This window comes from Fringilla coelebs (genome assembly GCF_963513975.1).
Source record: "Fringilla coelebs genome assembly, chromosome: 7".
Taxonomy (NCBI): domain Eukaryota; kingdom Metazoa; phylum Chordata; class Aves; order Passeriformes; family Fringillidae; genus Fringilla; species Fringilla coelebs.
Window position 1 is genome coordinate 15,249,695 of NC_140035.1, and position 67,096 is coordinate 15,316,790.

The 67,096-nt window shown below is 56.9% G+C and overlaps 1 protein-coding gene across 19 annotated transcripts; it reads right to left on the minus strand.

Moving 5' to 3' along the window:
* Positions 1–5,459: 5,459 nt before the first annotated feature.
* On the minus strand, positions 5,460–60,384 carry TNS1 (tensin 1). Of its 19 annotated transcripts, none has more exons than XM_084209823.1 (32): positions 59,943–59,971; positions 51,597–51,635; positions 49,400–49,441; positions 46,636–46,685; positions 46,178–46,349; positions 45,790–45,840; positions 45,181–45,303; positions 44,819–44,883; positions 44,614–44,697; positions 44,383–44,495; positions 43,734–43,794; positions 42,321–42,396; positions 42,056–42,185; positions 41,616–41,681; positions 40,902–41,063; positions 30,799–32,499; positions 28,308–28,388; positions 24,400–24,578; positions 24,006–24,144; positions 21,596–21,691; positions 20,635–20,670; positions 17,121–17,319; positions 15,449–16,317; positions 14,026–14,112; positions 13,325–13,456; positions 12,819–12,911; positions 12,084–12,161; positions 11,924–11,995; positions 11,676–11,844; positions 11,339–11,407; positions 10,958–10,990; positions 5,460–9,930 (listed from the first exon to the last, which is right to left on the minus strand). In XM_084209823.1, the coding sequence occupies exons 5-32, from the start codon at positions 46,343–46,345 to the stop codon at positions 9,786–9,788; spliced, it is 5,277 nt and encodes a 1,758-aa protein (XP_084065949.1). In that variant the 5' UTR covers positions 46,346–46,349; positions 46,636–46,685; positions 49,400–49,441; positions 51,597–51,635; positions 59,943–59,971; the 3' UTR covers positions 5,460–9,785. The 19 variants fall into 19 exon arrangements, with proteins under 19 accessions (XP_084065949.1, XP_084065943.1, XP_084065959.1 ...); XM_084209817.1 differs by lacking the exon at positions 59,943–59,971 and adding an exon at positions 59,293–59,901 and having other exon boundaries at positions 21,596–21,688; positions 24,069–24,144; XM_084209833.1 differs by lacking the exon at positions 59,943–59,971 and adding an exon at positions 59,293–59,901 and having other exon boundaries at positions 24,069–24,144.
* Between the last annotated feature and the right edge of the window lie 6,712 nt (positions 60,385–67,096).

Consider the following 67,096-nt stretch of genomic DNA (forward strand, 5'->3'; position numbering starts at 1 on the left):
ATCCAAGCCCAGAGAGGGAGCCCACAAGAGCAGAAGCCTTTCAAGACTACCCCAAGGCTAGTGGGTGAGTGTTTTCCCCCTGCTCTCCCAGCTGGAGGAACAGGCAAGATTGATTCAACAAAGATACCCAGCAGCACTGGAAAAACTGAGATCTCAGCAAAGCCAAAGGCGTTTGCTAAGCATCTCCTATTAGGGGAGTGCTCTCACACAGCTGCCCCACAGACAGCCAAGACAACGAGGTGCCTCAGCAATAAACCACTCTTCTCTCCCCCTCCAGCCCTCTGGAGTGAGTGCAGTGCATCCCAGTAGAGCTGTGCTCTGCCAGGGCCGAGGTCGCTGCTGCTCTCTGCTTTGATTCAACACAATGTCCCCTCCCACATGCTGTTTTCATTAGAGCTTGGATCTTCTGGCAAGGGCACTGTGCACAGTCATGAGAAGCTGCTCACTGGTGGCTTGTTTTATCCAGTTGTTGGAGGCTTAAAACAATGAGCTTGCAAATATTTCATTCCTCCCCCGCACTCTTGCTTGCTTCTTACTTACTCTCTTTTCCTGCTCTCTCTATTTTTTTATTTTTTTTTAGATGAGAGAGGAGAGGTACATAGGAGATAGCACTGGATCTTGGGATTAGGAGGAATGAGGTAAAATAGATCAGAAGGGTGTTTTCTTTCCTGTTGTGAATGCACATGCATGTGAGCATACTTGTGTGTGTTTCACACCTGCACTCTCCCAGCTGTCCAGCACCATCACAAACTGCACATGTTTATTGCCCTGACACAGGCAGGAAAGCTCAGAGCAGGACCCCCTGTCACCACCCTTAGAAAGATGCCCCATGCTAAAGCCACACAGCTGTCACAGTGTCATCGGGACAGAGGCACATTCCTCTGTGCTTTCACCCTGGCAGGCCCAGACATGGAGAGGAAGGAGCCTGGAATCCAAAAGGACAACCCCCATTTTGTGACTGAATGCTCTCTTCCCTGCCTTCAACTGGGAAACTTCTGCTGGGAGCAGCTGCCATTAAGACACATTGATGCCCCAAGCCCCAGGTGATGTGATGTGTGAGGAAGAATTGGTTTTGACTGGAGACAAACTTCATCCCTGTTTCTGCCTGAACTCTATGTAAGGATGGGACGGTTAAAGCAATGGAACAGGGCAAATTTGGGGTGGCAGCCAAGAGGCAGGAGGGTGTGACTCACCCTGTGACCATCAAGGCATGAGGAGGCAGAGGACAGTTCCAAGAACTTGTGGGTACAGCCAGCTAGAGGCCATCTGGGAGGTAGCTGGAAGCAGACATGAGGCAGAGCATGAGTGAGGTGGTAAATGAAGAACCACTGAGCGTGTTAGGAAAAAACTCTTGCCCTGTGCTGGGGCACAGAGGCTGTGAACAAATTGCTTCACATCCCTGCATGACTCACTTTGCTTTCTTTAGCCTGGCTGTAGCATGTTGGGACTGCCTGGACTCTTCTTTGTCACTACTTCATGTCTGCCTAAAACTGCCAGCACAAGGGGCATCCAAGGAAGGACAATGATATAAAATCATAGAATCATTTAGGTTGGATCCTAAATGATCCTAAGGTCCTAAAATCCTTAGATCATTGAGTCCAATCATTAACCCAGAACTGCCAAGTCCACCACGTAACCATGTCCCTGAGTGCCATATCTACACACCTGTTAAATATCTCACTGGATGGTGACTCAGCCACTGCCCTGGGCTGCCTGTTCCAATGCCTGACCACCGTTTTGGTGAGGAAATTTTCCACAACATCCAATTAAGCTTCCCCTGGGGCAACTAGAGGCCATGTCCTCTTGTCCTGTCACTTGTAACTGGGTAGGAGACTTCTCCCCACCTGGCTATAGCCTCCTTTCTGGTAGTTGCATAGAGTGATGAGGTCCTCCCTCAGCCTCCTTTTCTCCAGGCTAAAGACCCCCAGCTCCCTCAGCTGCTCCTCGTAGGACTTGTGCTCCAGACCTTTCACCAGCTTCATTGCCCTTCTCTGGGCATGCCATTGGACATGGTGAGCATCAACTGACCAGGGAGAAGAGACCTGTCTAGTGCTGTTTTGACTCATCTAAGCTTTTGAATTAGGCTACCTGCCTGATTTGCTTGGGCTGCATGGTCCTATGGGAGCCAAGGCTGCATGGTACTGCTGTGGGGTGGGAAGAGTTGCTGGCACTGAAGCCCTGCACAGGGACAGTCTTTGGGCAGCACTCATGTGAAAGACAAGCAGGCTCTGGCAGAGGCTGTGCAAAGCACACAAGTCTGGGACCAGCAGTGCTGGGAGTGAGTGCCCTGCACCCAGCTCAAAGTGCCCTGACTGCATTTGCATCCTGCAGCCACCAGGCTGGCTCCCAGCCCTTTTATCCCAGGGATGTACAAACCCATCTGCCTCTGAGCATCTCTCCATCTCAGGACATCTCCTTATCTCACCTGTACAAACCCAGGTGTCCTGGGTTCATACAGGTGAGATAAGAGCAGAGCAGCAGGAGGACAATTCAGAGGTGGGCTCAGGAGAGGAGCCACAGAAGAAGCTGGCTGCAGGCAAGGACACATCACCTCCTGCCCGGCGTTGGGCATGCAGCAGTCCAAGGCTCCATCGCTTGGAGACACATCCCTGTAGATGGAGCCCGAACCTCACAAAGCAGAAGGACAGCCCAGTCCTACCCATCACCCTTCTCCAATCGCTGTGCTCTAAAGACAGACTAGCCCAGCCCAGCCCCTCTCCTCCCTCCCTCCCTCCCTCCCTCCCTCCCTCCCTCCCTCCCTCCCTCCTTCCTCCAACACATCCAGCAGGGTTTTGTCTTCCCTCCCTCTCCAGATCAACCATTCCTGAGCGTCACATTGTCCCTCTTTCTTCCATATTTAACCCAAATTCCTTTCTGTTGTCTTTTCCTGTCCTCCACAGCCACGGAGAGTGGGTAATCCCTACACCACAGGCAGCACGTTAAGGCCCTTCTCTGAGCAGTAACATCCTCCTGCGATGATGATGCCCCCAGAGTAATTTCTGGGCTGTCTTTTCTTACTTCTTTTTCGTAGGATAGACTTCTCCAGGCCCTGCTGGTTTGGATGGCAGCCCTCTTTCTGGTCTGGTGCTGCTCAGCCCCAGTCTGTGTGGCCAGAGGAACCCCAGACAGTTGGGCAAGGGGCCCTTTGCCTTTCTATCAATCGGTCTCAGTGTCCCCATTGCATTGGCTGAGCCACCCAAGGAAGCAGGAACTCAGCAGCAGCATCCTAGACACCACAGCAGGGTTTGCAGCTCACTTCTGTTCCCGAGGGCATAGCATGAGCACAGGTAACACCAGCCCCAGGGTGGCTTTTGCCCACATCAGGTCTGCTCCACCCTTCCCATCCTGTGGAATTTGTCTGGTTGCTGGCCTTTGCCCAGACATGATACTCAGAAAAAGCCATATTGTGTCATGCTTTCTTGTTTCCCTTGAGGACGCTTCTGAAGGGTACCCAGCACTGCTGAGAAGCATGGGAAAGAATAAAAGAAGTGAAGGGAGATTAAACCTCTCCAGCCCCACCATGTTTTGCTAGTTTTGCTCCAGATCTGAGGGTTGCTTATAGCTTAGGCAACCAAAAATAATGGGGGGAGAGGGGAGCAGACCCACCACCACGGTTTCTCAGCCCAGGGTTTCCTGACTGACTGACACCATACCCACTCTTTTCTCTTGAAACAGCATGTGAAATAGAGAGAGACCTTTCAGAGCCCCACAAGAAACACTCTCTGGATGGCCCCAGGTCCCCAGAGCTGGGGCTGTAATGAAAAAAAACCACTGATTTAGGAACCTGAAGGTGAGCAATCGATAGACAAGGGAAGATGCAACAGGGGCAAGGTTTCCCAGCATGAAGCTGGTGGGACCTGCCTTTCCCAGTGGTCACACCAGAACCACAAGCCTGGCCTGGGTACAGCAGCAATCTGCAGAGAGAGAGACCCTGAAAAGCCTGTGCTGTCAGAGTTGGTGAGGGGAAATGAGTGGCAGATAAGAACATGTTGAGGAAAAACACAAACCAGAAGTTCCGGAGGAATTTTGGAAAGGAAATGGGGAATTAACTGCAGAAAAGGCGGGGGGTGGGGGGAATGAGAGGCAGTTTATGGCTTGCAACAAATAGCCTGTGTGCGCCACCTCGCCAGGCACTCACTGCCTCTCCTCCCTGCCCAGGAATACTCAGCAGTGGCCATCCCAGCCGGCCAGGAACTGTAGGAATGGGAAAGCGGCTGCTGCTGGGTCCTGGGGATTCCAGTAGGAATCAGGGAAGAAACAAAACTAAGAGAAGCTGGAAAGAAAACACCATCCCTGCAGTGTCAGAAAGGGCAAGGAGGCTGCAGGTCCTGTCTTGCCTGCAGGTAGATGAGGGACAACTGAGGCCAAGGCTGGCAGATGCCAGGTACCTCAAAGGTTCCGTGGTGCAGCCTGGCTTGGAGGGCACTTGGTCGCTTGGGTGCCCACCCACAGCCCCACGGCTATTTCAGAGAAACCATCCCATCTCCGCCCCTTTCTTTTTTTACCTCTCTTGCCTTTGCCTCCCGGCACAAGCCCCACAACACGGGGTCCCCACTCAAGCAGTCCCCGCAATCCGCCCCTCGCCCTGCAGCTATTTTAGAGAAAGACAGGAGGTATTTTTAGTGCTGCCGGCCCCCGGGAGAAACTCTGAGCCTCTGAGCCACAGCAGTGCTGGCGCCAGAGAAACTGCCGCTGCTCTGGCTGACATTTCTTGTATAATTAAACTCAATCCATCCAGGGGGCTGGGTCTTGGCCACCAACTCAGCAACGAGGGGAAGGAGAGGAGCCTGAGAGCCAGGAGCTGAGTGCTCTGACAGATGCTGGGAAATGCTCCGCAAATGCTGGAAAAGCCTGGCCTGAGACTTTGGGGGAAGTTTTGCCAGGCACAAGGGAGCAGGATGGCTCTGAAAGGCATAGGGAGTGGGATTTAATGGGAGCAGAGCCCAAACTGCCATCTCGGCAAAGGCAAAGACCCCACACAAGCATCATCCTACCCTGTTGCGGGAGATGGACCCAAAAGGGTTGCCCAAAGCTGGACAGACAGCACCTAAAGGCAACCTGGAAAAAAGCAACAGGATTTGAACAGCTCCCAGTGCCTGCAGGGCAAGCTGGAGAGATCCCTGCTGGTAAACAAAAGCCCAGGCTGGAGCTGGAGCCGTGTCGGAAGTTTGGGGGCTGTCTGGTTAGCCAGCATCTGGTGAACACAAGCTGCGGCTGGAGGCTGACAAGCAGCAGCACAGCCCCTCCTTCTTCCCACACCCACCGCCCGGCGTCTGTCCGGGGGCCCCAGTCTGCCATCGAGGAACGGGGGAACGACAGCCCAGAGAACACAGCGCCCACCAGCTTTTCATAGGGGTTTGTGTTTGGGTTTTTTTTCCCCCTGGGCAAAAACACCAGAGCATTTATTCCTATGCTCCCTTAAATTTCAAGATACATTTCCAGTAATCCAAACACCAAGCTGGCATTCCAAGCAACAGTATATTTTATATAACTGGTTCTTTTTTTTGTTGTTTTTACCACTTTATAAAGCAATACAATGAACTGCAAAGAATCCGACATCTGTACAATGGGAAGACAACAGCGGAGTGACATTCATACACGGACATGGTGCGACCGAAGCCATCCTTACACGCACGACAACATTATGGGCATAAAGATACAAAATATAATGTATTTTTTTTTCCATCTATATAAATACACATAAATGGGCAAGTCTAAAAGTTTGAAACTGTTTGTTAACACTGATTAGCAAATAAATCTGTAACATTCCCAAAGTAACAAAGACAACAACAACAACAACAACAACAAAAAACCCCACGCATAACACGGCGGCACAGGATCCGCCAACAGAAACGTCATATTGCTTCCTTTTTTCTTTCTTTTTTTTTTTCCTTTTTAAGGAAAAGAAAAAAAATAGTAACCCCAAACCAACCTCGCAATTTGCAAAACAAACGAACAAAATGAAACAAGCCCCTGCGGGCTCCTTTGCTGTCTGATCATCCTGCCTGCTCCAATGGGAAGGGTTGCCTTTTGTTGGTGCTGTTGTCTGGGGTTTTTGGGGCAACTGGTTTCTTTACCTGCCCGACCTGCTGGGTGGGGATTTACTTTGCGCTTTGGTTCAGGCGGTTGAATTCACTGAAAAAATCAATGCCCAGAGGCTGGGTTGGGTTTTTCTCCCTACCTGGTTTGTTTTCCATGTGTAATTTGACCAGGAGGCAGCCAGCAAATGTTGCATTCAGAGCAACCCCAAACTCTGCTCAAAACCATGAACCCTGCTGTGTCACCGGTGATGAGGGGCTGGTGAAGACGATGCAGTGGTACATCCCATCACCAGCTGATGACATGGATCATCTCCCAGAAGAGCTCCCAGGGGCAGAGCCAGAGGCAGCCCCATTGAATGGGAACCCCACATTTTGTGCATTGCAGGTGCCACTGAGCAGGACAGACAGCAAATTACCTCCCCAGGGAGCATTTCCCAATAGACAGCAATATCGACAGCAAAGGCAGGACGGGCTTCTCCAAAGAACAAACTGACACAAAAAGGGCACGTACAATAAATTTACACACACACAAAAAAAATAATATATATCTATCTATATATATGTGGGGAAAAGTGCGTTTTTAAGGATATCTTTGGCAAGAATATATGCAGTTCTTTGTGTAGGAAGGAGGGATGTGTGTGTTTGTGTGTGTGTGTGTGTGTGTGTGAGCGAGAGAGATACCATCCGGCTGCTGACAACGGCAGTGTGATTACAATGAAACATATGCTGGGCTTAACTCATACAAGCTCAAATCTCAAATAGTATGACTGCACTTTAAAAAAGAAAAAAAAAAAAAAGAAAAAAAAACCCAAAGAGTATTTTCTGTCCCTTTCATAAGGAAAAAATATCAACACTAGGTCCCCACCAGCCCCAGGACCTGGGCAATCCTAAATGCTGCTGATGGTCTCTCCCGGGGACAGAAAGGGTTGTTACACCTTAAAACCTTCTTTAAAAAGGGAGCTAAAGGGAAAAAAAGTGCCTTTAGAGGGAGCTGATAAACACCCGGCTACATCATTGAAAGGTGATTAGCTGTGTGTTAAAAAAATAATACAATCATCTGATGATTTTGTTAGTGTTTGAGATTTGGATACAGTCTAAATTTTCAGCTAGTGGATTAGTGGGGAAGCCGGGAGAGGCTCAGGGCCCGAAGCAAGTGTGATGCTATTGGCAGGTATCTGCTGGGGTTGGCTTCTATGCATCATCTCTGGGGTGCTTAGATCTGCTTCATTTGTATGGGGAGAAAAAGAGATATAAGAGTTCCAAGCACCGGTTTCCAAGGCAGCAGATTAAAATAAAATTACATTATTATAATCTCTTTTCTTAGCAGTGAGAAAACCAAGTCTGAAAAATAGAGGCTTTCAAAAATATATCTTTATATATCTATAAACACAGTGTTTTCTCTGATGGGTGAATGGCAGGGTGAGGAGATTACGGGTGAGATCATCTCTTGTCTCGCTTGAATTTCGCAGAAGGAGGGAATCACTTTTTGGACATGTCAAAAATTAAAAGATCTCTGCATCCGTGCGGCCAGGGAGCCGGGGAGGGGAAAGCCCTCCCAGAAACTCCTGTCCCACCACCATCTCACAACCAACTCCTCGCTACCCCTCCTTTCACACCTCAGTACATCAGCAGAGCCCGTGGCCCTGGCAGCCCTGTGCGGCCGCGCACTCCCCCGCACACACACACACACACCCCGCACACACGCACTGCTCACACGCAGCCACCCCACACAGGGGCCCCCGCCTCTTCCCCCATCTGTATTTTGCCTTGCTCTGGATTTTCTTTTAACATGCAGGTGTTTCCCCAGGGCAGGGGAAGGGGGGGATATAGTGGGGGAGATATGATGCGCAGAAAGCGATATGGCGAAAATAAATATTTTTTGGAGCGTAAATTTAACCTTTTTTTTCCTCCTTAAAATTTCATTAGCTTACAGTATTTTGTCAGTACAGCTTGTATATATATATTATAGCTATCAAGGCAAGGGTGGTCCACGGGAGACAAGCTCTCCAGGGGACTGCAGTGCTATGTGTCTAATTTTTGTCCCCAAAAGACTATCTGGGCCACTTTGCACTGAAAACTTTGTCCAAAAAAGCTCTCAGGGGGAATATTTGCAGCAGAGAGCTCAGCAATGACCCCACAGCTCCAGCTGGACCATTCTGCCTGCCCTAAACCTGCACATGTGACCAAAACATCCTCTGCCCCCTCCCCAGCACCATAGGGCTGGGACCTCCACCTGCTGCACCCCCACCACGATCTCTCCCCCTGCAGTGGCACAGAGGCCCTCTGCCCCTCTCTCCACCCAACTTGCCCTCCTCGCCTACCAAAGCTAAGGGAAGAGCCAGCACCACTGAACTCACTGCAGAACTATGGTGCATTTCAGGGGCACAACCTCCAACCAGATGGTTTAGGGGGTACACATGCGTCAACCAGGGTGGCTCTCAGAGGACTTGTTACCTCCCCACTGAGCCAAAGCTGCCCAGCCACTGCAGGCCCCTTTCTTTTTTTTTTTTTTCTTTATTTTCTTCCTTCTTTTTTTTGTTTTTTTTAACGTGGCCTCCAAAACAAAAGGAGAAAAAAAGCGCCTGAGTTACTTGTAGTCATTTGCCTTTCGTGCAACTTGAATGTCCATGCAATTTAAAAACCGCTTGCGTGTCTCCGAAGAGCTAGATAGGGGTAGCCACGGGTCTGCTGCTTTGCACAGGGAACCCACCTGTGCCAGCATCTGCTATTATTATAGTCATTATTATTATTACAACTATTCCTTTCCTTTCTCTTTTGCTTTTTTTGTGTTAAGAGAATGTGACAGGCTGCAGGAGAAAACTGTCAAAGAGGACTAGTGATGGGAGGGAAAAGGGGAAGATGGGAGAGGAGGCAACTTTCTGCATCCTCCAGGTTCCTGGGGAGTATTCATCTTTCCCAGGTGCTGGGTGGCAGGAACCCCCATACCTCCTCACAGGCTTGGGGGGAACAAGAACCCCTGGGGAAGTGGAGAAACAGCTTGACCCCCCTCTCTGGGTAGACTCACAGCATCTCACCTGTGGCTGGTGCTGGCCTCTGGGTCAGCAAAGGTCAGCCCATGGCCAAGCTCCCCAGGGATTGGAAGGTTCAGGACCAACTTCCCCATGTCCCCAGCAAGTTACCAGGTCGTGAGCAGGTTTTAGGGGATGCACAGGGACCAGTAAGGACCCTTCTCTGCAGCTGGACAAGGGAAGGTTTCTGAGAGCATCTCCTCTGGTGTCCCATAGACCCAGTGCATGCCATTATCTCCTACAGGTCAGTTCAAACACACAGCAGATGGAGCTGCTGGGATGAAGCTTCTTCCATGGGTTTTGCCAGTTGCCTCTTTTTTTTCCAGATGGAAAACACCAGTCATGGTCCCACATTCAGTCCCAAATGGATGTCACCACTTGAGGCCATGATGCTGAAAGCTGGAAACACACCCCTCACTGCTGCCTTTGCTTTGGTCACCTTCCCTGCAATGGGACATGCATCCCGTCTGGCGTGACTTTGTGGCTCTCCTTCGTAGGTGCGTGGCTTTGGTTCCTCTACGTGTGTGTTTGGCTTGTGTTGAGTTTTTAGGGGTTTTGTTGGTGTTTTTTTGTTGTTTGCTGTTTTCCTCCAAAATTCCAACCCTTCCCCCCCCCCCAAATCACTTCCCTCTCCCACAATGCACTTCCTCACACTCCTTCTCGGATCAGCTCCAAGTCCTTCTCCAAAATTCAAGAATCACCCGCAAGTGCCAGCTCATCTCTTCTGGCCGGAGCCAAGCATGACCCTGGAGACAAAGTTGACGATGGCTGCAGCTGGCTGGTCTGGGTCCAGCTCAGCAAAGAGGTGGCAGATGTTGTCTGTGGTGCTCCCTTGCTTCCTGGCCACAAAGCCAAAGAGCCTGTGTGGGGAGAAGGCAAGAGCTTCAATATTGCTCCTGTACAGATTACCACCACCCTCTTCCAACATGGTTTTGTCCCACTTCCCCTCTTTAACATCCATCTCTCACAACACAGAGGGATACATCCCAAACCAGCCTGCAGGAAGGCCCATCTCCTCTTCCCTTTGCTCAGTTTCTTTGATGGCCAAGTTTCAATCATTTCTTGACCCAACTGCCCTTGCTCTGAACACCTCTGCCACCCTTCCCAAGTCTGTCCCAAAGAAGGGACCTTCCAGATGAGCACAGCATTGCCTTGGTTTGGCCTCTTGAAGCCAGAGGTGAGATGCGCTGGCCATTGGGGCAGGCCCTCTAAGAGATGAAGGCCATGCAAGGACACAGGAAGCTGAATGAGACCATCTGGTTATTTCTATCTGTCTCTCCCCTGATGAATAAAATGTCCCTTATTTTTTTTTAATTAGAATGTGCAAACTCAAGTTATAAATACAGGGGGAACAGAATGTGAGACAGGCCCAGGCTACGGCATTTCTAATTGGGGAGGGGAAATATCCCAGCAGCTGGACATCCTAATAAAAACCCCTTTGCTCACACAATGGCTAAAATTAGTGGGAGCTGGCCCCTGCAAATGGGCTCAGCCAACAGCTCTGTGCTCCCATGGGTCAGGACAGGAAGAAAGGGAAGAGATGATCAGTAGCTCACATGCCATCAGTGTAACCCCAGCTCTGCTCCATAAGCTGGTTCCCAATGACTCCCCAACTCTCCCAGTGTTGGGAGAGTTTCCAGTTTGGCCAGTTCAGCAAGAGCCATGCCTGCTCTGACCAGGAATTTGGGGCTAAAAGATGCATCCAGACTTCCCAAGACTATGATCTCATGCTTGGGTGAAACACTGCGGCAGTGAGGAGCTGAGCCCACCTCAAGCACAGCCAGGATGCCCTGCACAGGGCATCTCCCAGCCAATGCCTAAACACAGGCAGAAGCCACCTTCCCAGCAGCTGGGAGGAATCTGCTGGGAAGCACAGGAAGTACTTACTTGGCTGGGCCACTGCCATCAGTTTTAGTCCACCTGCAAGGAGAAGAGAAGATGTGAGAGATGGTCCCTCCTGCACCCCACAGAGAGACAGGCCCATGACAGGGGCCACCACACCAATGCTGGAAGGCCAGCCTGGCTTTGCACAGGCTTGGCTTTATGGAAAAATGATGCACCTCTCCCTCAGCAGGAAGGTGCTTGGAGACACCAAAAAGTCACCAGAAGAAGCTGGCACTGCACCACAGTATCCAAGGGGACCTTGCATTCCTGCTCTCTGCAAGAGCAGAGGAGAGAGCAAGCAAAGACCCTGCTCCAAGCATTCCAGGAGGCTAGAGGGGTGAAAGGGCTGGGGGTCATGCGCTCCCCCCAAGTTAGGGCACTCACTTTCGTTCCTGGGGGTCCAAGTCACAGAAGGTGACAGTATTGAGGGGGTAGTGTCTTCGGAAGAACAATCTGAAATACAAAGTGGGGAATATCAGGGCCAGGGAAGCTCCACCACTGTCCCACCACAACCCAGTTCCATCAGCACAGGGGACACTGCCATAGGTACCCCATAGGATGTTCCAAGAGTCAAGGACAAAGCCCAGCCATGTCCATGACCAGGTTGATGCCATCCCAGGGACATCCTTCACCAACACACTTCCTGAATCACAGCCCTGTTGGCTTTGGGAATGAGCCAACACTGGCTTTTGGCCAGAGATGTGGCCATGGAGGCTCTTACTTCCTCTGGTTGTCCGTTAGGGTGATGCCTTGTGCAGAGACTTTGAAGTGAACAATGGTAGCTGTGGGCGTGGGGTCAGCCACCAGCGTCTCAGCAACAGCCTTCGAGATGGCCTGGGGGCCCGTCAGAGACTCCATCTCCACTGAGTTGATGAAGAGGACGTTGCAGGCTGGAAAGGGAGACAGCAGACATGGAGTCAAGCAGTTCTCCAAGCCAAGTTCACCCCATGAAAACCCCTCTCAACTCACCTGCACCCTGTTTAAGGAGGTCCGTGGCTGAGTTGGTGGCTGACGCAGAGTCTTTCTTTTCCTCCATGGGATCTAGAAGACATGGGATGGTTACTAGTGCTCCCTGCTTGGAAACCTACCCCCTCCCTGCAGGCTGTGAGGACAGATGCGATGCTCTTACCTCGGTCAGGAATGACCAGCTTGCAGGGCAGGGCCAAGGGCGTGATGGAGTGCTGGTACACCAGCGCTGAGAGACAGCCTGGGGAGAGAGGGAAGATGGAAGATGGTTGCCAAATGAAGAATTGTTTGCACCTGCTGGGTTAATACAATGATCCTTTTGCAAAATCATTGGACTATGGAACCGCACAATCCAAGGTACGATAACCATTAACCAAGGAAAGGAACAAGAAACTCCAGCTTTCCCTGATTAGGTCACCATTGCTCTGGGCGGATGCAGGCTTTTAGGTGGGTTTCTTCACTAATGGTCTTAATGCCACATGTGGCAGTTCTTCTCACTGAACCTCCAAGCAGCCCTCCACAGATGGCTCAGAGAGGGGACAGAGGTGCCAGGGCCACTTTAGGAACAAAAAATGCAGCAAAGGTCTTCATGCAGCTCCTCAGACAACATTAGACATGGAATAAATGGAACAAGGGGAGCCCCTGCCCTCCACCCTCCCAGCAGCATCAGCTGTCCTACATGTATGTGTAGAAAGGTATGTACCTATGCATACAGGAACGTTTGTGTGCTCTCATGAGTGTGCATGAACACAGAGGCTCCAAAAGCCCACAGGATTCAGTTACACAGGGACAAGAAGCAGTAACAGGCTCTCCCAGACAGTTCTGCTTTGACACTAGGGTGAAGGCAAGGCTCTCCCAACCCAACCCTACATGTGGAAAGCACGCTGGGGACACTTACCAAAATTAGGCTCGTTGGGACATCCTTTTAGTTTCACACCTCGTGAGCTTGTCTCAATGAGGAAGTGTCTCACCAGCTCGTTGGTCAAGTCTCCTGGGAAGAGATGAGAGGTTCTCACACCAGAGCCACCCTCCTCCTATTACTATGCAGTACCATTAAGGAACCATTCCTCCAGCTCAAGAGACAGGTCCCTAACACTACACACACCCTCTTCAAATCTGTCCCTTTGCACATGTCAACCCCAAGCCAAGCTCCCCCACAGTGCTGGTGGGCTGGAGAGGCTGTACCCATTTCATTATCCAGATGTCCAAGATGTAGGTGCTCCTGAGCCCTCCACAGCTCAGGGCAGAGGATGTCTGGTACCTCCCTGTGCCCTGGGAGGCAGGGATCCTGCCACATCAGCACATACCCAAGGGCATGACTGGCTCAGCAGCCCCAGCTGCCCGCTCGCCCTGGCTGAACGATGGAAAGCATCTCAGCGTGGGAAGGAGAAGGGCACACAATACCTTTCTTGTTCTGCTGCATGACCGTGGGAGGGGGAGAAGCAACTTTCATGGCGAGGCCATAGGCTCCCCGGAAGGAGTGGCTGTCTCGGATGATGAAGGCCCCCGGCTCCCTGTCCTTCAGCAGGGCAATGGCTGCAGGAGAGAATGGCAGAGCTCAGAGAGGCACAGTGAGAACCAACACACCCTGAAGACACCAGCAGGTGTGGGTTGGACGGGGTGCCCCAGCTCCATATCTCATAGCCAGGCACCACAATGTTACCATGCCTCCTGCATGTCTGAGTGGGCTGCCAGGCTCAGGCTCATCTCCCCCCACCTCCACTGCCCTTGTGTGGGCATCTCCAGTTCCCACCCTATGTCTGAGCAACCAAGTACTGGAGAGCAAGCAGGAGCCAAGGCCCAAATGCCGTGACCATGCCCCTGAAGGCATCCTGCTGCCTCCTTGTTCTCCCCACTCTTTTTAGCCATGTTTCCAAGACACCTCTGAGCATTATTTGCTCAAGATCCAGGTGTTTTGCACCCTGAACTGCAAACATAGATCCACAGCACACTGCAGGGACTAGAGCTCTTCTACCAAGAGCAAGGTTTGAAAAGCCCACATCACACAAACCTGCAGCTGAATGGCCTTCAACCCCCATCCAACCCTTGCTAATCCCTGTGATGCCAGACACATCCGAACTCTCACCCCTGTGTCATCTACTTACCCTGCTCCCTGGAGATGTCTGGTTTGTACCAGTACTTGGAAGTATCCTGCACAAACTTGACATTGGCACGAGTCTCGGGACTGATGTCTGCAGAAAGGGAAGAAAAAACAAGAAAAAAGTTAAAAGATGCTGTATCTGAAACTCTGCATCCAGCCAAAGCATTAATACGTCCACCTCCTTTCAGATCCAGCACACTGCACTAACCTCAGCCCAGCTCACCATACCCAGACAGGCTGATCACTACCTGGAGCTTATGGGGCTGCTGGGCATCTAAAGCTAAATCCAAGCTCAAGGGGCCTCAAAGGGCTGTGTGTCAGATGAGCCCCTATGGCACATAGCCAGAGACAAAATGGAGATTCTTCAATTAAAAGAAGCTGGCCAGGTGAAATAAAAACTGTTGGAGGAAAGAGGTATGTCTGGAGGTGCCGGAGAGATCCTGACTTCAGAAGACCTTCACTGCTCTCTAATGTTCAAGATTTGGATCACACTTCATAAAAATAAATGTCTTCCCTTATCTTTGCTCTGTGAAGAGGAACTAGCTACCCTAGGCAAAGCAGCCCCAGCCTGACTGTGCCTTGTTCAGTGCCCACCAGAGGCACAGCCCCAATGGGAGCTGGTCCTCTGGCTGTGAAGCTGTCATTTCCTCAGGCAACATTTACAACCACCTGCTTTCCAAAAACAACCAGGCAAACAACCAAGAGGATTGGATAGCATCTCTGCTGGAGACACATTATCAGCCCTCAGCAATCTGGTCACCTTCAGAGAGGCAGGGGGCTCACTCCCCTCTCCAAGTTCCTTGTTAATTGTTACGGGTTTTAATTGCTCATGCCTCCCCGCTGGGAAAGGTCCTTGGCCACGGGAGTCACAGGGCCAGGACGAGTGCCAGAGTGCCCACAAAGGGCTGCCTGCTCAGCAGAGAAACTGGCCCAGCAGCCGGAGCCACCGCTGCCCCACAGCTTTATTCCCCTGCTCTTATCAGCCCAATCTTGACGTCACCAAGGTGTCTGTAACCAGAGCTGGCAAAAGCGTACCAGGCAGGATGGCACCCGGGGCACGGCACCATTGGAAATGAGAAGGCAGCACCGCAGCGGGGTCCCAATGGGGTAAAGCCCTCTGGGAACGGGGCCAAGAGGTCAGTGCATCCCCACGGCAGAGAAAAATCGCCTCCAGGAGCTTTGATCTCCTCATACACATCTCTGGAAGCTGTTTATGCCAGAGATGCTAGTCGGTGTTTTTCCTGTTTGGATTTGTCAGAAAGCGCAGGAAATGGCCCCAGCCCCAGCGGTGCCTTTGGTTTGCGGATGGACAGGAGGGGTAAATCAGGACACGGCTGCAATCCCTTTCCTGACAGCCAGCAAGGAGGAGGAGGGGAGAGCCCCGAGTAGGGCAGGGGGAGGCGGGAACCTCCAAGAGCATCCCTTACCTGGCATGGAGAACTTGGAGAAGTCCGGCAGAGTGTGGGAGAAGGCGACAGCGCTCCCACCGCTGGGGCTGGACATGCCACTGGAGAGGGGTGAGGACACCTTGCCGTTGACAGTGGCATAGTTGGGGAGGCTGTTGGAGCGGTCCCCAGCTGACATGCGCCGCTTCTCAGGCAGAGCAGGCTGCGAGGTGGGGCTGCCCTGGCGGTAGGCAGCCGAGTCTGGGGAGGAGGAGTGCGGCGTGCTCGTGCCGGGGTAGTACGCCGGGGAGACGGGGAAGGACGGCGTGGAGGGAGGCTGGTAGCCAGAGGAGCTGCTCTGCCGAGAGAGTGTCAGGTGCCTTTCCTCTGGGCTGGAGTAGCCATACAGGGGGCTGCCAGGGGATGTGGCTGCCGCTGCTTGGTGCCTGGACAGGCTGGGGCTCCCTGGTGGGGCCACCAGGTTGCCATGGGCCACCACAGCATGCCTGCCCAGCCCGGGGCTGCCAGGAGCACCGCTCATGCTGGGGTTGATGGCTCTTCGCCCGAAGCCAGGGCTGGGCGGTGTATTCGTAGCCACTGTCCGGTGCAGGCTGCGGGGGCTCCCTGGCAGGGTGTGGACCCCCACCACATTGACCTGTGGCTGTGGCCGAGCTTGGGGTTCTGGCTGGAGGACAGCTCGGCCATCAGGGTAGTCAGGGCTGCTGTATGCCGAGCTCGGGACCCCTCCTTGGACCATTGCAAATGAAGATGGAGATGAGTTTTGGTAGCTGCTGTGAGCAGAGGGCATCTGTGAGCCAACAGGCGACCGGTACAAGGGCTCAGCTGAGGCATGGGGAGGCGTAACCGTGCCATGGGGGCTGCCTTCTGATGGGTAGCTGCGGAGGGAGGCCCTAGGGAGAGACAAAGAAAGGCAGAATTCAACTCCACTGCTCATTCCTGCTGCTGACTGGTACTGGCACCTTCCTGCTTGTGGCACACAGGGAAACTGAGGCACAGAGCCAGTCAGCTACTTGGTTGTTCAGAGGCAACCATGGGATGCTTCATGGAAGCAACTAGAGGCAGCTTTAGCTCCACCATGAATCCCAGTTCCACCTCAAAATATAACTCTCTGGGGAACAGAGCCTTTTTCCAGCTCTACTCCCAGCAAACACTTGATTTATTCTTCCCTGCCAGCCTGTGTGGTTGCAGAACATCTCATGGGCAGGGTAGACAGGGGACAGGGACAATGGCTCCATCTCACCCCAGAGGATTAATGCTCAGCCTAACGCAGGGCTAGGGGTTAGCACAACCCATCCCTCTTCCCACTCCAGGGGCCAGGTGAGAGGTTTCTGAGGTCCAGTAATCACCAAGTAACCAGCAAGTGACCCAGATTTCTGTTCTCAGGACACCAAAGTGTACAGCTGGCCAGGATACCCAAACCCTGCATGGAGAGATGTGGGTCTTTGCAAAGGCAGTTTCCATGTGGGAACAAGCACCATCCCTGGAGATGTTCAAGAAACAACTGAACATGGCACTTAGTGCTCTGATTTAGTTGGCTTGGTGGTATTCAGTCAAAGGCTGGACTCTGAGGATTTTGGATGTCTTTTCCAACCCTAATGATTCTGTGACTCTGTGACTGTGATTCTAAGCCTGTGCACTAGGCAGGGTTCAGCCCCAGCCCCACCAGTCCCTGGGACCTCTCCCACTGCCTTACCCATCCATGCTGTGAATAGGGCTGCTGGTGGAGACAGGGCTGGGGGCGATGAAGGAGTTGGAGAAAGTGCCATTCCTGGTGGGCACCTCGGGGCCTCCGGGCTGGGCAGCGGGCTGGGCAGCGGGCTGGGCAGCGGGCAGTGTCCCTCCCCTGCCCGTCGTGGCCGTGCGTGCCACTGACTCAACATAGCTCCTGGGCTCTGCAGCAAGAGAGAAGTGAAAACAGATGAGCCTACAGCTTGCATGGGAAAGGGGCCACACCCTTCCCAGGACCCACATTTCACATAAATGAAGGTTCTTGAGCTGATCTCCGCCAGATGAACATTTCTCCCTACCTCTTCCACCAGAGGTTGTACAAAAACACATCTGGCTCCTTCAAGACCTTGAAGTTGCTTCAAGAATGCTGAAGACCCCAGCCAGGACACGGGGAAGGGAGTCACCTCTTTCCCTGAGGGGGACTGGAACATGGGACCACGATCCCTTTGCCTGCCACAGCCCCTTCACCCTGCTCTGAGTCAGCGTCCCTCCCACCCAGGATGCCACAGAGAACACGTCCTGCTCCCTGTTCATCCACAGCCCCTAAAAATAGAGCCAGTGACTGCCCAGCCTGCGCTGACTCACACAGGACTGATGACAATGCCCTGTCATCCCTGCCCTCTGTGGCCCACCTCTGCCAGTCATCTCCAGCAGCAGACAAGAGGGCAACTCCAGCAATTTCCACTGCAGCATCCAACACTTTCACTCCCAGCCCAGCTTGAAACCAGAGCCCATGAGCACAATCAAGAAAAGCAATTTTCCTTTAGAGCCGCCAAGCTGTCCCGTGCCAGGAGCAGCGGGCTGGGCTGGCCATTACCAGCCATGGCAGACACCAGACCCAGCCCTCTCTCATACCTTGCCCCCTCCCCCCTGTTCCACCCAGGCTGGACCCCATCCCTATGACAGCCTCCACAGGCCCTGCCAAAGCTGCACCAGAGGAAGGGGCTGCAGCTTCAGTCCCATTCCCCCAAGCCCTGCAGCCATGTCACACCTCAGCTGGCCCTACACAAGATCCACTGGCATCAAATCCTATGGGCCAAGCAGCCTTGCTGGTCCCTGGCTCCAGGCTGGCCATGCCCAAAGCAGCTCTGCAGTAGTAATTAGCATTACAAACATTATTATTGTTATTATTAGTCATAACAGCTGGGCTCTGGCTCAGCCTGCTGGCAAGCTGGCCTGCTCACAGTCAGTAACGCCAATGCACAGCTCCACGTTCCGAGCTGGAGCAGAGACATGCAAGGAAAAAGACTGTCATAGGTCCCACTCCTTCCCCCACAGCATCTCTGTGCCCCATCTGTCTGTGGAGGGGGGAGGAGGAGTCCCTCCCTTGGGCTGATGGCCCCGGCTAAAAACCCTAGGAAAGATGTGAGCCAAAACCAGACCATGGACCTCTACACAGGCTGGGTACCAGCATCTAAGGCAGGACATCCTGAGTGACAGGGATGAGGCCCTACCCAGGGCAGCTGCAAGAAATCCATTGCAGCTTAGGTAATTAAATTAATTTCACAGCTACTCACTTTTCCCCTTCCCAGCTCCCCAGCCCAGACTAAAATTAGCCAGACAGTACGTATGAGTCAGCCTGCAAGAGGTTAGGACCATAGGGCTGTGAAAATGCCAGCCCCTCCTAAAAAGGCAGGAGCAGGGGGCTTGGGGGCTGTGCCACAGGGAGGTGTGTGGCCATGGGCACAGGTTCCAGTACATTGATTCAACACAGGACAGGAGAAAAGAAAAGTTAGAAGTTTCAGGCAGGATTTTTTTTAGGCTGAAAAAATCTGATCTTGCCTCCTTGTGTTTTCTTGGAAGGAACTCTGGAGATGGGAAAATGGGTGGGAAATACAGAAATTCTGAGTCACCAAGGAGATGGGCATTTGTTTGGGAATCCCAAATCCAAGCAGGGCTGCACGCTGGCCAGAAATCCCCAGTGCTGCATCTGTGTCAGGCTGTTTTAAAGCCTCCTCAGAGCTGACAGCCACATCCTGAGCTCCCACACTGCCAAAGCATCTTCCAACCCCATACAGAGGGCAGCCATTCCAGCTGGGATCTGCTAGGCAGAGCACAGAGGGACAGGGACTGCCCCTCCTGGAGTGTGGCTCCTGGAATGTGTGGCTAAGTGCAGAGGGCCCTAAGCCAGCAGTAAGCCAAAACACCAGTCCCTTCTCAGAACTGTAAATTCCCCAAAATGCCCAAAAATGTCATTTTCCAGAGGATGAAGCAGGGCAAGAGGCCTATGGTGGCCACACAGCCTGAGCAGTGCAGGGTCACTGGACATCCTTGCTTGGGGGTCAACCATCATGCAAGGGGACAGAGATGTAGGACAGCTTGAGTTCCTGAGGGTGGGAAGGAGATGAGAGGCAATGTTTGAGTCTTTGGAGGCTTAAAGCTGCACAGAAATGGTAAAGCTTGGGAGAACTTACAGGGTAAAAGCCTAGTTTTATCCCAGCTTTGCTTCCTTTAATGTATCCAAAAAGCCATAACTGAAAAATCAGTTCTGAAAGTAGAACATTTTTTTCAAGCAAACACTTTCTCCACTATCACACAGTGTTCAGGTTTTGTTTGTGTGCATTTGAGAAACTTCCAAGGAGAAATGCTGATGGCTGCTAGGGCTAGAGGAAGCACCACACCCACCAAGAAGAGACACACTTTACCCAAAACCCATCCTGAACATACAGTTCCTCATCCCAGCTCAGAGGGCGCAAAAATGCATTAAAAGAGGAAGCAAAACCACCCAACAACTGTTACCTAGCAGGCAGCACTCCAAGGAATCATAGCCACTCCCAAATCCTCTGTCCCCACACGACATGTGCCATCCCAGAACCCACAGTGCCTGCGCCGTCAGCACAGCCACACTTGGACTGATGTCCCAGCTCAGCCCCATCCTTGGCATCCCCAAAGTGGCACAACCCAGAGACAGGAGAGGTGGGGGGAATTTGGGCAGCTGCCTGATGGGCAGAAGATGAGCACCAGCTGCTGGTGCTGCACCGCTGCCCAGCCGGCTGTGCTGGCAACACACTGGTGGCCTCTGCGCCTGCTGACCTTTTGTGCTGCACTTTGGTTTATTTTCACTCTGAATGGCAACAGCAAAGCCAAAAGGGGAGGGAAGGAGGCTAAAACTGGGGCTGTTGCTCCCAGATCCCCGCCAGGCTCATCCAAAGCTGGCTGTAGCATGCCAGCATCCCCAGCGTGCCACCAGTAAGGATGCGACTCACTGACAAAGAGCTCTCAGTCCCCAGGGATGACTGCCACACAGTGTGACAGACCTTCAGGTCCAACTTGGACCCTGAGAAATCCTACCATGACACAAGGCATGCTGTGCCCTCCTCTAAAGGGAGCAGCACAGGCAAGACTCAGGCTCCTACATCCCTGAGGGACAGCGCAAGGGAAGGCTGCTGGAACAGACTCCTGGGCCTGCTCTGAGAGACAGTCCCAAGAGTGAGGCTGCATGAGGAAGAGAGATACAGAGAAAGAAAAGCCTTTCTTACCTTCTTCAGAGTCACCGCCCGCTTCCCCTTCTAGCTCTGAGAGATGGAGGGGCAGGGGAGTGATGGGAGTGGGAAGAGGAGGAAGGGAGGTGCGAGACAGAAAGAGAAATCAGAGTTAAGCAGCTCTGCCTTGCTCAGGCAGGGGCACACAGAGCACAAAGGAGAGCCCCACACCTCCCAACACTGGAAGTGCCCCAAACTGAAACCCGGACTCAGACACCACCACATCACATCAACATCCCAGAAATGATGTCCAGAGCCCAGGAAGCTGGCTTCAGATGGGAAAGATGGAACAGTGCAGAAGAGAGAAACCAAAGGGCTGCTCCAAAAAGCCCAGCAAGCATAAAAAAGCATCAGCTCACCCTTGAGGGCAGAGGGATAAGGGTCTTGCAGTGTGAGCTCAATCAACCTGTGGCCCCCAGGCTCAGATGGGTTTGAGGAGGTCACACTCAGCCCTGAGCTGGCTCAGGAAGGGGCCTTTGGTGTTGGGGAGCAGTAAGGTCTGGCTTGGCAGGCTACTCCAGGACACATCCCCAGGACAGCAGGGCCTTTGCACTTAAAAGATTGCTGTCCAGGATGGAAAAAGCTCTGGATATTGTTCTGGCTGACAGGCTCAACTCCCAGAGAGCAAACTGTCTCCAGCTGTCCTAGGGAGGAGAAGGAATGTGGAGGGTGGGAGAGGGAAGAGTATGGGGTTAGGCAGGAAACAGGGCCACAGGGTTATCTAGTAGCCTTCACTGCTGAAGACCCCACTGTGTGGAGCCCCCCAGAGCAGCACCAACATCCCACATACTTACACAGTCCCAGAGGCCCCACAAAAGGCAACAAGGACCCCCATAGCCACCTGGCCCCAAAAGGGAGGTGGAAGTGCCTTCTCCAAACTAGGGACCCTTCCAGGGTATCCTCACAGATGCCCCCACAAAAAGACCTGCCTGCAGTCCCCACTCATGTCCGCACTCACCTCCCACTGGATGCAGCAGGATCTCAGCCGGGTTGTGGGGTTTCAGCCCCAGTGCTGAGAGCGGGGTCTTGGCCAGGCCAGGGGGAGAACGCACTGCTGGCACAGGGGACACAAGAAGGTTAGTGGAGGGGTGGGAGGTGATGCCTCAGAAAGGCTGGAGCTGCCCACGGGTTCAGAACCCCGTAGCCCATCCCACCCACTGGCTGCAAGGAAGGGCTGCTGAGAACACGAGATGCCCTCACATGAAGCAACACCCTGCAGAAGGATGCTGATCCCCCTCTTCATTTGGGAGAGGACACAGGGTGGGGGGTCACTGGGAACAAGCACCCTGCCCCACTGCAAAGCTGGCAGGATGGAGAAAGGGGGCAACTCCCATCAGGACAGGCCCAGACCCCATCTCCCAGCACCATCCCCATAAAGTCCCACCATAAAGACATGAAGCCCCTTTAATTTCCCCTATGTGAGCAGCCATCCCAACCCAGCTCTCCCACACCTGAACTCCTTTCTGCCAATTCCCACATCTTGCCAAGCTGGAACCCAGCTGTCCCAGAGCAGCTCATCAGCCCCACAAAAGGGACAGAAGGACTGCCAAAAAGCCCCTGCCCTCCAGACCAGCTCAATGGGTGGATGAGGATGTTCACACAGAGGGGTGGCAATGCACATGAGTTCTGCACCCCTGTGCCCAGACATACACACCAGGAGGAGCTGTGTATGTGTGTATGGCTATGGTATGGATGCCAGTGGGGTTTCACAGGGCAGGGCAGACCACCCCAAGCAGATTGCACCTCCTCTCCCCTCCTACTCACTGGGTTTGCCCCATCTCCCTGATGCTGTATTTTCCCATATCAGGGGAAACCTCAGGGCATCACCTTCAGCAAGAGAGACCAAAGGGCACGAGCCTCCAGCAGTGTCTGAATGTCTCTGACTGGTGGCACAGGCACAGGGCCTGTGGCGAGGCTGGGAGGCAGTGGGTGGTGGGAGGTCCAAAGGAAAGCCAGACCCTTGCCTGATGCCAGGTCCACCCAGCAGCCTGGGGCTGGAGCAGCTGAGCAGCCAAGTTCCTGGGAAACTAAGACAGCAGCACCTTCCCCAGTGGGTGTCTGATTCCCTCAAATCCAGCTGACCCCAATGCACAATGTCAGCTCACACCTCAGTTGGCTGATGAGCAGCAGGGTCCTCACAGGGCCAGGAATTCTCCAGGGACCACCATCTCCCAACAGAGGGAAGTTGCTCCCATATCCCTCAAGGCCACTTTGGCAAAGGCTGAAAGCTGCAACTTCAAGCTTCCCATGCTTCCCTGGCTGGTGCTGGATAAGCAGCACTGTCTCAGGGCCACGACCCCAGCCAGGCTGTTCCCGTCACCTCTGCAAGTGACTCATCTCCCAAAGCCACTGACCCACTGCCAAAGGAGCTGCTGCTGCCCCAGGGCCGAGCTCTCAGTCCCCAGGAACAACAGGGCCATTTCCGAGCTGCCAAACACCCCGGCAATGCTCCCACACTCGTCTCCTCATCCCGAGAGACAGGGCTCAAATATCAGAGGATTGCAGGGAAGGAAGAGCAACAGCACAGAAGAAAACTGTTAACTTTTCCAAGCCCCGTAGGCTGAGCTGTGGGGGGCAGGTGGCTTCACTGCAACCAGGACATGGCATCAGAAGGGGCTGTGCTCAGCCCAAGCATCCCCAAGCCTAGAGCATCCCTCAGCCTTCAGCCTACAGAAGTGTTTTAGAGGCGATGGGGGGGCTGTCATCTTTTTAATGGGTTTCCCAGTTGAACTGGCTGCTCCGTTGCACTGCTCTGGCCCGAGTCGTGCTGTGTCGACGTGTGGCTGCTCCTCAGGGCTCGTTGCTCAAGCTGGTCACACAAACCCAGTCCACACAAACCCACCGTGACTGAGACAGGGTAAGCCAGAACAGAGACGCTGCGCTGAAGGAGCAAGCTGCATGCAAAGAGCATCCCAGCCTTCTGCCCCTCCTGCCTTTGACACTGTGAGCAAGAAGTGATGTGGTGTGAGTCTGCCCTCCTGATGTTCAGTCCCTCCTGCCTCTCTCCCACTCGCCTGCCACTGCAGTTTTGCTTCTCTTCATGCCATGCCGGTAGGAAAAATGGGGAGATGCAGGATGGGATGGGGTCATAGCATGCCTCTCTTCTCATCCCACCAATATAAAACCCCAGTGAGTGGAGGGTGGGAAAAAGCCAAGAAGAGAGTGCCAAGCATGTGATGCTGAAGTAAGTGGTATGCTGACAGCAGCATGGAGTGGCAGGATGTGGAGGAGAAAGGAGGATGGAGAGGAGGAGTGGTTAAGATGGCGGTGGGTGTCTGGAACCTGGAGCTGTCTGACCCTTGGCAAATTTCTGGCTTGCCCAGAGCCACCCACCGAGCCCCTCTGCCTCCTGGAGGCATGGCACTTACAGGTGTTGGAGTAAGGGGTTTGTGGTGACACAGGGAAGGCTGGGGTGGGGGGAGAAATCTCACCGCCGCTGGAGGGTGGGCTGGTGGGGGAGGCACCCTCCATCTCCTCGAAAGCTTCCTTGTAGCTGTGGAGGTGAGGCTGGGGAGAGCAGGAGAAAAGAGTCAGTCCCATCCTTATGATGGGCACAAACCTCTAGGACACCCCAAGGAGAGGGCAGAGGGTGCAAAGGGAAAGGTTTCACCTCCTCCCTGCTAACTACCACCACCACCTCAAAAAGCATCACTGATCCCCAGCTCTGGGGATGCTGTGAATGCTGACCAAGCCACCCACCCCAGAGGCACATCTCCCCAGTCAGCCACCCCCCAAGCCCAGCAGCCCTCTACTCCAGCCCACCTCTTTGGGCCTCCCTCCAGGGTTGGCTGCGATGGTGCTGACCACCTCAGGTGAGAGCACGGTGGGGCTGCGGGGCGAGCTGGGCTCTGGTGAGCTCTTCTCATAGTGGCTGTCGCTGGGAGTCCGCTTGCGGGCAGGAACAGCGCTCTCCTCCAGAGGCTTCTCCCGGGACTGCACCCCTGCAGGGCAAGCACAGGGTGGCAGAGGAGTGAGGAGCTGAGATGGGGACCAGCAGGAGATGCTTCAGGCCTGACCTGAGAGGTCTCAGCTTCAGCACTCACCTGCACCAAACCCCCAGACCAGGATGGGTAGCTGGAGCAGATATACCCTACAACACTGACAGGTGATAGAGCAAGGTAGGGTTGTGGCTAGTGGCTGAAATGCTGCACTAGCCCTCCCAAGCACCATTAGATTTTCGGGGACAACAGCCTCCAGCAGTGGGTGCAAGGGGCAAGAGCATCCTGAGATTAGTCCAGACAGCCCATCCCTGCAGAGGAGAGAAGCAACGGGGCCTCCCAACAGCATCATAGTGGGAAATGACCAAATCAGACAGCACAAGGACAGCTGTATTCAGCCTGCATCCCTGCACCCACAGCCAGATGTGGCTTCAACCACAGCAGTGGAAAAAGCCTGGTTTTGTGAATCCCCAAGGCAGAGGGAGCACTGGATAAAGAAGAAAGAACTCATCAGAGGAATGGTGCAGGGAACCCTAAAAAAACACTGCTGCTCTGTCCCCAGTGCAAAGCCTCTCTAAAAGGAGAGATCAGCAACTCCCCTCCATCTCCCCCCAAACATCTTTCCCAGATCCCAGCAGTACGAGCCACCAATGCTCACAGGCTGGGGGAAAGAACAGAGCGACCAGGTCACCACAGAAGATTGGGTTTCTTGGGCTGTGGAGATCCCCTGGGCTGGGATAAAGCCCAAGAACACAAAGTTGGCACAGGGCAGGGCAGCTCTCCCAGAACCTGACAGTGCACAAACACACTTTCTATCCCACCTCGCCTGGTTAAGAGGTTAATCTGGGCTCATGGGTGATGTTGCTGAGTTCAGTGCACAGCAACCAAACCAAGTACCATGGGCACAGCTCAGAGCCCCATGAGACTCTCACTCCTGCCCACTAGCAGAGGTGACAACACTGTCCCCTCTACTTTTCCCACAATCGTTTAGCATTCGTGCTCCCCTTGGTCAGCACATTAGAGAAGAAAAAAAGAGTAAAAGGAAAAAAAGAAAAAAAAAAAAAGGAGAAAGGCCAGCATCACGCTCCAGGAAATGCACTTTTCAAACACCAACTCCTTTCCCACGGGCTGGCGGAGGAAAACCAGCCATCAGCTGCTTCCCCTCACTCCCGGGGGCTCCACATGGGACCCACGCCTCGCACCCGCTGACCTCCCCTCTTCGCTGCTCGGCACACACACCAGAGCCTTCCCGGCCCGGGGCAAGGGCTGGGAGGGCAGCGGGGAAGGAGGTGGCCTGGGCGCATTTCTAAATAATCAGCCCAGTGAATGGCAACAACAATAAAATCGCGGCTCGGGGGGAGAGGCGGCCAGGCTGCGAGGCGGGGGACTCGAGCCAACGGGGCTGGCTCCAGCCGCAGAGGCGGCCTGGAAAATTCCACTAAGAGCAGCTTTGAAACACAACTCCCGATCCTTTCTGCAGGTGCTCACCGGCACGGGAGATGGCCATTAAAAAGACCCGTGGAGAGAACAGGGGACCGCGAGGGTCCCTGGGAAGCTGTCTTGCAGGTATAGGCAGCATTGCATAGGGCCACCCCATATCTTTTGTCCTGCTCTTCACTTTAAGGGAAGAAAAAAAAAGAAGAAACTGAATCCTGCAGTTGTGAGCACAGGGAAAAACGAGATACAGGGGGGGGGAAAAAGCAAACTCTCATATTTTCTTTTTTTCCTTCCACTTTGTGCACTATGGGTTCTCCTGAACACTGCAGAAGCATCACCAGGAGGATCCCTTGGCCCATTCCAAAGTGAGCTGCAGGGCCCGAGCACTTCAGAGAGGCAGGGACTGGCTCCTCGAGCTGTGCACGCCTGCCTTGCTTTGCAGTTTTCATTTGGGAAGCACTAAACATGGCACATGGATGGAGCCTGGCTATCAGTGCACATCACGCATCTGCAGCATGGGACTCCCTCCCCTGCTCCATCCCCAGGGCTTCACGTCACCTAACCACAGGGTGCTGGATCTGGCCCATTGGGACACCCAGGAGCTCAGCAAGCCCTGGCTGCTCCACTCCCCAGACATGGAAAGCGGCAGGGGCCACAGGGAGGGGAGGGAGGAGAAGGGAAAAAAGGGACTCATTGTTCAGGAGCGGAGAGTGGGAAACTTCACAGGCCGCCCGGAGCAAAGCCTGGAGGAAACCCAGGCTCTGAGCATGGCTCCCCCGACCCCCTGGGTGATTTATGGGATGGAAACTATGCTTGAAAAACAAACTCTCCTTTCCCCAGCTTGCTTTGCCCCCTCAGCAGACATACAGCCTCCTTAGCCACGGTACTGTCACTGGTCTCCCAAGGACGCCGTGACTGGCTGCAAGATGGCAGATTCCTGTTCACAAAGGGGGAGCAGGAGCCTGCACCCCACTCCTCTCCCTCTCACCCAACACCTGTGGCACTGTCACTCCTCCTGCTGCTCATTTAAGTGCGTAACCTAGCACCAACCCACTGCCCTCAGATTCAGTACAGCTCTAGGGCTGGGGAAGGGCAGGGAGAACAACAGCTGGGAAAGGAGGAAACAGGAGCAATGGCACACACAGGTAATTTTGCAGCTGGGGAGACAGGTTTTAGACCAAATCAGGAGGCAGCTGCTTCTAGGCCATGAGATTCTAGAACTACTGCCTGGCAAGACCCAGGTCATATCCCTACAGTGGACAGGAGAGAACAAAGAAGCATCCCAAGGCCCTTGGGATATGGACGGGGACACAAAACACCCAGGGAAGAAAGATGCAAACTCTCTTCCTGCCTGCATGAGGAACAGATGCTGTCCTGTGCTGCTCCTCACCAGAGCCCAACTCACCCCATCCCGGCATAGACTGCTCCCCACATCCTGCCTGATTACCCCAAATGGGTACCATAAAATACCTTACTCTGTGCTGAGGACTGGGAGGGTTCAAACTTCTTTGGTCCTCCTGGGGAGAAACCCAAGATGCCAGTGGGGAGAGAAAGGTCACACAGAAAGATGGTGACTCCCCACTCCATCTCCCACCTTCTCCTTGCCCTGCAACAAGTGGGTGCACAAGCACCAAGCAGGTCACCAGCACACATCACCCAGGGCAAACTCACCTTCAAGGAGCAAAAGTCACACTGCATAAAATCCAGCCTCAGCAGCCCACACCCTTCAGCTGCACACCAAGACATGGGGATCCCTAAACTGACACAGGAGAGACCCTCCTGGGCTGACAACTGGCTATATCTGGGTTCTGTGAAGCTGCATACCAGCCCTTGCTTCCCAAGGGGTGAGCTATGGTCAGGGCAAAGCTTGGAGGGGATGCAGCAAGGGTCCAGAACTGGCCCAGCAATGAAAACCCCACCAGCAAGTAGTGCCAGGCTTGGATGAGATACAAAACCAAGCGTGGCCAGGGGAGTCTGTAACCAGGGCCAGGGGCTTCCCATCACTGGAGGAGCTGAGTGGGAGCCCTGACCATCACTCTGCTGAGAAAAGGGATCAATCCTCCATGGAAATGGTCTCCTGAGCCTCCCTCCATCCCACATCCATGCAACACACAGATCACTCAGCATGCATAGAGGAGGAAGGAAGAATGAGAGGGAAGGAGCGATGAGAAAAGATGGGAAAAGGAAGGAAGGATGAGAGGGGAGGAAGAATGCAAGAGAGGGAAGGAGAAGGATGCATGGGGAAGGTTGGAGAACAAGGAAGGAGGGAAAAGGAAGGAGGTGGAATGAACAAACCGGAGAAGGACCGCTGCTGGCTCAGAGGAGGACGGGGAACTTTGGTGCTCTTGTTGAGTTCCCTGAGCTTGGCGTTGTACTCTGCCAGCATACCAGGACAGGGAGTGCAAGGAGGGTGGGAGGTCACAGAGGACAGACACAGTCCCCCACAGAGAGAGGAAGGGGCAGACAGGACAAATGTCACGAGATACAACATGGGGGGAGAGAGAGAGAAAGAAGAGAAAATATTAGCTGGGATCCAACAGATGAGTCTGGGGTCATTTGGGGTCTGAAGGAGCTCTGTCTCTGCTTGGAGCTGCTTTTCCATCAGCCAACTTGCCTGGATCCAGGCACCACATAAACCCGTATGGGAAATCAATGGTGGCTCCTGGTCGCATATAGCCTTGTATAACACCACAATTGCCCCATCATCATCCTCTCAGGGATGGCACCATGCAGGTCCCCTTCATCACAGAATGCTCAGGGCTGGGACAAGATGGGGTGACCCCAGATGCCGTGCTAGGAGATGAGAGGGTCTTACAGGATGACAGGACCACCTCCCCTCTGTGGGGAGATGCTGGGCATGCCAGCACTGCCCTGTGTCATCTCTTCCCCTCCATCATCAGTGGGAAAGAGGAATGGAAGCATTCCCCCACCAAGAACGGAGGAGGTGTGAGATGCTCCTCATCTCTGTGCCAGGACACGCAGGCAATTTATAGCAGCAGGGAATGTAAACAAACATGTCCGTGCCCCACGGTCCCCGCTGGCTGTCCCCTCCCAGCGCTGGCTTCAGGACACCTCGTTCCCGCCAGAGGTCAGGCCACCCGCCTGCGCTGTCCCCACCTCAGCACAGAAGGCCCAGCTCCAGCAGAGACAGGTGGCCACAGGCTGGGGACCATCCCCCACATGCCTCTCTCCTGCCTGGGAAACCCAGTGGCTACAAGGGGAGGACAGTGACCCCAGCCCAGCCCTGAGGACCTGACTCAAGGTTGGGGGATGGATGTTTCTGGTAGACACCATCAAAAATACATTTCCCACACACTGCAAATACTCTTCCTCCTCTCCTTCGAACTGTCTACTTTTCCAGTCCATTTTAATTCTTCATATGGGGTGGCAGGGGAAGGCAGGCATGTGCTGTTTATAACATTAAATCCAGACATACAGCGCGGTTTGGGTATCCATGTGTCCTTAGGTTTGTTTAAATTCTTTGCAAAAGCCCCATGACCCTTTGTGAGTCTAATCTGGATCACAGAGGTCAGGTCCAGATGGATGCAAACTTCCTCCAACAACTCTATGACCCTCCTCAATCCCACTCCTGCCACTTGCACCCCTCCTGCCCCCCACCCTGTGACTCAGTCCCCACTCCTGGGAGGTTGATGCTGTTGGATTTTTCCAGCCAAGCCTTTTCCCCCTCCCTCTAATGCCGGGCGAGTTTCTGGACTGAGCACAGAGTTGGAAGGGACGGAGCTGCCAAGCCCCAGCATCACGAGCTGGCCCACAGCCCCTAACCCTTCCCAAATGTCACTCCACAATTGAACAACTGCAGCCGAAGCAGTGGGAAGGGAGGGCACCAAGCTGCCACAGCGCCATGGCACCTTCTTTCTGGGCAGCTGGGACACTCTTGTGTCCCCAAAGCCCCTAAGCTAGAACTGCAAGAGGGCAGGGGATTGGTGGATGCAGCTTGCCCTCCACAGCACAGAGCTAACGCCTTCATCCAGCCACAGCACTGACACTCAGCAGTGCATGCAGCCAAGCACCAAACCTCTCTGGTAGGGCTGAGGAATGTCTTTCCAGCCCCTGACCACTGCCCGACAGCTAGGTCCAAATTCGAACCACCCTGAGCCAAGCTAGGCAGAATTACAGCTGACAGACAAAAGCCTAGTTCCCAAAAGCCTAGTCCTCACTCCAGCAGCGCCCCAGCTGCCCAAGGAGGAGGTCTGAGCACCAAACTCAGAAATCCAGGGGGGAAAGAAGAGACTGAAATCAGGGATGAGCACAGAGACATCAAACACAAGGCAAGTAAAGTTCTCTGCTGGGACCCTATACCAGATCACGCTCCAGGCAGGGAGAACATCATGTCCAAGTGGGGTCCAGGCAGCACAACCTCAGCCAGAAATGAAAACATTTTCCTAAACTCTCCATATTCTCCCCAAAAGAAAGATATTCCCATGAGATCCAGTGACTAGCCTAGCTACCAGGGACAGACCAGCCCTGTTACCTTAACAGGATAGGGTGGATCTGACACCCTCAGCCACCCCTTCCCACCTCTGGGCAATGCTGCTGCAGACAGCAAGCTGCAAATGAGGATCTCAGCAAAGAAGAGCAGCACAGGCTGCTCCCGTGCCCTGCATGTCTCCATGGCAGGTGGCTCAGTCCCAAGCCCAGATCCAGCACAGACAAGGAGTCTCCACATCACTTATCCCCAGCTCTACCATGCATGCCACCCCCGTGTGCTCCAGCACCTCGGGACATGCGATCCTCCCCATCCCCCCAAGGAATCAAAGGATCCTACCTGCCACCCTGTGGGCCACCAGGCCCTCCAGATTCAAAGGCTCTTCTGCCGACCTCGACAGGTCTTCATAGCTCTCCGGTCCCTTCAGGGGCATCTGGTTTTGTGCTGGGACGGTGGGGGAAGGTGGGGAGGAGGTGAGTTGCTGCTGAGACCCCACAGGGCTGTAGCACGAGGTGCTGAGTGGGGCAGTGCCCATCTGTGCTCCGGCCGGGGCATGGCTGTAGCTCCTGGGCTCTGGCAGCGGTGCCAGCTGGTAGCTGTAGGGTGAATAGGCTTCCCGATAATCGTGCACCCCGTAGTCCAGCTCTCCAGGAGAATAGGCTTTGCCCCCGGGCTCAGAGACCACGGGGCTCACAGACGTGCCGAAGGACCTCGGCTGGGCCACCTGCGGAGTTGGCCGGGCGTAGAGACCAGCAATGGGCTGGGTGGAGAGGGAGGAGGGCAGGGGTCCGGCTGGCCTGTCCTGACGGGAGGTGGCAGGCACACTCTGCGACTTGTGGACGGCAGGTGCGAGGTCCAGCATGAGGACATCCAGTGCTTCGATGGACTGCTCAATCTCCCGGCGAGAGGGCGCCCGGGGGAATTCAGGCATGCTGTGGCTGTGTGGGGGCACCGTCTGCAGCGGGCTGGGCTGGGGGCTGCAGCTAGAGATGCTGGGGCTGTGGCTCTCCATGCCGCCCTCCTGCAGCCGAGAAGGTGGCCGGCTTCCTCCTTGCTGTTGCCAGGAATTCAAGCCCCTCTGCACAGCCTCCCGGCTGCTGGTACTGCGAGCCGGGGCCTGGGGCAGCGCCGGGTTCGCATCGTACTTGGCAGTGTCCACTGCCGGGAAGGACCGGGAGCGGTAGGTTCCAGGGTGGTCGTAGGCGTACAGGTAGGGCTGGGAGCTGGGCAGTGGCTGAGGCTGGAGCCACCCTGGGGCATGGGAGCCCTGTAGGCGCTGTGGGTAGCCAGCCAGGTGCTCCTGAGTGGATGCCGAGGGCCTCAAGGAAGGCAGCGTGTCACGGAGGTGGTGGCCCATCAGGGTGTTCTGGTTGTTGTAGGGGTAGCCACCGTTGGAGAGCGGCTCACCATCGTACAGCCCCTCCTTCAGCAGCTTCTCAGCCCCATTGCAGCTCGAGGGGCCATTGGGCAGGGAGGACAGGCTGCCCACCCGAGGAGCCTCCTGGTAGCCGGTCTCACTGGCAGTGGTGGTACCATCCAAGGAGGAGAGCGTGCCCAGGCTGCCCACGCTGTGCCCATCTTGGTTGGGCAGCTCATCATCCAAGATATCCGTCTCCCGCTCGGCCACCAGTGCCGCGGCGTTCCCATTGACGTGCACCTGAGCCGGCACCACGTGGCGGCCCGGCATGGCGGGCAGGCGTGCCGGCACGGGGCCGGGCACGTGGTTGTGCATGGGCGGCGCGCTCTCCAAGCCAAAGCCAACTAGGAGACGATCCAGCTCCTGCTTCTCCTCAGGACTCAGCACCGCCTGGCCACTGGGTGCCCCGGTCACCCCCGGCTCATCGGTCCGGTCGGTCTTGGTGGAGGCGGTGGAGTTGCCCGAGTCGCTGCTCACTGAGAGTGTGTGCTCGACGTGGTTGGGTGCTGCCGAGAGCGGGAGTCGGGCAGCGTTGACGGCACCGGTGCTGCCGTGGAGGGAGTCTTTCTTCTTCACTTTAGCGTAGAGGCTCCCATCCAGGGGCCCTTGTGTATGCCCAACCTCTGCAAGGGGAGAAACGAACACGAGACCCCAGATCAATTGCTGGCTCTCTGCACGGAGCTAATGGGTCCCATTAGCCGGTGATTTCGATTTCTTCCGTGTGCCAGAACACTTAACGACCAGCATCGATGTCTCCTCGGCACCCTCCACACTCCCACCGGCGCCACCATGCAAGAGACATCGCAGCCAGGTCCTCCCCAACCCCACGCCCCCACAGCCCCCCCAGACTCGCACGCAAGCGCTGCCTGCTCCACTGGGATCCACCAAATATCCCATGCGCTATTTCCAGGCATCATTCCTGGCAATTCTCCTCCACGGTTGGCAGGGGCCGGGGCTACCCACACAGTCAGCGATCGCTGCTCCGCAGGGCTCATCCAGCCTCAAAGGGCCATGTGGCACCAGGGAGGCAAAAAGGGAGGGTGGAGGAGATGCACCACAGGCCGTAGGAGGACGGGTGGAGGCAATCAGTATGTGGCCTCGTAGCTCTTTGTGTCTCCAGCTGGATGGATGTACTCAGCCCACGGGTGAAGGACAGATGAACCACAGACCCACCTTTCCTCCCCCTGCCCACTCTCCTCCCAGATAATGCACGGATCCAGCCACACAGACATCCTTGACTTTTTCTTCCCTGACTACAGACAGGCTCCCACCCTTTCTGTTCTTTCCCTTCCCTCTCTCAGGCCAGGTCAAGATGCCCTAGAGCTTCTGCACCGACACTGCCACTGGCCAACCCTGAACATGCAGCATCTCCTCCACAGGAAGGTCCTGGCACCGTGATTCAAGGGGCAGCTGGCTCTGCTCCACAGCCCCAAAAGGCTGAGGGCAACCAGGGCATGGCAGCATCATCACCAGTAATCCTGCACTCCAGCTCTGAGCCCCCCAGCTTCCATCACACCCATCAGCACCAACAAGACAACCAGCTGCACCCCTTAAACCTTTCCAAGTGGGGCAGAGAGATTTTGGGGGTACAGAGAGACCTTGGCCACTGACAGTAATGGCTACATCCTCCCCTGCCAGAGCTGCACAGCACAGACCAGGCTGCAGAGTTTTGTTTTTCCAGCTCCCTGACGAGGTTTCCTGGAAGGTCCCGCGAGCAGTGTTAAACACTTTCTTTTGGAGGAAAAAATGACTCTTCCCTGGCGGGGGGCCAGGCAGCTGACTCAGGGACGGAAGACGGCCCTAACACGATAGTGTGAAATCAGAGCAGTCCTATCTGCAAGCAAAACACTTCCGAGCCGGGACAGCTTAACCAGGCCGCTGCACCCGCACCCCGGCAGCTCCCACGCCAACAACCCCCCTCACCACAAAGCACAGGAGGGCAATAACACTGAGCCCAACTCCTACAAAGTCAGGGCCCTCTCCTCGTTGCTGATTTTCCACTCCTGAGTGGAAAATGGCAGTATCCCAAGGAGGCAGCTGAGCCCCAAAGCCACCCATTGGCTTGAAGATGTCTCAGGACCACGCAGCAAGGTCCTCTCTGGGCACTTGGTATGGGAAAGAGTGAGAATTTCTCCCAGAGACTCAGAGCTTCTTCATCCAGCCAGTAAAGCCAGGAGCCAGTAGCAGTTGTCTCCACAACACCTCCAATACTGGGGAAAAGGGTAAGAAAAGGAGGGAAACCCTTTCCATGGAGGGAAAAACAGAAAATCAGCATATGCAGGGGCAGAGTCAATGCTGGACAGGCTGAGACACTGCTTGGAGACGGGCGGAAAGGCACAGCCCTCCTGTCTGAAGGCAGTGATGGTGCTGGCTGGTCTCGAGAAACAGGGCAAAAGCCAGGATGGGGGCTGGGAGAACAACGGCAGAGGAACAGAAAGGAAAAGAGAATAAATAAATATAAATGCAACCACGTGGTGCCAAGGGAGAAAATAGACAGGAAAGGCTTTAATTACTCTTTGGGCTGGGTACTGTCCCATGGCTGGGAGAAATGTCTCCAAGAGAGGTGAGGATGGGGCACAATGCAGTTCATGGCAGAGACAGAAAGCCCCAACTGCTACGCCCCACCTTCCCCAGAACCTCTGACGAGGAGGGGACACAGGGGGGCTGGTGGCCACCTACTCCCCACCCAGACCCCCCAAGAGCAGTAGCAGGGTAGTAAGCAAGGAACAGCCTGTGACAGCTCAGCCATCAGCCAAGTCCTAAGGCTACTCTGCCCCACACCTGATTGTTCATCCTGTCTTCAACCCCATGTACCTCCTGGGCTCTGATGCCATGAGACAAATCCTGCTGTTGCTGCCATTCCAAAGCCTCCTCCACTATCCCTGGGCCACACTACCTCTCATATGACTATATGACTTTGTCACGTAAGAAGTTGAATACAAAACAAAATAAAAAAAAAAAACAAAATAAAATAAAATAAAAATAAAAACTAAGGGATAATGCAACAGAACGCCTTAGCCAAACCAGCCACCCTCAAAGCAGCAGGCTCTCAGCACCCCATTTGCAAAGAGTCTGCAGCTCCCAGCAAGGTCAGATTTCATCCCTGAAGGTCGGAGTAGCTCCTGCCTGGCAGACTGTGCCATCCCATCGTGGGCTGGGTTTGCCCTGGGCTCAGCCCCGGACGCAGCTCTGCCATGGCTCTATCTGCTCCAGCTGTACGGAGGCAGCTGCGGGAAGCACCGAGCCCAGTCTGGTCCCAGCCCTGCCGCCAGGCTCGCTGCCCTAGAGGAGAAATGCTCTGTCCTCTCTCTCTAGCACCCTGTGACTACATCCAGTAAAAAAAAATGGTCCAGGACAAGTGTCACAGTACCGAGGGGGTGAGCTCGCATCCCCAAAATCCCAAATCCTGTCCACAGCTCTGCACCGGTGCAGAAGATCAGGCTGAAGCATCACCGTGTCTCCCCCTGACGTGGCCCCAGCAGCATCCCACCTGCTGCCTCCACTCCCCACGCAGAGTTCTGGCCCCAATGCACTTCTGGAGCATCAGCCCGCAGGGAAGACCCCGGGGTCCCGGGACCCTTTGCAGGATGTAGGGTGTGAGCAGAATCTCACATGGAAGAGTTTAGCCTCCTTGTCTCTGGTTTCATCCTGTAACCAGATAGGATGGCACGGAGCAACCCCAGTCCAAGCCGTGGGTCACCACACAACGAATTCACCAGGCCAGCCCCGAGACCAAAGAGAAGCAAAGTCAGGACTTACCAAAAGGGACGGGGATTAAAAGATCCGAGGCGAAGGGAAGGAGCAGGCAGCAAAATCCCTTTCCTTCACCCCTTCCAGCCCCAGAGCCTTCCAGGGGCACCCGGTGTGGTGGCAGCTCCAACGGCGTCCACAGCCAGCCCCGTGTGTCCGTCCAGGACAGGAGCCGACGGCCTGGAGCTGGCTTGGGCTGGCGTTTGTCCCTTTGGCTTTGCTTTCCCTCTCGCGGAGGGAGCTATTCCCTTCCAGCGCCGTGTCCCGCGGGGCCGCGAGAGGGGTACCGGGACGGCGGCGGGGCGCCGGAAGGGGTGGGATACGGGGAACCCCAGGACACGGGGAGCTGGAGGAGAGGATGGAGGAGCCGAAGGTGGGAGAGGCCGGAGATGGGATGGAAGCGAGGAGGTGCGGCTGTGCTCCCCTCCGCCCCAGACCACACAGGGGCCACAGGGAGGAGCGGGAGGGGAAGGGGAGCGGCGCGGGGAGGGCGGCGGGGCCGCCCAAGCTCCAGCCCCAGCCCGAGTTAACCTCGGTGAGGTGCGGAGAGGGTGGGAGCCATGGAGGGAGGACAGCCAGACAGACAGCTTCCAGCTATGAATATTAACTACTTCCTCCACAGGCAGGGCTCTGCCGCGTTAACTGTTTCCTAGGCAGGACAGACAGCCGGACAGCTGGACAGCCTGCCCACCTTGCACCGTCCACTGAGCATCACCCTGCTGGGTGATCCCCTCATTTGGGACACCCAGCCCTGCCCAGCCCCTGTGTGCATGCGTCACACCTGTCCCCAAAGAGCAGCGACACATTCGGGGGGCGATGTCCTTCCAAGCCACACATGATGCTGAAACCCAGACGGGTCTGCAAATTCAAGTGTCTTGCTGGAGACTTGAGTTTCTGCATCTGAAATAACTACACAGCTAAAGAGGGGTGGAAACCAGCCACGGACAAGCCACCAACCCTGCCGACCCATTTTCACAATCCCCTGCCAGCACCATGAGCACAGCACAGACATTCCAGCCCTGTTTTCAGGATGTACACACTGCCCTGCTCTGTGACAGGACGTATGGCATGATCCTACCCACTCCAGAGCTCTCTGAGACCAAACTGCTCCACCCCAAGCAAAATCCGTGCTGGAATGGTGCTCACAATTTGCTCGTCCAGGTGACAGCAAGCCCACCCCACATCCAGGCCCCTGCCTGAACCCATGCTCAGGACTCCGCTCCTCAATTGATCCAATATACTCAGCAAAACGTGAGGCTCCCTCCACTCTAATCCCCCAAACCGCGTTTCCCACACCCCCACGGATGACGGCAGGGGATGAGAGCAGTGTTTCCAGCCGGCCCCCTGACTCACAGCCCTGTTTGCTCCCAGATGCTCCCGCACGCCAAGCCAGCGTCCTTCCAAAACCTCCTGCTTATTTTTTGTCCCGGCTGTCTCAGCTGCAGGAGGACAGAGCTCCCCACGGCTGCCATGGGACAACCCCAGCCCTAAGCACACAACTGCTATAAGTTTTGACTTCAAGGACAGTTTAAAGGGGGAAGAGAAGGGGCTGAGTTTCTGCCAGCTGGTCTCTCTTTCCCTGCATCCCAGCCCTGCCTGGTTCCCAGTCCCAGTGGGAACAAATCCCACCCCCCCACCCTACATGACAACCCCAAATACCAGGTCAGAGGACAGATCCTGCCTGGGAATAGCCACAAAATGTCTAGCCAAGCCTGTAGATGCTTCAACATTTCACCCGTGGGGAATAATCAGTAGCAAGGGGGACACTCCCTGTGAATTCCTATGCAGATTCCCACTGCCCTCCAAAATGCCCACCTCAACACACCCTTACCTTGCAGCAGATGGAGCAGAGAGCAGTGGAGAGGGGCAGAATAAGGAAGGGGAAGTGAATTCCTTCAGCTTTAGTCAGCTGGTGAAGGCAAGAGGAGAGCCAGTGGCCCCCCTCCCCACCAAGCCTGGCCTAGGGACCGATCCAGCTGCCGGGGGAGAGCAGCAGCCCGCCAGCAGCTCCAGCAATGGATTTAACAGCTCTGGCCTGGACCATTTGGCTCTCCACCTCTGCACAGCCTGGCCTGCCCTCCTGGGCAGCCTCAGCCCCTCCTGGTAAGTGGGACAGGATTTGACCCCACTAGGAAAGGTGTACCCATGAGATGCTGGCCCTCCTGGGGGACAAACAGATGACAGCGACCCCATAGAGGGGCTTTCTCCTGCATGGAAAAGCACAGCATCAGCATCCAGCTCCATTTGTGGGGCTCCAGGACCCCCTGACCTTTGCCACATGTGGTTCAGGCTCTGATGTGACCTCCCCTCAATGGAAGGGTGGGATGCTCATCCCAGTCTCCACCCCAGCCAGCCCTGCCCTGTGAGTGGGAATGTGTGGGAAGACAGGGATGAGCTGCAGGGGAGCCCTATGCCAGAACCATGACTCAGGTGGGGATTTAGCAACTCTCTCGCAGATGTTGGATTTGGCCAGGCACTGGTCACTCTCTTCCCAGCCTGGTAAAGAGACAGGGCAGGCAGTGCCAGCCCAGGGTGGGTCCAAGGACCAGTGGTTACAGGGAGGTGCTGTAACCATTTCACATTTTCTCACCCCAGGATGGCAGAGCTTGGGGTTCCCCCAAAACAGTCACACATCCAGACCTTGAGGACAACCTGTCCACTGACTCCATGCCAGCCTCAGCACCCTGTTCTCTATCAGCACTGGTTTTCTCACCAAAACCAAACCAGGCCATAAATTATCTCCAGACAGTTACAGCATCTGCAGAACCCCAGAATTTCTCTGCAGTGATCTTCCAATCAGCTGTAAGCCCAGCAGTGCCACATCCCGCTGCCAGCCTCCTCCTGCCTCTCTGGAGCCAGCTTGGCACCCCAAGGAGAGCTACCACAGTGCTGGCAACTGCAAAATCAGCCAGAGGATGAAGCATGCCATCACCTCCCTTCAGCCTTCAAACACCCTCAGCCAATCAATGGCCATGGGACTGCAGCAAGAACCTACCAAGCTGCCACTGCTGACCCCAAAGCCCCTTCAAGGAGGAGGAAGGAGGGCAGGCAGAGCATTTGGCTTCCCCATGCTGTGCAGACATGGCTGAGGGGCAGAAGGACGGGCTGTGGGGGCATCCCACTCTCCCTAAGGGCCACAAGGCAGCCCAAACATGGTGGGCAGCAGAGACCCTGCCTGAGTAAAGCAGGAGGGTGAGTTCACTGATGGGGCCAGCCTGTCCCTTGAAAGCGGCTCACGTCCTCTCAGCCAGAGAGCAAGATGTGGTGGTACAGATCCCCCTCTCATGCCCCCTGCTCTGGAAGGACTTAGTCAACAGATGACCCCACTGCAAATAAGATTCCCCTTCTCCAAGTCCCCAGAGATAAGCACAGCAGAGGTGAGGGGAACGCCAGGACAGGCACCATCCCCAGCCACCCGCCTGTCCCTCCAGCTCTGGGGTCCCACAGGACCATCCCACCCTGGCAGGCACCCCCCAGCCCTTATGGGTGCTCCATACTGAGACAAAGCTGCTGGAGAAAGGGCATCCACCTGCAGTGAGAGGGGCCGTGGCCAGCGGAGAGGCGGCATGGGGGAACCCACCGTGCGGCAGGCGATCCCGATCCCGTCGGCCCGGGCTGCAGCGGCCGTCTGCGGGGAGCCTTCGGCGGGTGGCAGGACGGCAGTGGCGGGGACAAGGAGCAGCGGCTGATCCCAGCCCGGCGTGGGTCCTGGTGCCAACCTCACCCCCCTCCGCCCCCGGACGCCGCTTGCTCACGCCTGGTGGTGCCAAAAATGTGGCGTGCAATTCCCTGACCAAATAAGGCAAGAACGACCATAAACAGGGACCCCCCCCCGCACCGCCAGACACCAGAGTCCCCATCCCGGCTTGGGACAGGCTGGAAAAGAGGAGAAGTGACAAGAGAGAGGGAAAAAGATGGGAGCCCCTCGAGCCCATGCTGACTCCCACCACCACTGCTCAAAGTGCCCCATGAGACAGCTGGGAAAGACCCCTTACAGATGGGCTTCTTGCAGCTGCTTCTGCTGACATAGGTCAGAGGGCAGCCTTCTGCCTGTGGCTTCACCCTTGCACAGTCCCAGATCATCTCCAAACTGGGACAGTGTTTACAAATTCAAGGTGCCCTCACTCCCTACTGCCACCCTTCCCGGCACAGAGGACAGCCCAGTCAGTGCATGGAGGGACCTCCACAGCCCTGACACCTGCTAAGACCCCTAAGGGGGAATGGAGAGGAGCCCCAGGGTACTTCTGCAGCCCCAATATTCACCAAGACCCCCCCGAGAGTACAGAGATGAGTCCTGGGGTACCCCTGCAGCCCTGTGAGGGGCTGGGGTGCAGAAACTCTGGCCCAGGGTCCAGAGGGGAACACATGCAATGAGGCACTATGCAGGCAGGAGGGGACTTCCACGCAGTCTTGCCAGCTTGAGGCTGGACCCACAGTTCCCCAGCCTGCACATAGCCCACAGCTGAGCCTGCACATCACGAGTTGCCTGTTTACTGCCCTGTGCCAAGGCAAGTGCCCGTGCCAGCTCCACAGAGCCGCCCCAGGTCTGGCTCCATGTGACCACCACAGCACAGACACTCTCGCCACCCCAGGCACCCAGAGCCCCCACCCTCCACTGCGAGCACCGCCATCCACTGCTCCCACTCAAAGCAGCTGGTGACCTTCAGGGACATCAGAGACCCCAGCTGTCCCTGCTCCAGGGACATCTCCCCAGATCTGGCCAGGAAAGCCCAGGCATCTGCTCGGCCACAGATGGCCTTGCCTCCAGGACAGGGGCCCACCACCCTTTGACACACAAGTACTGCCCATTCCGGCCAAGTGGGTGACAGCAGTCAACTTGCTGCAACAAAATGGGTGTTCAAAGGGCTTATCCCAGCTCTGAGAGATTCAGCAGACCCTCAAAGGCCAGTAAGACATCCTCATCCCCTAGGGGCAACTAAGGTACATCTACATCCTGCCATGCTTGCAGCATGATGAAGTAGCTGGGACACCTAACGGTTCTGCAGACATGGGGTCTGGATTTCCTAAAGCTCTGGGGCGTAAACTAAGGCTGGACTCTGCTTGTACAAACAGTACTTTGACAGCTAAGTGATGAAAAGAAGAGCCTAAGCTCTCTGGCACTGTGGCAGAAGGCAAAGTCCATGATATCTTGCTCTCCCATCCCATGGTCACACTGCTCCCATCAGCAGCTCCCACTGCCCAGCAGTGTCCCCTGTCCTGGGGTAGGGAATATTTCCATGTGGACACTTTGGCCAACCACCTTGTGAGCCCTAACCTTTCTCCAGGTGCTTGCTGGGCAGGGGTGGCTCAGCCCAGGCCCCCTCTGCGCTGTCCTCACGCTGGATGTTGAAGTTCTCGTAGGAGTCCCACCGGATGAGTGGGTCGGACGTGTTGTAATCCACAGAAACACTGGGCCCGTTCTCCAGGTGCTCCATGCCTGGAAAGAGGCAGGATGATCAGGTAGGATGACAATGGAACCAGCAAGGATGGGATGAGGGAATAGGGGGAGAAAGTGCATGCAAGGAAAAAAGTGCAGAAGCCATAGGGCAAGGCAGGAGGCTCCTTTAGTAAAGGCAGCATCAAGAGATGGATGAGCACAAGATGTACATCGAGACTCACAAACAAGGTGTATGAGACTGCCTGGGGCTTTTGGGATTGCCTAGAGACCAGCACACAGACTGGCAGTGAGTGTGTATGAGTCTGGGCTTTCTGAGCAAGGGAGTCCTTCATTCCCAAACATTCCTTCCATCTCTCCTGGGCCACCAAAGGCTTTGGAGAGCAGCCTCCTGGGGAAGAGAGCAAGAAATAGGGCATCCACAGGTGCTCCTAGATCAGCCTTACTGCCTGGATGCCTCACCCTACCCTGGTGACAAAGGAACTGCAATGGGGCAGGTGGAAGTCACAAGGGAGGGACCAGGGTACACAGCTGAGGAGAAGGAAAGGAGACAGCATCCACCTCCAAACCCCCATGGCACTGAGCCAGCCATACCTTGGATCTTCTCGGGGCCATAGGAGAACACAAACTCCACCTTCCCATACTCAGGGAAGCGGTCATCTGGCAAGGAGAGAGCAGAATAAAGGGACAAATTATTGCCATTCACAGCTCCAGTAGTAGCCAGCCACCCCAAACACGCCTGCAGACCAGCTTGAGGCTGGGAGCTGCTAGGGGATATCCCTGCATGTGGCAGTGCATCTTAGCCCCCAGAAGAACCCGAGGCAGCCCCTCTACAGCAGTAATGGTTTTGGCACTGAAAGGATGACGGTACCACCACTTCCCCAGCAGTACCACACCCTGCAGATGGAGCAGGGGTGCCCTGTTTTGGTGGGAGTGGATCCGGGATGGGTGCCCAGATGTCCCCATGATGATACCAGAGTTACAGGGGCAGGAGGATGAGGGAGTTTGGAGCAGGGAAGTGCCAGGGCAGTTACCTCTGAAGGCCTCATCCAGGTCCTCCTTGCCAAAGACGACATCAAGATCATGCACAGCACACGTGTGGAACTGCACACGGAAAATCACATCACGGGTAGGGCTGCGAAACTTCTTGTGGTAGCACTTCAGCTGCAGAGGGAAACACGGCTGGGCCATCAGGATAAGCCCCCAGATCTGGGCAAGGGGGAATCTGGGGATCCTGAGGCAAGGCAAGCACACAACCCCTGTCTGCTTTCTACCAGGAGCTGAGCTGATGATCCTTACCAAGATATCGCCCTTGAGCAGCAAGCCAGGCTCAATGGTGATGCAGATGCCTGTCTGGCTGTCTCCTTGCACGTTGCTGCAGAGTGGAACAGCAGGAGGATGTGAGCTGTGGTGACGAGACTCCCCCCCAGAAAATTCCTAGCACCACCTCAACCAGCCCTTCCACCCAAATCCAGGCAGACAAGGTGCAAGCACAGAGCTTCCCCTCCCTGTGACTGAGAGGGGTCCCATCCACCACCTAAAGGAGGGGAAACTGAGGCACAGCTCAGCAAGGGTGCAAGAACTGCTGGGTAGGAGGGTTTGCCCAGGTTCCAAGTGCCGAGGCTGGGCTATCAGCCATCCACCTGGCTCCCACGGCTCAACTGGGGCTTAGGACACAGAGGGAGAAATCTCTGGGAAGACTCTTCTCCCTGCCTCAGTTTCCCTGTGGGAAGCCCTCCCCTCCCAGTGCACTGCCGACAGGCTGCCGACGGGCGGTGGCGTCAGCAGCGAGGAACAAGGGAAGAAAGGAGTAGGATTTCACAGGCAAGATAAACCTGGAGTTTATTACAGGCATCCCATAAACAGTCTATTAAAAGCTGAAAGGCAAGGCTGGGATGGCAGTAAATCTCAGCTAACGGGGACCCATGGCTGTATAGAAGTGAGATCCTGGTCCTGGGGGCTGAGATGGGAATATCCCAGAGGTGAGGTGCTCTGGTCCCTCCAGGGAGACCAGGAGCCACGGGTCCCACCCAGACTGGGATGTGGCACTGGCAGAGTGCCTTGGAAGCTGGAGAAATCAACTCCTGCTTTCCTTCTGCCAGTGCCTGCTCCCAGGATCAGCATCAGAAAAAAAATGTGGGGAGATTAAAACAAGGGGAAAATCCTTTTTTGGATAAAGAAAGGATATTAACTCAGCTGGTCAGAGCATGGTGCTAATTACACCAAGGTTGTGGGTTCAATCCCCATATGGGCCTTTTACTTAAGAGTTTGACTCAATGATCCCTGTGGGTCCCTTCCAACTAAGAATACTCTGTGATCTGCAAGGACTAATCCAGGCAGGAAGAGCAGTTCTGTAAGCAGGGAGAGAAGAAATGCCTTCATCTCCCAGGGTGCCTTCATCTCCCAGACGTCTCCGTCCCTCTCCCCCCTCCCTCCGGGGACACCCAGCCCCAGGCTCCGGCAGCCCCAGGCTCCCTCTGCTGATACACGGAGTCACTACAGCCCTCTCAGCAGAGGGTCCAGTATGGCCCAGTACAGCCAGTCACCACCTCCAAAAAAAAGGAAGCCCCTTTTTTTTCCCTGGCCCCCAAATGGACTAAGCACAGAGCACAAGAGCACAGGGGACTTGTCCTTGGTCCACTCCATCCTCCCCCGTTTGCCATGCCCCCCATGCTGGGCAGGAGGAAAACCCCATGGAGAAGAGATAGTTACTAGATCCCCGAGGTGTAGACGGGCTGCATGGCCTGGTAGATTTTCAGGAAGGGCCGACAACCTGGAAGACATCAAGGCGGGGAGAAAAGGCACACTGCTGTTAGCCGGCTGGGCGGAGGGGCCAGGGGAGGGATTAGTCACGGGGGAGAAATCCAAACAGGGAGGGAGCCAAAGCAAACAGCCGCTCCCTGCCCCAGCCAGCCCGCACCGACCAAGGGCAACATCTGCAGTGGGCAGAAAGGATGCTGTGGATGAGCTGAGAAAGGGCACAGCCCTCACAGTTTGGGTCCTGTAGGACCAAGGGCAAGTACTGGGCTGGGGATGGGGGTGGGATGATGATCTGGGTGAGGTACCAGCACCAGATGGGATACTGCATCCCAGTCACCAGTCTGGAGCCATCCTTGGAAAAGCTGTCAGAAAAACATTGCCACCCCACAGCTCAGGTTAGTGCCCAGCATCGGGAGGGCATCTCTGCCAGAAAAGGGTAGCACCCTGCTATTATGAGTGAACAGTCTCTGAGAGGAAAAGGGAAATTCAAATTGCCAAGGAAAGGGTGGAAAATATCCCCCAAGGAGGACAAGCCCGGCCAGGCAGTGTGGGATGGTGGTGTGGGAAGAAGCAGGCTGGGGAAGCAGCTGGGGGCACCTACCGCCTTTCGACTCAAAGTTGGGGATGCCGTGCATGATGACGTGGTGGAGGAAGAGGGGCTTGTTGTTCATCTTGATGCTGCCAGAGAGGAGCCCACTGAAGTAATGGATGTACCTGGAGGGCAGACAGGCAGCTCAGGGGCAGAACCCACAGAGGAACATCCACCTTGGAGCCCAGCATCCAACCACCCTATGGGGAAAAACCCAGCCTGCAAAGGCATACCAGGACCCACCTCTTTTGGGATGGCTGTCCCACAGGCACCACCTTGTCCTCATAGAAGCGCTTCATGGCAAACCTGTCCAGAGCCTGGTCAGCACTGTGGGCATGAAAGGGCAGATGTGGCTGAAGGAAAGTATTGACACCAGCACCCCAGCACCACTGGGATGGAGGTCACCAGTGAGCCCCAGGGCCTCCCCAGGACCTGATGTGTCTCTCACCTGGCTGAGATGTTGCTGTAGTGCATGTAGGCAGCCACCACCACCCCCAGGCGGCCACGGTTCCCCTGCAGGCACACAGCAGAAGGGGTGTCACCGGGGCGGCAGGGCCTGTGAGCACCCAGGCACAGACATCCCACAGAGGCACACACTGACCCCTCTAAGCATACACCAGCCCACAGATGCCCCAACCCTCATTAGACACACACCAATCTACACATATGTGCTGACACCTACCCACGCCCCAAACCACAAACCACCACATTCTCCACATCTCTCAGCCTCTGAGGCTGCTCAGCCCAGTCCCTGCAGCCCCACAGAGCCCCAGTGCCCCACTGCTGTGCCCCAGTGACAGTCCTGCCCACCTTGTTGTGTAGCACCACCACGTTGTGTGCCGCTGCGTTGAGCCACGTGTCCATGGCTTTGCAAATGCTGCAGATCTTCTCCAGTGCAGGGGTGTGCATGTCAGGCCATCCAAAATCCAGCACCTGAACAGGGGAACAAACAGCCTGGGGTAACAGGCACGCCCCTGCGGAGTTCCCAGCCAGCCAGTGGGCAAAGCCTGTACACAGGGTAGGCATTACTGTGCTGCTCTGACATGCACCCTCCCATCCCCAACCCCACAGCCCAGATCCCTGGTCCAGGGAGGCCACCGTGGTCCCAGATCTTAGGCCCTTCACCCCAGGTTACTTGGCTCAGCTTCTAAGGGCTCCCCCACTATCAGAGGGATGAGGTCTCCAGGAGATTCCAAACAGCCAGTTTTGGGGCTGAGAAGGGGGGCTGGGAGGGAAATGGGAGTCACACTGAACTACCACAAACTGAGTGTGAAGTCTCAGTGCTTTTCTCAGGGTTTTTCCCAGTTGGATAGAATAGAAAGGTGCCTGTTTTTCCCTCCTGTAGCAAGGAGCTGGTCCTGCAGACAGGCCTGCCCTGAGGCCCCTGAGACCTCCCTGCTTCTCACAGCTGTGACCCACCTTGGGGTGAAGTTTGTTGATATCACGTCTCCGCTCAGAGAGGTTGAAAAGCTTGAGGGAAGATGAAAAACAGAGTGAGAGGACATCTTTCTTGCTGCCACCTCACCTCTCCCTCACCCCAAAGCCTTCCTGAATCCTGCTATGAGAGGCTTCCCCAGACACATTACCCTGAGTAACATTTTGCCACACGGCAACACAATGACCAAAAACTCCCAGGAGGTCTGGAAGGGACTGGCAATCTTCAATAAAGAAAAAAATCTATCCAGCATAGTGCAAAGACCCTCCCTCAACAGAGCCCAGATGGAGACAAGGATGCAGTATCCATCCCCAGCAGCTGAGCACACCAGCCCCTCCAGCAGCCTGAGAGGGACCTGGCTGTGCCCCTCACCACATAGTTGTTCCCATGCTTGGACTTGAGCATGTGGGCCACTTCACGGAGGTTGCTGGAGTAACTCTGCTCCTCGGCTGCGCTGGGGTAGGAGACAGCGATGATCCGCTCCGTGATGTACACCAGGTCCAGCTCACAGCTGCTCTCCATGGCTGCAGTCAGGCTCATGCTTCTGGGCAAGGAAGGGGACCACGGTCAAGACACGGCATGGGGAGGGGACACAGGGACCCTTCCCCATCCTGCAAGACAGGCTGGAGCACATGGGGACACAGCTGGCTGCAGCCTGTCCCCTGCTCCCAGTCCTCTTGGGGTATCTTGGGGATGGTGGGTCATAATTCCTGTGTATTCTTCACTGGAGCACCTCCCAGGTATAGCACCTTTGGAGAAGCAGGTCTTGGTGGGAGGGAGCTTCAGGCAGAGCAGAGATAGTCATCAGAAGGGGAAACTGGGGCAAGTACCTGGATGTTTTGCAGCGTGACTGCCCACTCCTGGGGGATTTTGTGGCATCCTAAAGAACCAGAGGGGGAAAGCAAGTTACTGTCATGACCCAGCCACAGCCAGCACAGGGGTCTTGCTAGACCTGGGTGTGATGGTGCTGCTAAAGCATCCCACCTCCACCACACTGCACTGAGCATCCTAACACCCCCAAAATATCGCTGTCTCCAAAGCCCACCAAGCATCCCAATGCCACAAGCAGCTTGACACATCCCACATGTAAAACCCAACTCTCACAACCCCAGTGCTGCTGGGACCAGCTGCCATGCCCACTGTGGGGCCAGTGTCTTGCCAGAGGGTCCCAGAGGACCTTTTGGGAAGATGCTGAGCAGGTGGACACAGTCTCAGGCACAAGTCCCTCTTGTCTCTGTCAGGCTGTGGGCACACCTGGTGGCACAGAGCTGCTTTGGCCCTGCCTGGAGCAGGGGCAGGTTCGCTGCCCAAGCGGCATCGAGGAGCCAGCCAGGCACGACAGTTTGCTTTGGCCCCAGCTCCACCGAGCCAAACGCCTGGAGGAAATGTTTGAGCTCTTGGAGCAGGAAACTTCTATTTATGCATGTTCTCCGGCCTCGAAAATTTCATCTGCAGCCGGCTTGTTCTGTGACTTTGTGACCTCAGCCGAAAAACAAAGCAGGGTTTCCAAAAAAAGCCGCCGAGGAAAAACACACTTGCACCTCATTAGTTTTAGTATCTCCAGCTAATAAGCAGAAGTCATTTAAAGACTCATCTCACGCAGGCAACACGCCTGGAAGGATCAGAAATAAGAGAAGCATCCTGCAGCTGATTCCTGGGATGTCCCATTGGTCCCCAGAGCTGCAAGACTGCTGCTACTCTCCTCAGGGCTGCAGCATCCCACAACCAGCACACCAAGGGGCACAGGATGAGGTGGGAGAGCAGTTTCCCTGACATCCTTCACCTGCCACCTTCTGCCCACCCAGCACAGTCCCAGAGCTGCTCCCATGGATAGCCAGCATCACCTTCCACCAGCCTTGCATGCCCCTCTCAAGGTCAGGTTGCCCTGCAGAGCAAAGCCAGGCTCAGCAACTCTGGGGCCTGGGGACAATGTCACCCCTCCCAGCCAAAGCAGTTCCAGAAGGCAGCAGGTTTGCCTCAGTGCCCAGAGGTGCTTGAACAGTTGTGACAATTCCCCCTCCACTATTTCCTTAGGGTGTCCCAAATTGCCTGCTCACCTGAGAAAACCCCCCAGCATTGCTGAGGGCAAATAAGGAGTTAAAGTGCAACAAAAAGAGAGGTTAAGCTTTCCTGGGAGAGCCAAGGTGCATGGAACAAGCCTGAACCTGAATATGGACTCATCCCCGCATCACCCACCAGTGATCAGGACGGGATCCCCAGCGTGGCTTGTGCGGTGCTTCAAACGTCCATAACGGAGATCTCTGGGGTCCCACACCCACCAGCCAGGGGAGCCCCATCAGTCCATGTCACCCCATCCAACCACAGCAGCTTCCCAAAACCACAGCCTTTCCCAACAGAGAGCTGACATGGGGAAACCAGAAGGCACAGGAGGGCAAGCAAGGTGGGGACACCAGAGTCCCTCTCCCTCCCCATACCTGGATAGCAGTGAGCCCCTTGCTAATCCACTTCCACGCCATGGCAGGTCCACTCCTGGCACCTCCAGACCCAGGAGAGCGGGTGCCCACAGCTAGGGCTCTCCAAGGTGCCCTGTCCCAGCAAGAGCCCTTGAGCTCTGCCCTGCTGCCCGGGCTCTGCCATGCTCCCCACCCCCAAACCGCAGCCGCGCTGCGTCTCTGCCGCCAGCCGCTGCACGAGGAAGAGTCAGCCTGCAATCAGCTGATAGGAGCTGTGCCCCTGTTATTAAACACTCCTGCCTGCCACTGGGCTGGGAGACCTTGCAAACGTCCCCTGTGGAGAGAGACTCCAGCCAAACCAGTATAACCCAGTCCAGCCCAGCACAGGACAGGCTGGTCCCAGTCCTGTTGGGTTGAAGATCCCTCTGCCAACCCCATCAAGAATGTGCCTTCCAGTCCCAAGCTAGCTTGGCATGTCCCCAAGCTCCTGGCAGCACCCAAAACCTGCAGGTCCCTTCTGCTTGGAAAGGGTGAAGAAAGGCACAAGAAAGGCTTCAGAAATATCAAGAAACTTCCCTGAAAGACAGCAAAGCCAGCAAAGGAGGCTTCTAACTGGATTTTTCTGAGGATGCTCTTTCTCGGGGCTGGAAACATGTCCTGGACAACCAAAGGATTAGCCAAAGCCAGATCTCAGGTGAGGAAGGCTTTCATCCTCTTCCTCATGGGAACCATCATGCCTCCATCCCTTGGGTCCCAGCCCCAACACTCAGGGAGTCCGGCAAGCTGGCTGCAGGCAGGGGGGAAGCTGTCCTCGTTGACTTTGGCAGTGTATTTGTCTACACTGTCTTAGCAATTTCATGTCCACAGATTAAATAACAGATCCTCAGCTCCAAGACAGGAAAGTCAGCTTTGCAGCAAAAGCCTCAGCCCCCAGTATGCTGGGCTCCACCACTGCCTCTGCCACCAACCCTGGGCATCTCACTTGGCCTTTGGCATGGCCACCATCACCTTGGCTGGCTGGGAGAGAGGACTTCAGGGTCCCAGGTACACTGGGAAACTACAGGAGCATTCCAGGGTGAGGGATTTTGGCTGCAGGGAGTGTTTGCAGCAATGGGACAGGTACGAGTGACCCCAAGAGGACTTGAGGCAGAGATCAGCCTCCATGACTGGTTGCACTTACCAGGACTTCTACCTGCTTGGTGATGCTCTCCCCCAGGGATGGCTGCAGACAGGAGCAAGGAGAGAGTGAGAAAAAGGCAAGAGAGAGAGAAGAAATTGAGAGAGGAACACACACACACACAGAGCGGGGCCAGGGTCAAAAGTTCCCCCTGGCTATTTCTGGTGCTTCCTAAGAAATGCACCATGGTTCCATTCCCTTCCCTGCCTGCCAACATTACCTCTCTTCCAAAAGGCTGGGAATGCCCCAAAACCCAAGTGCAGAGCTGGGATACTCAAGTACCAAGGATCCTGCCACCCTGCCTCTCAGCCACCACCACTGGCCCTGGACCGCTGTTGCCAATGGGAAGCATTTGGCTGAACCCTGAGCTTGTTCCATGATGGGCACCTGGTGCCCCCCACATCTCTGGGATTCCAGATGGATTCTCCATGGTCAGACCCTACAGCTGGGAAGTAAACAACAGGGCAAGCCCAGTGCAGTCCCACACCCAGCCTGGCAAATGGCCACCACACCAACAGGACCAGCTCCCCAAGATAAGCCTGATCCCACAGGGCCAGTGAAGGCCAGTGGGAGCATAGCCAGGGTCTGAGATGCTTAAAACAGGGGAAAATTTGGTGACATGCCACTGGAGAGAGCTCTGAAATGAGGCTGGGGACAGGAATTAACTTCCTGGGGTGGGGGAAAGTGTCTGGACTCCAAATATAGGAAGCAGGAGACAGATACCTCTGTCTGGGAATGGTGGTTGTGGTGCCTGGGGGTGGCACAGCAAGAGGACCCAGCTGAGTGGGTCCCCAGATGGGAGTCTTGGGACCAGGAGGTTGGAGGTCACCCCCAAAACCAGGCTGCTCTACTCTTGGGAGCAGGACCAGAGCAGACATTTCCATCCATGAGGCAGGGCAAACCCTTTCAATTTCCTCCCAAAGCCACAGTAACGGTCCCAGCTTGAAGCCAACATATTTTTGCTGTTGATAAGTGCCCAAGGAGGCTGGCAGGGGTGAGGGGTGCAGGCAGAGATTAAACCCAGGCCAGATAACTACGATGGGGCCCGAGAGCAGGCAGCATGTTCCACTCCTACCCCATGCCCTGCTCACTTGGGCTCTCACACTGCTCTCAGAGCTCACAGGTGGTCATCCCCTACATTCACTTTTCAGGTGAGACCCCTGCCCAGCTATGGGCTGCCAGCCCAGGGCCCCCCGTGTGAGGCACGGATATTGCGGCACTGCCAGGCTGCCGAGCCTGAGCTGAAACCCTGCCAGGGCCTCCTCTCCCCGGCGCCTGCCCCAGCAAGCCTTGGCACACGTCTGGAGCAAAAAGGAAGGGCTGCTGCACCGGCCCCAGGCTATGCCAGTCTCCCTGCTGCCACGTGCCTGCTCTGCCTGCTGCCACAGCACCACCAGGCTGGGGACGGGGCAGGGGAGCTGCTCTGCTGGCAAGATGCTGCCTGGTAGGCACCATCGTGTCTTGCTTCCCAAACTTCTCGCTGGGCATGGCCCTGCTCCAGGTGACATCCCAGTGCCCAGGTGCACCCAGAGCCCAGCCATGGCCTGGAGCAGTGTGGCAAAGGACTGTGGCTGTCTGCCCAGTACCCCCACACCTGCCCTTCCCAGGACAGGGTGAACGGAGATGATGCATCCAGCTGTTATGCTAGCATCCAGAGAGGACAGGGTGGGAACAGCCTGTGTCACCCTGGCTCCAGCAGATTACTAAAGGCCCGTAGGACAGACAATAGTAGAGGGTGACAATAACAAGAGCTCAAATGCACGGCCTTGGGCGCCCTGAGCCAAAGGCACATCTGGTACGGCCATCTCCGGGTGTGCAAGAAACCGCCCCAGATCTGGCCAGGGAGGGAAGGCCAGGGGACCCCAGAGCCCTGGATGGTCACGTCCTATCTGCCTGTCTCTCTCAGCAACCCTTCAAGCCTCTCTTCCCTGAAAGCTCCAGCTCCAGGAGGCCCATGATAGCTAGGCTGCTCCAACTTTTGCTGCTCAGCTGTGGGATACCCTTCAGCCAGCAATGGTGGGGGGCACAGATCCAAAATGGGGGTGCCCTTACCCCCAGCACAGGACCCATGTGGTTTTTGAGGGTGGAAGATTCACATCCTGAAGCCCCAGGACTGAGAAAGCCCCATACCCAGAGCAGGATGCTCCAGCATCCCCAGAGCCCTGGCTGTCACCCATGGCTCACAGTGGAGGTCACTTACCAGCTCATAGTTGACACTTGGGGAGCAGGGGCTCACAGCCTGCAAGGAAGCAGAAGAGAGCCAGGATTAGTCCCTGAACACCCTGTCCAACACAGGGCACGGGAAGAGGCTGGAACGCAGCACTCACCCCCCACCCATGCCACAGGAATACAGCACCCAACCAAGGAAATGACAGGGGCATCTATGGCCTTGCCACCCCAGGCAGGAGCATAGGCATCATCCCAAAGTCAAGGCTGGCTTCCTGGGAGTGGGAGTGGGCTCAGGGCCATGGCAGCTGTGCCATTCCTCCTTGGCCAGGGAGCCAGGACAGCCCCAGCTGCAGCCCCAGCCCGGGTGGGCATGGCGAGCACAGCACGGCACAGCGCAGGGCGGGCGCCTGGTGCCAAGAGCAGCTCCTGGAACAAACCCCAGCCCAGCCTCGTGAGCTCCTGCAGCCGCCAGCTGAACAGCCCAGCTATTGTTACCTTAATTACCAGCGGCAATTACTGACAATTAACCTTGGGTTTTGTGTGCACCCCAGTCCGTAGGGAAGCAGCAGCATGCCAGGGTGGGAGACGAAGCGCCTTGTAGGTGCTGGGACAGCGGGCACAGGCACTCCAGCTCTGTGTTGGCCCAGAGGTGCCAGCAGTAGTGGGAGGGTGTGATTCGGGGCATTTTGTCCTCTACAAATCCCACCAGGAGCAGTGACCCCCAGTAAGCCATCCCCTGCCCCATCCCAGGATGGAGCCAAGATGGCAAACACCACTCAGGGGCTGGTCCCCGACGATGGCATGGGGACCCACTGCACCCCACTCTGCCTCTCCTGCCCCGGGCCATGAAAAGAAGGGTTTTCCCCAGGCACTCCACTTGGAGCACCCCTATCCCATCCCATCCTGGTCCCCAGAGCACGATGCCCAGCGCCTGCTCCCCTACCCGGCTGCCAGCCTGTTCCCATCCCATCTCACTGTTTTCTTCAGGGGTTCCTCCTCCTCCCGCTCCCTTCCCCTGCGCATTATTATTATGATTTTATTCTAATGCAGAAACGCTTCCATAAAAGGCCCTTTTCCCTGCCCCGCGGCGCTGGCCCCGCGCCAGCCTCCCTGGAATGTTCTCCGGCAGCGGCAGCGAGCCGCTGCTGCGGACCGAGCCGGCGAGGGCTGTGCCGAACCGTGCCCCGCACGCTGCCGCGCTCTTCCCCCGGGGATGCTCAACAAGCACCCCTGACCCTCGCCCAGCCCCAGCTACAGGGTCAGAGGTGGGGGGAAGTGCACAGCTCCCCCACCATGGAACACACTGGTCCCACAGCCAGGTAGGGTCCGTGCCCAGTCCTCCTCTGCTGTCGGCATGAGGAAGTTTGCAGGCTACTAATGCACCTCTGGCTGGAAAAGGGAAAAAACTGGGGCGCCTGTGGTTGTATTTCCCTGCCCTAAAGGATTCTCTGATGTGTAATATGGGCTTGTGCTCACCCGACACCACTCTTCCCATCCACAGGAGACAGCAGCTCAGGCTGTATGGCACTCTCGCATCCCAGAAAGGCAGTTTTACAAGGACAGCAGGAATGTAAAGCTGCTTCCCTCTCTCAAGTTTGGCTCGAACGTGCCCCCAGTTCAAGGAGAAGAAGGAAGACCCTGTCCCAGACAATGGACCCCTCCCTAAGGAAGTCCAGCTCCTGACCTAGAGGTGTAGGAGCACCCCTCCTGCCCCATGGGACCGGTGACAGTATCACTCCGTACAGCCCTGCAGCGACCCCCAGAACAGCCACCATCTCTGTCCTCAGGGATTCCTGCATCCGTCGGTGCAGGGAGGGGTGGGAAAGGCAGGGGGACCCACACACCCCTGGTCCAGGCTTCGCTTTGCCGTGGCAGACACAGCGGCCTTTCTTCTCCCCCTCACCGGTGTTTGCATTCCTGCCGGCTGGCCCCCGCCGCCGACCCCGCCGCCCAGCAGCCCTGCCCAGGAATGCGAGGAACGAGGCGCAGCAGGGCTGCCGCCCACCCCACCAGCCCCCCATGGTCCCCCACCCGCCCACTCGGCCCCCCAGGTCGCAGCCCCATCCCTCCCAGCAGCCACATCCCACGAGTTGCTGCCTTGAGACCTGAGTTTTGCCAAGCAGAAAAATCACTTTCCAGTAAATGAGGCCCCGTGGCCAGGAGTGATAGGAGTCTCTGATGTCTCATAAAGGGTTGGGCACACCCTGCAGCCTTCCGCTGGCGATGATGGGCTCCCTCGCTCATCACCAGCTGTCACTACACCTAGAGAAACGCGATAGGCTTGACACGTCCAAGCCCAGAAATAAACACCTGGCTGGCAAACCCCTGACAGTCCCTGGCCACGTCGCCATAGTGCAGAGTAGCTCATGAGACCCCTCTTCCACCTAACCTCTCCAGCTGCAGCTCAGGGACTGACCTCTGCACCACAGATCCCGACAGGACTTCAGCACCATTTCACAAGAACTGAGCGAGGCTGGAGGAATGCAGACATCCACCTCCTATCCAGGGATGAGACACCTCAGAGCCTTCTCCATGCTGCAACCACTGCTCACACCTCCCTCCCTCAGCACCTCCTTCCTCTCCCTCCTCCTCCCTCGATAAAACAACCCTTGCACCCATGGAAGTGCCCAGGGCCACTGCCAGGTCCTGGTCCAGCGGAGCATCACCGTGGGTTGTAGCCCCGACCTGCAAGATGCCAGCAGGGCTGGGGGAAAACAAACCTCCATAGAGGGGCGCTGCGATTCAGGAACGGGCTGGATCAGTTCAGCACTGGGGTCTCCCCAGCTGGGCTGCTGGAGCCGGGCGAGCACTGGCCCACAGCCCACAGCACGGCCCGGCCGGCTGCCGGTGGGTGATCCAGGCCCATCGCTGACGCATATCCCTTCCTTTGGGTGGCGGTTTTTGTTTTTCCCTTCCCCAGGAGCTCCGATAAACATTCCGGAGCCGGACGATATCCGGGCTGGTGCTGACCCTTACTATGCCAGGAGCAGACGCAGCACCAGCCACCCTAGCCCTCACACAGACCCCCGCAGACCAGAGATGCTTCCCATGGCCAGGCACTGAGATGCTGGCAAGCCAGTCCAGCCAGTGTGGTTGGAGCTGGAGACATGCTGTCAAAAGGGACACTGACATCCCAGACCCTCCCAAAGCAAGCCAGATTCAGGGCTCCACTATTCAGAAAGAATGTGGACCCCAAGAGAGGGCATCAAGGCACCCTACTCCCTCCAGCCCTCTAAGTGGTTCCCCTGCCCAAGCCACCCTGTGGTCTGGAAATGCAGTTGTCAAAGAGGAATGTGACTCAGTGGCCACACTGGTGTCCCACAAGACAATGCTTGGGCAGCATAAATGCCTGCTCAGCCCATGTGATCCCACCTCATGGGGTCCCACATCACCCCATGAGGGACCACTTCCTCCCAAGCAAGTTCATCTCAGCTTTGTGCCACTTGCATCCCAGCTGGGCTGTGAATCACTTCCCCATGCACCCCACAATTCTCTGCTCACCTCGAGACCCTGCCTCAAGTAAGGGGGATCCCAGGGACAGCCACAGGCCACAGCAACTTCTCCATCCATTCCCAGAGCCTTTCCCCTATTTAGCAGTCCCTCCAGCCCAGCCCAGCCACCAAGCCCTGCCAAGCTCTCTCTTAGCCACCGTGTGGGGCGGTGTGAGCCACCATCAGGCACCTCACAGCAGGAGACACTTTTAGGGGACAGGTTGGCACCATTAAACTGGGGATGTTGGGGAAGGTTTTTCCCTCTCCAGCACCCCTGCTCCCCATTCCAGCTGCAGCATCATTCTCCCCTGCCAGGCATAAGGGACCGTGGTGTCAGTGCTCTGGTCACCACCCTGCCCTGCACAGGGGTCAGGTACCCTCTGCCCACATCACGTGCTGGTTGCTCCTGCCCTCACATTTTTTGCAGCTCTGGCAAAACTCCTGTTTATGCAACATGTCCCCGGCAGGAGGACAGCATGTTTCCATGCACACCCGCTCCCCCCCTCTCCAGCTCCACCCTGCCTAGCACAGCCCCGGTGTGTGAGGCACAGGGCAGCCACAGAGAACCCCAGACCCCTGGCATGGGGGTCCCTGCGAGGAGGCAGCACCCCGTGCACCCCACAGCCCCCCTCTGCTCCTACCAGTACCCAGGGGTGCTGCTTTTGGGACTTCTTCCATCGGGTGGGGGTAATGGCAGATGTGCCGAAGGGCAGGGAGCGGCTTGGCCGGCAGCTCAGGGTGAGTCAGACTGGGCTGATGCTGGGGCACAGAGGTCCCACCGCTCCCAGGCTTCCCTCCAAGCATCCCCAGCCCACCCTGCAGCTGGGTCAGGGACTGTCACTGTGCCATCCTCTCCATGCCTGGACAGCACCCATGCCAGGGCAGAGGCCATCAAGTCTACCCTGCCCCTGCATTCTCCAAAAGATGCTGGGGGCACCAGGGAGAGTACCACAGGGCAAAGAACCACTCAGGGATGTCCCCTGAACTGGGACAAATGGTATCTCCTGTCTCTCCCCTGGTATGTTGATGAGGAGCCGCCCTGTGGCCCATCCCCGCCAGGAAGGCGGCAGCAGGACCAGGACAGAGGTTACCCAGTACACACGGCCCTGCAAATCAGGGATGAAACGCCACAGGGGACACCAGCCATTCCACCCCACAGTGGTCACAGGAGCCACCACTGGCACCTCATGGCACCCTGGGACACACAGCGCGCTGGGACAGTAACGGCCCACAGCAGCCCATGGCTGGCCTGGCCAGCAGCCCCGGCACAGGGGTATGGGACAGGACAGGAAAAACAATGTACAGAGAAGCTTCAAGGGGTTGCAGTGGAGGCAGCTCCACCAAAATAGCCCTGGTTTCAACCCAAATAAGGGCAGGTCCCGGCTCCGGGGCGGTTTCAGCAATCAGCCTAAATGCTGCCAAGTGCAGATGAGGGGAAGGGAGAGAAGGTAGCATCCCTGACCCTGTCTGGGGGGAGAAGCATGTTTTTGGGGGTCAGGAGGGGGACAGAGATGCCTCCACATGACCAGGACAGGGACTGTCCCTACTTTGCTTGCCGGCGCTGGCTCAGCACAGGGCCGGCCACAGGCAGGGATATGCTGTGCTCCAGTGCCTAAAAAGGCAACATCTGGAGGCAGCAGGTCTGGATCCAGCCCCACGGGCCAGCACGCGCCTGCCTGGCTCTGGCCTCACAGCCCCAGCCCGGCCCTGCTCTGCCCCCAGCACCACACATGTGTGCTGCCACCCCACTGCAGGGACACCCCTCAGCCCAGGCCCATGGGGACCCCACAACCAGCCTAAGGAAGAGCATGGGGTCATGACCCCCTCTGCACCAGACTTCCCCCAGAAAAAGGATCAGGATCCCCCCAGCTCCTCACCAACTCCCCAGAGCCAAACCAGACACCAGGACTGGCCAGGGAGCAGCTTCTGCACCAGGAACAGGCCGGGGACAGAGTCTCACCAGGACTGGCTGGGACAGACTCTGCTGCAGGGGGTTTCATCAGGACTGGTCCATGAACAGGTTCTTACATGGGACTGGTCAATGCATGGATTCTCACATGAGATTGGGCAGCAACTGGATTCTCATCTGGGGCTGGTCTGTGCATGGATTCTCACCTGAGATCAGTAAATGCACGGATTCTCACACAGGATTGGCCAGCACCTGGATTCTTACACGGGATTAATCACTCCCCAGACTGTCCCATAGGACTGGTCAAGCCCTGGATTCTGACAGGGGATTGGTCGGAGCACTGACTCCCATGCAGGATTGGTCAGAGCAGTGATTCCCACACAGGACTGGCCAGCGGTCGGATTCTCACATGGAACTGATCAACAAATGGATTCTGACATGGAGCACGGGCACTCCTGTGGGACTGGTCAGCACACCAGCCTGGCAGCACGCTGTGCCCCACCCTGAGCCCAGGGCGGGATCCTTCCCACCCCTCCACACTGGTGGAGCATCAGGCAAGCCCCTTTCTGTGCACTCAGACCCCACTGCACACTTTTGGCAGCCTCACAGCATCAGGGGCATATGCCAGTGCCCATGGGTCTGGGAATCGACCTCAAGGGGTGGTTAAAGTGTCAAAATAAGCCCTGGCTGCCCGGAGGGGTCTTAGCCCCCCAGTACTGAGTCCAGGGGCTCTACTTGTGAGAACAAGAGAGGAGGCAGACGGAGACTGGAGTCAGTGCTGTGTCCTCACCCTGCAAGACAGAGCTGAAAACACTACAGGGGACCTGAAATGCTGAGCAGCACCTCCAAAACTGGTGTCCCCCAGTCCATAGTTTTGAGATGAGGGAATAGGAGGGAGAAGTGGAGACAAAGATACACTCCCCCGACCCAGGAGCTGTGCTGTGGGACTGCTTTCTCTCTTGTATCCCAAAACCCACCAGGGAGGCTCCAATGCTGATCAGGGTCTGCTGGCATTATGACCAGATACCCCAGGAACAGGCTGCACAAGGCTAGGAACCAGAGAGTAGCAAAGCAAGGAGGGTCGCCCAGGGCTTAAGGAAATGGACCCCCCTGCAACTCGAGACCCCAATAGGCACAGCTCCAAGGCCCAGCACCTTGCCCGGGACCAGCAGGATCACTAAGAGGCTTCGTTAGAGTGGGTGAGAGCTGGAGGCTCCTTCCCCACAGATACACTTTCCCTGGGGTGGCTTCAGACTCCAGACCCCAGGGCCATCGTGCTGCAGGGACAAGAGGTGCCTACTTGGTTGCCCCCAGAATGCCCAGACTCAAGTGCCATGAGCACCCGGGGGGTGCAGCCACTGTCACCCCAGTGTCCCTGCCAGCTGTCCCCCAGCACACGCACTGGAGTCACCCACCCCACCAGGGCTGACGCCAGCGCCGAGCGGGCTCAGGCACCCGGGAACGGAGCACTTCTCTTTTTTTCCTTGTTTTCCCCTTAAACGCAAGCGGGCTGATGCCTCCCTCGCTCGGTCGTTTCCTCTCCCAGCAGCACAGCCCAAAAACATCTGCGCTGGGACCTGCCCTGACGGAGTTAACCCTCTGCGGGCCCGGCGGCGCCGAGGGGCCGGGGATCCCTGCCCGGGGGGGGCGGCGGGGCGGGCTGGCACCCGCCGGGGCTGCCTCGCCACTCATTAACCCGCAGTTTAACCATTGACGGTCCCGCCGGCGAGGGGGGGTTAACCCGTGGGCTGCCGGGGTGTCCCGGCCGCGGGGCAGCCCCCCACTGTGTCCTCCCCGCGGGGTGACAGCAGCCCGGCGTCGCCCCCCCGGCTGCGGGGCGGGAGCGGGGTGCCGGGGGCGGACCCCGCTTTCCCGCGCAGTCCTCGCTCCACGGGGACGTGTCCCTACGCACTTCGGGAAGGCGAGGGGGGGACGCCAACCCCAGCGCCTGTGTGTCCCCCTCCGGAGCGCCCTGAGAGTCACCGGCTCTGGCGAGGCGGGGAGAAGGGCACGGGGGACGCGGGCCCCGGAGCCGCTCACAGGTTCCTGCCGGCAGCAAACTGGCCCTCGCCCCCTGCCCAAGTCCTCCTCTCTGCGAGCACCACATCGCCCTTTTCAAGCCCCCCCGCACCCCGAGACCCCTTCTGGTCTTCTGGTGACAGCTGCGGACCCCCCCAACACCGAGGGGTAGCACCCCCCTCCACGCACCACCCCATCACCGCTCGGATATCACGCGTGGCCCCCGCCCCAAGGAGAGATGACACCCCCTCCAGCACCCTCCCTCCCGGGGGGCCTGGGGACCCTGCGCCCTCACCTCCCGCCCGTACCTGGTTCATGACGCTCCCGAAATCCATCCGGGGTCTCGCCTGCCTACATCCGAGAGGGACGGCACCGCAGCCTCACCTGGCCCGGGGGGCGCGGGGGGCGGCCGGAGGGGCCGCGGGGGGCAGGCGGGAGCCCGGCGTCGCCCGGGCGGGCAGGAGTGAAGGCAGACTGCAGGCAGAGCCCCCCTCCCTCCCCGGGCCAAGCCTGGAGAAGGAAGGAAGGAAGGAGGGAGGGAGGAGGGAGGGGAGGGAAGGAGGGGGAGAGCCGAAGGGCTTCGCTCCCCAGAAGCGGGACCCCGGCGATGGAGGGGCGCGGGGAGGTCCCGCCGGCTCCCCGCTCCCCTCCGCACCCCCGGGGCGGCCGGGGGCTGGGGAGCCCGGGGCGCCGGCCCCGGCGAGGAATGGGGTCCCGGTCGACTTTTCCACCGCTCCTCTCCCTTCTCTCGCTTCTTCTCCCTCTTTCTTCTCCTCTTCCCTCTCCCCAGCTGCACGGCGCGCTCCAAGTCCGGCCCCGCTCCGCTCCCCTCGCCTCCCCCAAAAACGCCCTTAAAGGCAACCGGGAGCCTGACTCGAGCAGCTGGCCCTGGGGCAGGGGTGCCGGCAGGTGGGCAGACCCCCCCCCCCAAAAAAAAAAAAAATTATCCCCCCCACACCTCCGCCACCTCCGCCTTCAAAGCCCCTCGCAGCCGGTGCCCAGGGGCCGCGGCGGGCGGCGGGGTGCAGCGGGGTCGGGGCCTTATCGCCCCGCGTGACGCCACCGGCGTCCCTGTGCCCTTGGCGGGGGGGTGGCAGGCACCGGTGTGTGGGGCCCTGCTTGGGGCCTGCCTGGCACCCCCTGGCACAACTTGGTGCCCCCGTGCCATATGCGGGACCAAGTGCCCAACTAATGGTCCTTGGGTGTCCCACACCCCCAGCGTTGGAGAGGATGTGAAGATTTATCAGCCCGCCTCTCAGCTAAAAATCAAAGCCAAAATGCTGGAAAAGCCCCGTCTGTTCCTTAGCACCTAAAGTCATGCCAGTCCCAGCTAGCCTGTCCCAAACCTGGAGTGTGCCCAGCATCCCCCTGGCCTTCCTCCTGTCTCCCCTCCTCCTCCTTCTTTCTCCTCCTCGGGGGGCTGCATGTCGATGGATGGAGCCCCGGTCTCCCTTGCTGCCCCTGGGGCAACCCAGCCCCAGCCCTGCTGAACAAGCAAGAGCTCAGTGCCAGGAGACCCCCCAGCAAAGAGGGGAAGCCCACCAGCAGCAGCCCAGAGAGTGGCGAGCTGGCCAGGGAGGCGGTGAGCCAGGCACCCGGCCCAGTGCTGTTGACATTTTCTCACCCAACGCCTCCCCGTTCCTGTTTGCATTTCCGTCCTGAAGCCGTGGGCTCAGCCAAAAGGCTGGAACTGGCTCTGCTGGAGCGCTGCAGGACCCCAACACCCCTCCTACCTCACCACCCCTTCAAAAGTCACCAAGGAGGGGTCTGCAGTGAGGGGCTCTCCAATTGCCCACCTCCAAGTCCCCCTAAGGGACATCACTCCTGTGAGTACACTCCAGTTCAAGGAGATCTTTCCCAGTCCCTCCATGCCTCAGCTTTCACAGCAACCCAACAGTGCCATGGGATGGGAGCACCAAAAGGCACTGTGGAGACCCCTCCGGCTGCCAAGGACAAAACACTAGAGCCAAACATCTCTGGAGAGCATCTCCTCATCCCCCTCCCGAGCAAGCACCAGCCAGCCCTTCTGCTCTCCCCAGCACCCAACAGCACAGGGTCAGATCCCAACAGCCACCACTCTAGGGACAAAACCCCATGGCCAGGATCCACTGACACCCCTAAACAAGTCCCACCATCCCCCCAGCCCACAAAAAACAGGCATCCCAAAAAGATGGGAGTGCTACAACAAGGATGGAGGGGCAAAGAACATCCTGCACCAGCAGTACACAGCATGGACCCCAGCCCAGCTCCAGCACAGACCCCTGCACAGGCCCCAGATGCCTCAGGAGGAGACCACAGGATGGCTCCCAGGCCCTGGGAAACATCAGCAGAGGAAGAGCTGGGGCCAGATGGGAAAGGATCAGCAACTAAATGGGATGGAAATGAGTGGGTGAGCGAAGGGCACTGATAGAGTATCCCTGTCCTGGTCCCCAGGGCAGTGACAGGAACTGTCCCCTGGGGACATGACGTGTCCCTTTCACAGGACACAGCCAGAGAAGTCCTGACAACATCCTTGAACTACAGCTGCCAAAGTATCTCCCGGAGCCATAGGGTCAAAGTGCCAGCGGGACCAAGTCCAGCGGTCTGCAAAGTGGATCCAGTGACTCCCAGCCCCCAGACAAACCACCCCTCACATGAAACAGCTCCTCTGTGACCCAAAACAAACACCCTTGAGCATCATTACCCCAGATATCAGTGGAAGAAAGACCTGGGGACCAGGCACCCAGGTGTGGTTCATCTCCAGAGATTACAGAACACAGGAGATAAGCCCCATGCAGGGTCTCTAGAGCCCCTCTAGAGCCAGACTATTCAGCTGTTTTGGGATCACTGCCACCTCTTGGAGGGTCCTGGGAGTTCCCAGGGACCCAGCACCCTTCCCAGGGCAGGTATCAGGAGGAGTGGTCATGGGAGATGCAAACTAGTCTAGGAAGGGAGAAAAACAGTGGGAAATAAGGCAGGCCTGGACCCTGCTTCCCACCATGACAGGACTCTGGGAAGATGGATGCAGGCCTAGGAGCTGCCAAGGAGGGAGGCTGGTAGTCCCCGCTGCCTCATCTGACACCTCCCAGGCCAGTCCTGGCCAGTGTTCACCAGTGCAGCGAGCATGGGCAGTGTCAGCATCCCCTCTCCCCTGCCCATCCTCTCTGTGCAGCACCCCGAGGGTGCAGGGAAGGGCCCCAAGTGCTCCAAGCAGCCGAGCTGGCCCCCTACCGGAGCTGAGAGGCCGAATATTTGGGCAGTGACGTAAAGAAGGGGGAAAAGGAAAGAGGCAAGGAAAAAAAAAAAAAAACCAACAAAACCCCCTCCAGGACCTACTGCACAAATACGACCTGGCACAGCACTGGGGCAGGGCTGAGCCCCACAGCTCCCCATCCCTCCAGCCCAGACGGGCTCATGCCAGGGTCAAGGACATATTGCTGCTCGATTCCTTCCCTCCCCCGCCCCGCCCCGCCCCCTCTGCTGTGGAGACCAGGGGTGTTGCTAATTACCTGTGCCAAAGCACTGGGGGGTGGCTTTGAACGGGGCCATCAGGGACAGGGACCTGACGGGCAGCTCCGCTGTGACCAGTACGTCATCCCCTCGACAGCACGGGGAGGAAGCAGAGTGGCTGGGGCAGGGAGCAGCGACCGGACAGCCACAAGTCCCATAACAAGAGTCTTCCACAACTGGGACATGGATGCCCCCTCCTTGCAGCCCCCAGGAACCTGCAATACATGGCCTGGCCATACCCCCCAACATTCCCTGGGCCCCTGGTCATGGCATGGCTGGAGGGTGGCAATCATCAGGGTCAAGCCTTCCTGGAAGTGTCCAACCATGCCTTGCCTCAGTTTCCCTTCCTAGTTCTGACCAGCTTAACAAGCAGGGGGTATTCCCAGCACCAGCTGAGGGGTGGCACATCCCCTCACCCCCACCACCACCCCCTGCCATGGGTCCTACAGCCGTCCAAGGGCCCATCAACACCGCGGGCACTGGGAGCGATTGCTCTGGCCGGGACATGCCTCGCTGCCCGGCCCTGGCCCTGCTCCAGCCCCCGGTTTAATGATGGACAAACCTGCCCCCCCCGGAGTCCCATCACAGGGGGCACTTGAAAAACAACCCAGGCCTGGCACGAGGCCAGTGGGGCTGGATGGCAGTGCACTGGGAGCACATGCATGTGACCACCTGCCTGTGTGTGAGCGTGCTCGCGCACACAGATGGATGTTCTTGCACACACGTGCATTTCCCTGCAGCTCGTGCACTCGTGCATGCATCTGTGAGCACACACAGTCACACACACATGTTCACATACACAGGCACTCACACAAGTGTGTGTGGCATGGCTCCAATGCACACTTTCAGCTCTCTAGGAAAAGACACTGGGGGCACAACCCCTAGAGCCCATGCTATGTGATGTGCCTCAGTTTCCCCTCTTGGCACAGCCCAGCACCCCCACTCCCCCAGCACCGCTGGGCCCCTGTGTGGCAGGGGCAAGCAGGGCAGGCTGGAGCCTGGCCAGGCCCAGGGGCTGGCACAGGCACCATTTCCCAGAACCAAGCACCAGCAACCACCAGCTGATCCGGCAGCCAAACGCCACAGCGCTCCCTGTCCCCCCGCCAAACCATCCATCACGGGGCCAGCTCCCACTACGGGAAGCAGCACAGTCCTCCATCTTTTCTCAGCCTCTCCAACCAGCATCATGGCAAAATTTGGCCACAGTCAGAGTGAAGGCACCCCAGGGGATGGAGACACTCCTAGGATATCCATTGATTTGGGACGTGCCTGCTTGGCCCCACTGCTCGGAGCGTCCTCGGTCAGAGAGCAGTGTCACCACCGATCCTGGCTGTGCCACTGCCAGCACATGCCACCCACGACACAGGCTCACCCACGCCTGAACGCAGCCACAGAAGTACTGCACCCCACACCACGTTCCCGGCCTCCTGCTGCCCCCACACAGGGCTCAGTGACTCAGTTTCCCTCCTTTTCAAAGGAAGATACACCCCCACAGCTTTGGGCAGGCAGTTTTGGTGCAGGGAGAGAGGGAGGGGCAGGCTGTGTCACATACATACCAGTGTCCATCCATCCAACCGTCCCTCTCGGAGAGAGGGAGGGAGGTTTGCTAAGCAAGGAAAAATCCCTGAGCAGAGGCACAGGGCGCAAGAAGGGCCTTACATGGGCATGGGAACAGTGTTGTGCTTCCCAGCTGATGAGTGTGCAGCTGCCCTGGCTCCTCCACAGCCACCCACGGGCACACACCAGGCATCCCACCAGCATCACTGCCAGCACAGGGCAGTGGGTTCCACCACTATTGCCCCACTGTCTTTCAGGCAGGATGGAAACTTGAGGGATGCAGGTCACTGCCAGGGCACAGGTCGTGCCCTCCCTGCTACAGCTCTGGCTGCTCACTGCCTTCTCATGGAGGGGGCACTCACTAGCACCCCAAAATCTCCCAGACATCCCCACATATACTCCAGTACCCCCTCCCCCTACCCCCATCACACCCATGGAACCCCCTGGCACCCCACACTGAGCACCAGGAGTACAACTCTTTTACACCCCACCCACACCCCCCTCTCTCCCCCCTCCCCTACACCTGGTCCATTTGAGGTTTGTAAGTGGGGGCTTTCCCCCAGCTGGGCCAGGATGCAGCTGGCTGGGAGCTGGCCATGCCAGGGGGCAGAACAAAGAGGTGGAGCAAGTCCCAGGGAGGTAAATATGGGGACCAAAGAGAAGACACTGCCAGTAGCATGGTGGGGCAGATTCCAGGGCCAGGAGACACCAGAGCCAGGGGACACCAGGACTTTTGCAGCATATCCAGGGCAGGAGGAGGAAGCACTGCAGGGTGCTGCTGCCAGCACTTTGGGGGTGCGTTCATCTTCCCTCTCCCAACTATCCTGGAGGTGCAGGGGTTAAACATGAGGGACTTCAGGTAAACAAGAGGCCATTTTTGCTCCATGCCAAGCCCCCTCCCCACATGCACCCTCCTCGGAGACCCTGTAATAACAAGCTGGCGTGTGAGTCAGCTGGCCATTTGCCCGACCGGAGGAGCCCCTCCCTGGGCGCTGGCCCAAAGGAGCTCTGCGGAAGGCCCCTGGCCCTGGCCCCATGCACGCTCCCCCCAGCAGCAAACCCCTCGGCTAGCTGGCCCCACCGAGGGGGCTCCAGCTTCGAGCGTGGGAAGGGTGATGGAGGCTAATGAAATGCAGCCGGCCGAGAGAGCGAGCCCCGGGCTGCCCATGCGCACAGCACAGCCAGATGCTGAGAGCCCGGTATGACCCCCCTCTTGGTGTACAACCCCCTTTCAGACATCAGAGAATCCCCACCGGGTTCACACCCAGACACACACACTTCCTGACACTCCCTCCTGCCTGGAAACCACTGGCAGATGCTCCCTGCCACCGTACCACAGGCATCCCCTCCTGCATGCCCCTCCCAGCTCTCCCCACAGCACCCCGGCAAGGCCACCTTCCCTGGCCTCAGCCTTCCTGGCATAGACTGCCCGGGGTGACACAGGATCCTGGGGCTGGCACAGCTCCACTAAACCTCCCAGTCACCTTCGCCTAGCCCACTCAAGGCCCAGGGTACCCCATGGCCGCCACTTCCACCAAGAGCCCAGCCGGGGCTCGGTGCCAGGGCTGCTGCCAACGCCTGCCCTGCACCACCACCCATACCGTGGCACCCTGCAAAGCCCAACGTGTGCCTGGCCCCTGGCACAGCACCCCCCCTTCCTCCTCCCTCCCTGCCCAGCTGGGCACAGGCAATGGGCACGGGAACAGGCATGTCCCAGCCTACGCTGTCTGCCTGGGGCATGCCAGGCTCTTCCCGCCCAGGATGCCAGCCCCAGAGATAGCTGGCATACACGCCTCCCCAGGGATTAAGAACACGAAGCCTCCCCTGCCCCGGCAGCACAGTAATGGGCACCATGCCCACCTTCAGCTCCTCGGAGAACCTGGGTTGCTGTAGGGTCCCCCTCTGCTGGTGCAGCAGCTGGATAGACAGACACACTGGGCATCCTCAGTTCCTCTGTCTCCTGCCAGCAAGATCCGCCCCTGGCTGGGCATCGGCAGAGCTGCTCAGCCTGTGTGCACGCAGCTGGCAGCGCTCGGCCGCGGCGCATGGCACCCACGTGCGGCAGCACTCACCCTGGCAAAGGGCACCCCGCTCCAGGCACTGGGGCACAGATACCTGCTGGTCTGCTCTGACAAGGTATCTGTGCCTCAGACACAGCCAGGCACATGCTGTCAGTGACTAGGCAGCAGGGTGGCGCTGTCAGGCCCCCCCAGTGGTGACACCAGTGCCACTGTGACCAGCCCAGAACCACCAGCCCATTTGGGTGCCCATCCAGTGGGGTCAGCTGGCATGGACCATGGCATCCTCCCTCTGAGTTCCCAGGACCTGCAGGTAGGGGTGGGGACACCTCAGAGCATTGGCCTTACCTTGGCTTGGCACTTGGTGTGGCAGGAGAGCTTGCAGCCTATGGGTGAGAGAGGGGAGAGAGGGGAGAGAGGGTTATTGGAGGCAGGAAGGGGAGCAGTCCCGGGGGCCGGTCTGCAGGCACCCCACATGCAGGGCAGAAAGGAGGGGCACCTAGCACTGCAGGGCACTGCAGAGCACCTTGGCACTGGGCACTGCCAGGACATGCAGATGCGTGCAGGGACCCCACACCTCGCACCGGTGCGCACACATTCCAGGTGGCACCGGCATGGCACAGCAGCAGGCACACAAAATGTGGCTCTGGGGCACACACGCTGCCCACGTGCCAGTGAGTGTGTGTGAGTGCAAGCCCCAGTGCCCAGGGTGAACAGTGTGGAGGCAGACCATGCACACACAGGTCTCATGGGGCCTCTCACTGCGGAACACTGGCATGACTGAGAGCACCACAGGGGTGCTGCCATTGCCTGTGCTCCCTCCCTCCTTCCCGTGCACTGCTGCTGCACATTTTCACCTGTGCCCCACGGAGGGCACGTGCTCATGGGCAGTGCAGGATTTTTTGCCACTGCTGGGTATATACACTTATACAGGGCACCACTACACTGCCTCAGTAGCCCCACAAAGACACATGTCCCATCCCCAGGGGACACAAGGGTCGCCACGCAGCACGGCCAGGGCCGCACCCCAGTCCCTGTTCCCTTTGGG

Excerpts from the sequence above, each read along its gene's own strand:
- TNS1 (XM_084209816.1), bottom strand. The coding sequence starts at position 59,319 with ATGGATTTCGGGAGCGTCATGAACCAG. Across the intron at positions 46,350-46,635 it reads TCACGCTGCAAAACATCCAG|AAGCATGAGCCTGACTGCAG; the intron begins GTACTTGCCCCA and ends TTCCTTGCCCAG. Across the intron at positions 9,931-10,957 it reads GATGGCAGTGGCCCAGCCAA|GCTCTTTGGCTTTGTGGCCA; the intron begins GTAAGTACTTCC and ends CTCCCCACACAG.